At 44.7% G+C, this 71,553-nt stretch overlaps 3 protein-coding genes and 1 pseudogene across 3 annotated transcripts; 1 reads left to right on the plus strand and 3 right to left on the minus strand.

The window, feature by feature from the left end:
- Positions 1-15,564: 15,564 nt before the first annotated feature.
- On the minus strand, positions 15,565-17,037 carry LOC136473084 (protein SRC2 homolog). The gene has a single exon (XM_066470781.1). It carries the CDS (start codon positions 16,540-16,542, stop codon positions 15,736-15,738), a length of 807 nt encoding a protein of 268 aa, XP_066326878.1. The 5' UTR covers positions 16,543-17,037; the 3' UTR covers positions 15,565-15,735.
- Positions 17,038-18,102: 1,065 nt separating this feature from the next.
- Positions 18,103-28,234, minus strand: LOC136477070 (puromycin-sensitive aminopeptidase-like). Its single transcript, XM_066475087.1, has 34 exons — positions 28,079-28,234; positions 27,755-27,886; positions 27,244-27,327; positions 27,076-27,117; positions 26,628-26,768; positions 26,058-26,133; positions 25,763-25,842; positions 24,919-25,032; positions 24,739-24,813; positions 24,415-24,522; positions 24,108-24,320; positions 23,952-24,013; positions 23,729-23,756; positions 23,571-23,657; positions 23,466-23,491; positions 23,144-23,207; positions 22,983-23,063; positions 22,816-22,863; positions 22,695-22,713; positions 22,545-22,549; positions 22,406-22,417; positions 22,266-22,322; positions 21,447-21,556; positions 21,291-21,371; positions 20,889-21,072; positions 20,396-20,544; positions 20,178-20,316; positions 19,957-20,103; positions 19,533-19,614; positions 19,263-19,438; positions 19,011-19,121; positions 18,814-18,930; positions 18,647-18,718; positions 18,103-18,519 (listed from the first exon to the last, which is right to left on the minus strand). Exons 2-34 carry the CDS (start codon positions 27,842-27,844, stop codon positions 18,439-18,441), a joined length of 2,961 nt encoding a protein of 986 aa, XP_066331184.1. The 5' UTR covers positions 27,845-27,886; positions 28,079-28,234; the 3' UTR covers positions 18,103-18,438.
- A 25,725-nt stretch (positions 28,235-53,959) lies between these two features.
- Positions 53,960-56,322, plus strand: LOC136473085 (protein DETOXIFICATION 34-like; annotated as a pseudogene).
- A 5,182-nt stretch (positions 56,323-61,504) lies between these two features.
- On the minus strand, positions 61,505-64,995 carry LOC136477071 (protein DETOXIFICATION 35-like). Its single transcript, XM_066475088.1, has 5 exons — positions 63,978-64,995; positions 62,668-62,724; positions 62,195-62,552; positions 61,937-62,023; positions 61,505-61,813 (listed from the first exon to the last, which is right to left on the minus strand). Exons 1-5 carry the CDS (start codon positions 64,889-64,891, stop codon positions 61,739-61,741), a joined length of 1,491 nt encoding a protein of 496 aa, XP_066331185.1. The 5' UTR covers positions 64,892-64,995; the 3' UTR covers positions 61,505-61,738.
- Positions 64,996-71,553: the final 6,558 nt, after the last annotated feature.

Raw genomic sequence — 71,553 nt, forward strand, 5'->3', positions numbered from 1 at the left:
CGCGAGTGAGCTCAATGACCTCCTTCTTGAGAGTCTCAATCTCAACCATTAGTGAGACATCACAAGTGAAACCATCACTACTAGATGAGATAGAAGTGAAAGTGCTACAAGAAGGGTTAGTGGGAGCAACAATGATAGGCTTATATAATGATTCATCAATTATGTCACAAGTTAAGCCTTTGTCACATGTTACAACATGATCCTTCTCATTTTGCTCATTAAGTAAAGAGGAATGAGCTTTTTCAAGTTTCTTATGAGCCTTGCCAAGCTTCTCATGGGCTTCCTCTAGTCTCTCATGAGATGCATTGAGCTCATCAAAGGCTTGCTTAAGGGATTTTAGTTCCTTTCGCAAGTCTTTACATTCTCTTTTCTTAATGTCAAAATATTCTTTAGCATCTTCTAACATGTCAATTAGTTCATCTTTAGTAGGTTCATCATCATTGTCACTTTCACTTTCACTATCATTATCATGTTCCTCATCACATCCATCATCATAAGTTTGTACCTTAGTGGCCTTAGCCATGAAGCATGATGGGGTGTCGAAGAGAAAAGGCTTCTCATTGATAGCAATGCATGCAAGAGCCTTTTTCTTGGTGGTCTTATCATCATCACTATCATCATCATCACTTGAGGAAGCATCACTATCCCAAGTGACCACATATGAACCACTCTTTTTCTCCTTCTTGAAGATCATCTTGTCCTTCTTCTTGCTCTTCTTGTTATCATCATCATTGTCGCTATTGTATAGGCATTGAGCAACAAGATGATCCTTGCTTCCATAATTGAAGCACCTTCTTGTCTCTTTCTTGTTCTTGGATGAAGACTTCATTCTTCTAGCATGGTAGCCCTTCTTCACTATGAACTTGCCAAATCTCTTGACAAAGAGAGCCATCTTTTCATCATCCATCTCATCAAAGCTCAAGTCTTCATCTTCACTTGATAATTCTTGCTTTACCTTGCCCTTGGATGATATGGCCTTGAATGCCACTCTTCTTCTTATCATCCTTCTTTTCATATTTCTTCTCCTTTTCTTCCTTCTCATCATCATCTCTATATGTATCATCAGTCATCACATCTCCCAACACTTGGTTTGGTGTCATGGTGTCTAAACCACTCCTGACTAGAATAGTGACCAATGTGCCAAATCTTGAAGGTAAGTATCTCAAGAACTTATGAGAGAAGTCGTTGCCTTTCACTTCTTCTCCAAGTGCTTTGAGATCATTGACAAGCACTTGAAGCCTATGGAACATCTCTGGCACACTCTCATCATCCTTTATCTTAAAACTAGCAAACTTCTCCTTGAGGATGTATGCCTTGGCACCCTTCATAGCTTGAGTGCCTTCAAATGATTCCTCTAACTTCTTCCATACCTCATGAGCCATCTCAATGTTTTTGATTTGCTCAAATGTTTTCTCATCCAAAGCGTCATGAATGGCACTAAGAGCAATGCCATTATTTTAGAGTAGCACTTCTTCGGCGGTGATGGGAGCCTCTTCATTGGCAATTTTAATCTTGATCCCCACCACCTTGCACATATTTCTATTGATTGACTTGATATATATTGTCATCTTAGCCTTCCAATAAGGATAGTTGGAGCCATCAAGTTCGGGTGGTTTCTTAGTGTTGTTGATTTGAGCCATTTTGACACCGAAGGTTGTTAAGCCTCAAATCATGATGACCATGGCTCTGATACTATTTGAAAGGTCCTAATAGCTAGAGGGGGGTGAATAGCCTAAAAATTTCTACAGCAATACTTAAGCAATGTGGTTAGTCAAATAAACGGCGAAGCGAGTGTAACGCTAGCCTATTAAAAATGCAAGCCACCCACCACAATTCTAGTTGCTATAGTCTCTATCCACACAATATCTATGTCACTACACTAAGTTAGTGAGCTATCAAAGACTAACTAAAGAGCCTCACTAACCACTAGACCCGACGCAAGCTAGCTCTCAAAACTAATTACACTAAAGAGCTTAGCTTACACACTAGGAATGTAATACAAGAGGGGATGGTGATGGTTATACTACCGAGTCGAGCAATTGAGCCAAGCACAAGATGATCAGAATCAATCACAATAAATACCAAGAAATCCTCAGACAATTATGACACAAGATTTTTTACCGAGGCTCACTTGCTTACCGGCAAGCTAGTCCTTGTTGTGGCAATTCACTCACTTGGAGGTTCATGCGCTAATTGGCATCATACGGCAAACCCGCAACCGGGTGCCACACAATCAACACAAGATGAGAATCACACAAGCCATAAGCAATCCACTAGAGTACCTTTGAGCTCTCCGCCGGGGAAAGGTCAAGAACCCCTCACAATCACCATGATCGGAGCCAAAGGCAAGCACTTTCCTCCGCTCGACGATCGTCGCTGCTCTAAGCCATCTAGGTGGCAGCAACCACCAAGAGTAACAAACAAATCCCACAGCAAAACACGAACACCAAGTGCCTCTAGATGCAATCACTAAAGCAATGCACTTGGATTTTCTCCCAATCTCACAAAGATGATGAATCAATGATGGAGATGAGTGGGAGGACTTTGGCTAAACTCACATGGTTGCTATGTCAATGCAAATGGCCAAGAGAGTGAGCTAGAGTCGGCCAAACACCTTTTATAGAGGCTCTATCGAAATAGAGCCATTGGGCTAATAGAGCCGCCTAACTCAGGGCGACCAGACACGCAGGTCACGCTGACCAGACATAGGACTCCCAGTGTCTAGTCGTGGATCTCCGTCCATGTGTCCCCCTGGTTCAATGTCGTCCACGCAATTTCAACGGTCGAATTCAAACCCTCGCGCGTTAAGTTAAGACCGGGCGCACCGATCAGGACAACCTCCACGCGTTAGGTCGACTCTAGAGACATTCCAGAGCACCCAAACACTGATCGGACGTGTTAGGTCCATCATGACCGGATGTAGCCGAGCGTCAGGTCCTCACTGCCTTAGCTACCTGTGCTACGTCACCATACGTCATCATTGACTAGACACACAAGCGTCATGTCAGGTAACCACTGGTGCCAACGTCCAGTCAGAGACCGACAACGTGCCTCCTTAGCCCAACACTGATCGGACTCATAGCCCTACGTTCGGTCACACCGAGAGCAGCGTTAGGTCACTGATTTTCAGTGAAAATCATCTCCTTTACTTCATCAACTTTTCCACCCTTGCTTAAATGTGCCAACCACCAAATGTTTCACCTTGTGCACATGTGTTAGCATATTTTCACAAATATTTTCAAGGATATTAGCTCTCCACTAGATCTAAATGCATATGCAATGAGTTAGAGCATCTAGTGGCACTTTGATAACTGTATTTCGATATGAGTTTCACCCCTCTTAATAGTACGGCTATCAATCCTAAATGTTATCACACGCTAAGTGTCTCGATCACTAAAGCAAAAAAGCTCCTATGGATAGCACCTTTGCCTTGAACTTTTTGATTTTCTCTTTCTTCTTTTCCAAGCCGAGCACTTGACCATCATGGTCACCACACATCATCATGATCTTCACCATTGCTCCACCACTTGGAATAGTGCTACCTATCTCATGACCACTTAGATAAACTAGGTTAGCACTTAGGGTTTCATCAATTCACCAAACCAAATTAGAGCTTTCAAGGGGTGCTGGGGAGGAAGAAGTTGGGAGCGAGATGGTTCGGAGAGCTTGGGATGGCGATGGAGTGCAACCCGACGTCCCGAGGAGGTCGTGTTCGCACTGATAGGGCCGGGCCGCTTAGCTAGATCTCGCCAGTCGTGTGGAGCTAGAGCTCGCCGATGGGGTCAGAGCTCACCCACGCGTAGGCAGGCCTAGAGCTCAGCCACGCGCCGCTGGAGCTCGCCTACTCTTCTTCCTCCCACGCGTGCCTCCTCTTCGTCCCACTTCACGTGACTCTGTCTCCTCGATTTTTAGGGGAGTCATCCCAAATCTAGCTAGAATATTCCCTTGTGGGATCATCCCATCCCTCTCTAACTCTAAAATAAATAGCATAAAAGAGGGATCATCCCACCCCATACCACCAACAAATAGAATCATAAACTATACTAGACCTTCAGTACAGAGGAATTCAAAAACCGTCAGGGTCGGCCTATGGTTTACTATAGATTCGCCCCTTAGTGGCATGGTCCATTTAAGCAACAGCCAACGAGAATTAAATATGTTGCCACATTGGGTAGGAGGGATATATTGCCAAGTCGTTGCTGGGGAATCAACAGCCTGTTCGTTTCAGCTGGATTGCTTATAAGCCATGGCCGAAAGTACTGCTGGTTGGTTTGGTGTGAGAGAAAAATATTATTCGTTAGCTGATAAGCCAAGGCTTATAAGTCGAATACGAGCGGCTGAACAGGCTACAAGTTGTTTTGTTGCGTGTGTATGGATGAGAATGCATGCATGACATGCTTGTGCTCAGAAGTGCATGCAGGGGCTAAGGTCTTCTTTAGTTCCTCTCCAAAAGTTTACACTTTATCTCATCGAATATTTGGACACGTGCATGGAGTATTAAATATAGACTAAAAAATAGCTAATTGTACAGATTGTGACTACTTTGCGAGACGAATCTTTTAAGCCTAATTAGCCTATGATTTGATAATAAAGTGCTACAGTAACACATATGCTGACGACGTATTAATTAGATTTAATAAATTCATCTCGCGGTTTACTGACGGATTCTGTAATTTACCTTTTTATTAATATCCAAACACCATATGTAACACCCGATGTAACACTCAAAGCTTTACACCATGAAACTAAACAAAGCCTAAATTCATACTCCATCCTTGAATCTCAGAAATACCAGCCAGCTCACCCCTCAAATCAGATCAGAGCAGAGAGGGGGAGGAGACGAGCTGGAGGTGAGTGAATATTGCACTTACCGTTCTGTCGATCGACCTGTGGATGCATGAGAAATGTAGAGACGGGTAGTCGTGACCGAGCGATCCATCGATGCAGACAACCATTGTAAAATTGATTAAATTTATAGAAAACTGTATCGATATTTATAATATCAAATCAGTACCATTCAATTTAGTCATAGTATGTTTTTTAGTATCATAAATTTTGGTATTTTTCTCTATAAAGTTAGGTCCTTTGTGATCCTATGGTATAAATTTAGTTTGTTAAAATTTGGGGTTAACTTTAGACCACTTTAGCTCACTTGTATGATCTAATGAATTAATGGCTTTCTTGTGTGGTTAGATAAACTTTATACATCAATTTGGATCAACTACTTGGAGCCTCAAGAGATAAAACGGTCTAAACTTTACAGTGGTTAAATTGTAGATAATGGAAACTAAACAAGATCCTAGTTAAATTTATGATTTATGAAAAGTAAGTTCTTTTTTGAGACCAAAGGAGTAAGGGTACATGGAGCCAAAGCTAAATATATAATACTCAGAATCAACAGTACTCATCTCGTTCTAAATTATAAGTTATTTTAATTTTTTAAATAAATAATTTTTATTAAGTACCTAGATATATATTATATCTAAATATATATTAAAAACAATATATCTATTACACCTAAAATATCCCTACTGCTATTGTCTGTCCCCGCCCCTCCACTATCCGGTAAAAACAAACGTTTCTATTATACGGCCAAAAAAAGACGTTTTCAAAATAAAAACATATGCGGCAAAAAAAAAACAAAAAAATATATACGGGAAAAAAACTGTTTTGAACAAACTCTTCCACATCGAAAACCATATACAACAACAAAAAAAATGTTTCTGAAACAAACTCTTCCACATCAAAAATCATATAAAAGACTGATTACAGACCGATGAAATAGATGAAACAGATCAGGCATATATTCAAACAGAGAAATTCGGTACGGGCTTTGCTTACGACAACAAAAAAGATCACGCACATATTCATACTCATACACAGGAAATCTTTGCTGACAATGACGAAACAGATCACGCACGTATTCATCTCTACACCTAAAATATTCCCAACGTCATAGTCAGACGTCAAGTTATTTCACTTCGTCTAGCTTAATCCACACGCTCCCGCGTCGCCCCACCCCCGTGGGTCCACGTCCGAGAGTCTACGTCACCCGGATGGCAAGCTAATTTGCTCTGCCCTAGCTTATAATGGCGAGTCCGGTATGTGAATCCGACACGCTCCCGTGTCGCCCCGCCCATCGAGCCCCACCTCCACACAAAAGAAAACACGCCCGCGCGTGCGCTCTAGCTACAGCCTGTGTCGGCGGCAGCGGACACCTGCGACCTGCTGGCTACTGCCGTGCGTAATCGCAACGTACGCAGGAGTGTGTGTCTCGCCATAGACATGGGCGCCGCGGTGCTACAGTAAGTCCTGGCAGCGGCTGTGGCGCTCGCCGCGCTCTGCGGCGTGCTCGCCATGTGCTCCGCTCCCTAGCTGCAGCCTATGCCGCCGGTGGTGGGCATCTGCCAACGCTCGCCCGCCCGTGTGCCGCTCACCGTCGTGTGAGAGCATGAACGAAGGAACAATGTGCTGTGGCCCGTGGGCCGAACGGACAGACCTCCTGCAAGCACATAATAGACGACTCCGTTGCGTGGTGATTCACATGATGCCCGCACGTAACGACTTGGCACATTAGTGTACCACGTCCACATAGAAGAAGAAAAGCCGGGATGAATTGAGAAATAGTTTAGGGTTTCAATAAAAAAATGTTTATTAAATTTAATTAAATTTTGAAAATATATAATAATAAAACACATAAATGATAATTAAAAATTGAAACTAATTTTGTTAGGTTTCTATAAACCAGATCTATATGATATATGTCATAAAGATCATGAAATTTGCTTTACGTAATCAAATTTGTATATTTCTTAATACGTTCACCTAAATCACAAGCCATGTGCATCATCGTAGATATGCATAAAAAATTATTAATATGTTTGTCTAAACCATAAGACACGTGCATTGTTGCATAAATAGATACAAATTCGTTGCCCCGTGCAATGCCCGAGCATATGTCTAGTTTATCAAAGTCATAGAGAGAGAGAGAGTACTAAGTGCTTGCAAGGAGGAACGCTAGCATATGCATGGTCGACACTGCACGACCTGGTGGTACCATTGATGGATCATGGCTGGATGGATGTTAAAGTATCAAGCTGGCCTGGGTAGCACTGCATATCAAATGCACAGCGATATATGTGGATCCACCGCTCATGCGGATGCATGCATGCATCCAGCGTAACGACGACTGTCACAGAAAACAACAGCATAGATAGCCTCCGGGCTCCGGTAGTGGTGGAGCACGCTTACCAGGTAAGAAAAAACAACATTTCACGTCACTAATAGTTTGAGAGTATATATATTATAGATAGGAGTGTTAGTTGATCTCCACCAATAGATCTTATTGGGCCCTTATCTTTGCTCCCTGATCGGAGGAGCCCAACACTAATACGGTTGGTGGGCCCCTATCGTACAGCACATATAAAAGGTAAGGTGGGGATCAGGGCTCGGGTTACGAGGTTCAACGGAGCCGCCGTCATCCCATCCACAGTAAACCTAAACCGATCAAAGTAGTGCTGCCAGCGACGGGAAGCCCATCAACCTCACCGTCGCCACTGCAGCTCCACTGGACTTCATCTTCATCGCGCAGGACGCCTACTACACCGTGGCACCGGCATCCACGTCGCTGCGGTGAAGCTCCGAAGGGCAAAGGAGCCTTACTACGGATCTACGGTTACACAGAAAGGTACACTATGATTCTAACAATGGTACCAGAGACAGGTTGTCAGTGTGTAACCCTAACCCTAATCGGGTAAAAGAAACGGAAAAGGGACCGGGGGTGGTGGACGTCACTGGAACCCCGGTCACCACCGCCACCGCGTGGGGAAAAGTGCCGGTGCGGCAAGAAAAGAAAAGAGTTCCTTACGGATCTAAACAGAGAAGGGGTTCACTAACCCTAAACCCGTAAAAGCCTTCAACGGGAAGAGAAACAGTAGAAAGAAGAAGAGTGGGTTCGGATTTGGTCGAACCCTAAGACCTAACCCTAATTTTAACCCCATCCCAAATCGGGTTGATCCCAAAAGAAGGGGAAGGGGGAAGAAGGGGAAGGAATCAGTCTTGGGGAAGAACAGTGAACCCTAGCATCTCGATCTCAAATCAAAACAAATCGGGTTCAACCGAACCCAAACCCTAACTCGCATGGAGAAAGGAAAAAGGGGAAAGCCATTCAGATGAACTTCGAAAAGAAAAATAAATCAAAAGAAAATGAAACCTACCCCAATCGGTTGAATCCGTAGAAAGAAGCAGTTTCAAAAAGAAAAGAAAGAAGATTCAAATGCAAATCAGAGAAGGGGAAGGTTGGATTCCGAACCCTAACCCTAGAACAACCCCTAATCCTCATCACCGGTTCAGATAAGAGAAAAGAAATCCAAATCAGAGAAGGGGAAAAGAGGAACGGACCTACCTCATCGTGCATCGGGATGGCCCTTCGCCGGCGTGGGAGAAGAAGAGCCGAGCCGGGGGCAGCTGCTCGCTGGGCTCGGCCAAGGGGGTGCCGTGAGCACGCGCGCCGATGAGGGGGCCGGCAACGGCGCCATGGATGCTCCACCACCGTAGTTGCTCGGTCACCGCTCGGTGCTCGCTGCGCTGAGAGAGGAGAGAGCGGCGAAGATAGAGCGAAGAGAAAGAAACAGACGAAGCGAATGACCGCTAGGGTTTTCCAGGCGCCGCTGCGGTCGGCGTTTTGATCATGCGACGCACGCGGACGACCCTCGGATCGGCGCGGACGGCCGAGATTGATCGGGTTGTCGCTGGCCCAGGCGGGCGCGTGCGGCCACGGCACTTTGCCGGCCCAGGCCCATGTTGCGGCCTGGGTGCGACCGAGAGCCGCGCAGAGCAGTGGGCTGAGCCGGTTTTGACCGGTTTGGGCCGACACAGGAAGAGCAAGAGCCCGGTTTCGTATTTTCTTTTTTCCTAGAAAATTGAAAATGAAAATTGGCTAAAAAATAGAAAAGTAATTTTTCCCTGTGGGTAAAATTCAAGAAATGAGTAAGAGTTTTTCCACTGCCAAAGAAATTGTTTATCCTCCAGTTAATTTGTACCAACGTGATATTTAATTGGAGAAAAAGAAAGTTTTTCCACTGCTAAAGAAAATGTTTATTCTCTAGTTATTTGAACCAATGTGATATTTAATTGGAGAAAAAGAGATTTGACATGATTATGATGTTGTTATTTTCTGACCAATGTTGTTAATAACAATATCGTAATTTTAATAATTTATACATTAATTCTATTTCTGCCCAACGGTGATGTAGAATTAGTGTGTAAGAAAGTTGTGAAAGTTAATGTTTTATGCATTAATTCTATTTCTGCCCAATGGTGATGTAGAATTAGTGTATAAGAATAATTGTATGTTTTGATTTTGACCAATGTTGGAATCAAGGCATGCAAATGGTGTTATTTATATGTTAAGAAAAGGTTTGACCTAGTTTTCATCTTGGCTAAGATGGACTGGGTAGTCACCTCACCGTGTCCCACTAATTCTGTGGCACTGGCGAGGGAGACAAAAGAGAATGATACCGATTAGGCAACTAAAGAAAGGGATTTTGAATCCCAAAAGATGTCCTTTGACTTTGAGCATAGAAAGTGGGTCATTGCTAACAAAAAATGTTTGGTTGTGATAAAGAACCGATTAAGCCTACAATTATGGGTTCAATCCCAGAGTGTGACACGGTCACCGAATACCTCGATAGAATAAAGAGTCAGTTCACTGGCTCTTCAAAGACATATGCTACCCAGCTGATAAAATAGCTGATGACAGAGAGTCACTCTAGAAATGGTGGCATAAGAGAGCTCACGATGCGTCGTCAAAATTATGGCACTGTTGTTTAGGCCATATTTTGAGGGGGAGAATAGAAAGACTAGTTAAGAATGATATATTCTTCCTCCATTAGAGCTGTCAGATTTAGAACAATGCACAGAATGGATAAAAGGAAAGTATGTAAAGAAATATGATAAACGAAGCGCAGGAATTTTATAGATTATTCACACAGACATCTGTGGTCATTTTCCTGTAAAGAGTGTGGATGGTTATGATTCATTCATAACATTCACAAATGATTACTTCCATTATAGCTACATTTATCCAATCAAAGAAAGAACAGAAGCATTGGATAAATTTAAGATATTCAAGATTAAGATAGTCAGGTCTGACCATGGGGGGTACTACGGTTGGTATACCCTAAAAGAATGACATAGTAGCCCAGCATTCTACACCGAGCAAACCTTAGTAGAATAGAGTAGCTAAAAGAATCAATTGTACCCTGATGGATATGGTGGGCAGTATGATAAGTTACTCCACCTTACAGTTGAACATGTGAATGGAGGCGTTAAAAACTGACATTCATATTCTCAATAGAGTACAAAGTAAGTCGGTGTCCAAAACACCGTATGAGTTGTGGACAGGAAGAGTACCCTCACTAAACACTTAAGTGTGTGGGGGAGCCCTGCTGAGGCTAAAGTATTTAACCCAAATATTGAGAAGTTAGATCCTAAAACAGTAAGTTGCCATTGGTTTGGCTACCCAGAAAAGTCAAAAGTTTTTCGTTTTCTACTGTCCAGAGAGACATACAAAGCTTATGGAAACGAGACACGCTGTCTTCCTAGAGGATGAATTGATAAGGGGGAGCATGGTAGCTCAAGAAATTGACCTTGAAGTGAAGTGGGTGTATGCGCCCACTCTAATGATTCATGAGCCATTTTTCTCACTACCTGCTGCCGCTGCACCGATAGTGCTAGATACTGTGGTACCAGCACCTATTGTTATCCCACCTATGGCAACAATGAATAATGATGAGGAACCTGTTCTTTAGGATCCTATAGAACCTATTGCCACAAATGAGGGGGAGCAACAACAGCCTCAAACAGAAGATGTGCCAAATGTGAAGGCCCCTAGAAGATCTCAAAGAGTTAGAAAATCAGCTATTCCTACTGATTATGAAGTGTACAACACTGAGAAATTTCAAATGAAGGATGATCCCATCTCATTTGAAGAAGCCATGAGAAGTGATCATTCATCAAAGTGGCTTGAGGCCATGGAAAATGAAATGAAATCAATGAATGCCAATAAAGTTTGGGACTTGGAAGTAATTCCTAAAGGAGCTAAAACAGTAGGCTATAAATGGGTCTACAAAACAAAACTTGACTCTCAAGAAAATATAAAGAGATATAAAGCCTGACTTATGGCAAAAGGTTTTACGCAAAGAGAAAGGACTGATTACAATGAGACCTTTTCTCCAGTCTCATGTAAGGATTCCTTCAGAATTATAATAGCATTAGTGGCACATTACAATTTAGAATTACATTAGATGGATATAAAGACGACATTTCTCAATGGAGACTTGGAGGAAAATGTTTACATGGCACAACCGAAAGGTTTTGTCATGGAAGGAAAAGAACGAATGGGATGCCGCCTAAAAAAATCCATTTATGGATTAAAACAAGCTTCAAGACAGTGGTACTTGAAGTTTGATCAAATAATAAAGAATTTTGGGTTTAAAGAGAATGTAGAGGACAATTGTGTCTATATAAAGTTTAAGAATGTGAAGTTTATCTTTCTTGTCCTGTATGTGGATGATATCTTACTTGCTAGTAGTGATGTCAGTCTACTACTGGAGACAAAGATGTTTTTGTCCTCAAAATTTGATATGAAAGATCTTGGTAAAGCTTCGTTCGTTCTAGGGATCGAGATTCACCGAGATAGAAGTAAAGGGGTATTAGGACTGTCACAAAAGGCATACATAGAAAAGATCTTAAAGAAATTATGTATGCACAAATATAGTCCCTCACCTGCTCCTATAGTCAAGGGTGATAGATATAGGGATTTTAAATGTCCCAGGAACCAATATGAGCTCGATCAAATGAAAGTGGTTCCATATGCTTCAGCTGTCGGAAGCTTGCAATATGCTCAAGTATGTACGTGCCCTGACTTGGTATTTGTTACCGGGTTACTTGGCAGATTCCAGAGCAATCCTGGAATAGAACACTGGAAATTGGTAAAGAAAGTCTTGCATTATTTGCAAGGAACGAAAGGCCTCATAATGATGTATAGAAGATCTGATTCACTCTATATAGTGGAATATTCAGATTCTGATTATGCGGGAGATGATAGAAAATCCACGTCGGGATATGTATTCACTCTCGCAAAGGGGAGCTATTTTATGGAAAAGCTCAAAGCAAACCGTCACTACATCGTCCACAATGTATGACAGTTTGTAGCGTGTTATGAGGCAACGGGTAGGTAAACTGGCTAAAGAAGTTCATACCCGGTTTGAAGGTGGTTGACGACATCTATAGACCACTTAAGTTATACTGCGATTATAATCTGGTAGTATAGTATGCTCACAACATAAGTCAAGTGGTGCTGCCAAACACATTGACATAGAGTATTATGTTGTGATAGATAAAGTCCGGGATCAAGTTATAAGTCTTGAGCATATAAGTACAGAAAAGATACTCGTGGATCCGTTTACAAAAGGCTTACCACCCAACGTGTTCAGAGAATATGGTGTTCAGAGAACATGTAGCTAGCATGGGTTTAAGGGAAAGCCTAAAATTTCTGGACAAAAGAAGGCCCAAAGATAAGTATCTATTTCAGAACAGAGTAGTGTGTTGTAGCTGTTAAATCTATCGGTAATGGACCGTGACGATGAGACATGCTCTATGCGCTAATCTGTAATGGAATGAACAAAAGTAAATGATATGAAATTGAAAGATGATAGTGAGATCAAGGGAGAGAATGTTAGTTGATCTCCACAAATAGGTGGGCCCTTGTCTTTGCTCCCTGATCGGGGGAGCCCAACCCTAATACGATTGGTGGGCCCCTGTCGCACAGCACATATAAAAGGTAAGGTGGAGATCAGGGCTCGGGTTACGAGGTTCAACGGAGCCGCCGCCATCCCACCCACAGTAAACCTAAACTGATCAAAGTAGTGCTGCCAGTGACGGGAAGCCCATCAACCTCACCGTCGCCACTGCAGCTCTACTGGACTTCATCTTCATCGCGCAGGACATCTACTACACCGCGGCACCGGCGTCCACGTCGCTGCGATGAAGCTCCGAAGGACAAAGGAGCCTTACTACAGATCTACGGTTACATAGAAAGGTACACTATGATTCTAACAAGGAGTACGTCGATTGCCAAATTGTCATTCATGAGTGGGTGCCCAACATAGAGCCAGTTTGTTAGAATTCCCCCTCAATTCAGGCTCTGCCTCCTACAGAGACGCTCTACCATATATTTTTGTAGGAAGAGCGGTTTTCAGACGAAAAACAGAGGTGCCAAAACTGTTTTTTTTTAAAAGCCACAGATTGTACAGCCTGTTTGTTTGTTAGTTTCATCCAGCTCAAACCAGCCAGTCAATAGTGTTTTCCTCTCACAATAAACCAGCACCAGCCAGCCCAAACCAGCCCAGAAACCAACCAGTTAGTCGGTGAACAAGCAAGAGTAGGATGAGGAGTAGGGTACTTAACATAGGGGACTAGGGAGAGTACTAGTCTGCTACCAGCGCGCATGTGACGCGGTTGAATGCGATACGTGGCAGAGTTGGCAGGAGCATTTCGAGCCCGGGGGTCTTCCAAGTCCAGCCTTTCTTCGATACTCGTAGGCCCGGCCCATGATACACTGAGCTCCTCAGTGCCGCGGTGCCCGAGCCCGATCAATTCAAGGCGGTAGCCCGCACGTCCACATTCCGCCTACGCGGAGACAACGGACAACCTTTCGACTTCTGCCCAAAACTCAATCTTACTTAACTGTTAACTCATTCACCGAACAACTTTGGTTATTGCAAATTTCATATAGATCAGGAAATTCATCCTTTAGGTAATACCTTTCCCCACTAGGTATCCAACCAAAAATCAATTGATTTACCATTCCCCACAATCATGGACTTTCCTGTCAAATAGATAGATATGCTTGATTTTGATGGGGTCATTCCACACAAGGTAATTATATGCTTCTATGGGTAACTTAGGTCAAACATTTACGTTTCATGTATTTCTTTCTCACAATTTCCTGCCAAATCCCATCTTATTTTTTTCAGTTTCCACCACCACTTACATAATAGACTTATGTTTCGTTTTTCTCAGATCTTGAATCCCCAGCCCCTCTTTATTCTTGGGCTTGGTTATATAATACTCCATTATACAAGATGGTACTTTCTTCTCATCCCAAACCCTTGCCAAAATAATCTTGTTCTAGTTCTATCCATCTTTTCAACAATAGTCAAAGGGAGGACGTACATAGATGGCACATGTCAGTTACATTTTAAGGTATTGTAATGACGAATATGAAAACAATACTGTAGATAGAAGAGAAAGATTAGTTTCCTCACTTTGGACAGATGAAATAGACCAATTTCATTATGAAGAACTACATTAATTATATATGATTGTACAGAATATGTTGATGCTGGACTTATTTGCACGAAAATTGAAAACCGGGAATCTTACCTTATATATGCAAGCATTATCGCTGTTGCAGGTCATGATGTACGTAGTGTATTTATCCAACAGGTGGCATATGTGTCTTGATGTTCTCATTAGGCACGCAGCAACAAACCTTAACTTTGTTCTTTGTCTGCACGTTACTCAAATTAGGTTCATGCATAGTATTCATTCAATTTAAAGACAGGATCGAGTCCAGGACTGAAGATTAGAGTCACAAACAGAAGGATTCTGGTATCAGTGTCGTAACAATAAGAGAAGTGATAATGGATCAAGGCTAGCTATTATGGAAATATTGTGCTTGCTGATATTTCTTTTCCAGACCTGTATGTGCTAGTAGTTCTATCACGGGTTTAAGGAGAATTATTATCCGCGTCCCGGGTTTAACCTTTGCCTGCTTCTATTATGTCGTAAAGCCAGCAGGCGATTCCGGCAACAAAAGCAGGCGATGGGCTTGCATGATCAGCGATTTCCGGCTGGGGCGGAGGCCGCCTGCAGGCAGGCCCGCCTTCATCCCTACCTGGCCCAAGTGGAACATAACAGGCCCTGTGCAAGGGGCTTCCATTGGCCAGGTTTTGTTTCGAAGCACACTCTTCTTAGTGCAGAAAAGAAGAAAAAGGGAGAGAGAGAGAGAGATAAAAAAAAAGAAAGATAGGTCCATACACCATCCGGTGTTTCTGAAATCCATCCTAGCAGCGTACGTAATCCAATAAATATTCAGAACGGCTTGTGTCGCACTCGTACCTACAGCTAACGTGAATGCGTTTGAAAATGTGGCCACCTTCGTTCGTGCGTCCAAAACATACGAATCCCACAGCGCAATCACCCAAATCAACAGCAGAGATCAACGACAATTTCAATTGGATTATTGTTGCGTTTTGTTCCGCTTTTGTGAAACCTAGTTCTCCGTTGAGACGTTGAGTGTTTCGTTAAGCTTGAACGCTCGATTGTTTCTTCCCTGATCGTCTTCCACGCCAATCGTTGGCGGCCATGGATCTTCTTAGCAAGGGTGCGGCCTTCACTGGCATGTTTCTTTTTCAGACTGAAAAAAAGATAGGCGCCCACGTACGACATGGAAAGCAAGATAGATACGGTTCAAATTGTACAATCAAACAAAAGTACTCGATCAAATGGTTGGGTTGGGGATTAACAGAGCCATGGTTCAAGTTTTCATGTTTTGTTTTCCACTGGGGTTATCCCACTTATTTGAATGCATTTGATTTGAGCTACTCGATTTTTTGCGTGGATTTCGGTTTGATACTTCGCACCCGTGTGCACGTCTCTTGCTTGCTTCTAGTAATCGTCGTCGTAGTCTCCGTCGCCGAACGTCTCCTCCTCCACCCTCTCGGCGACGCGATCCTCGACCTTGTCCTCCAGGTAGCTCGCCCCTTCCGCCAGCGCCAGGCCGCCCAGCAGCCCCGCCGCGGCGCCCACCGCCAGCCCCGTCCCCATCCCCATCTTGCTGCTCTTCTGGGCAGGCGGAGCGGCCGCAGGATCCCCGTACGCCGCGGCTCCATAGCCACCACCGTAGGGAGGAGGAGCGGCGGCGGCGGCCGGGTACCCCACCGGCGGCGCGGCGTAGTACGGGTCGCGGGCGGAGGCGGCGGCGGGGTTCCCGTACGCGGGCGCCGGGTACGGGCTCGGGTCGTAGTAGCGCGGGGGCGGGGCCTCGCGGACGGCGACGCGGACCTCGACCCGGCCCTGCGGGCGGCCCGAGGGCCGCTTCAGCCTGAGGGTGCGCGAGACCTTGGGCCCGCCGACGGCGCCGCCGGCGTCGTCGAGGACGTCGCGGAGCGGGAGGCGCGCGGAGCCCACGAGCGGCTTCACGTCCTCGTCGTCGCCGCTGGCGGCGTGGACGACGTCGACGTGGAGGACGGCGTCGCCGAGGCGCGCGGCGGAGGCGGGGGGCAGCGGGACCACGACCTTCTCGTCCCACGCGGGGTCCTCGCCGTTGTCGGGGTCCACGAGGGTGGAGCACTTGGGCCCGTCGTCGTCCACCCACAGCACGGCGTACGGCCTCAGGTCGCCGTTGCGCCAGTTGACGTTCTTCAGGTTGCTCGCGGACCCCACCGTCACCTCCACCTCGTAGCGGGAGCCCATGGCGGCTGCTTTTGCTATGCCTGCGTGCGGGGGCGGGGATGGGGTTGAATGAGATGTCCGGGAAGGATCGCTGATGAGCGAGTGGGAAGATGCCGACGGGAGGGGAGGGTATAAATAGTGGGCGGAGGTTGAGGTGTGGGGCTTGCCTGTCAGTTGGGGAGGTGGCGGCTGGCCTTGGGACGCCGAGCTTCACCTAAATGGAGTAAAGAAAAGGCTGTCCGGCTGCTCATCGGTTTCTTCTTCCTTGAGCCGTTGCGTTTGAACGGTCGATTGCATGGGCGTCAGTTTCTCCTTTCTTTTCTCCCTAAGTATGATATAGATATATATAAAAAAACAATTTTCTTAGTGGTTAAGTTTATTGACTCTAAAAACAATATTCTTAGTGGTTAAGTTTATTGACTCTCCCCCAGAAAATGACTGTACTTTGCTTACTCCGTCCACTCCTAAGATGCTTTCTGCTTGGTTATTGGACACAACTCCTTCCTCAAATATTTCGGACGTACTTTTCAACGAACCAACAATATTTTTCTCTCACAACGAATCAGCATAAGCATCAGTATAAGTCAAATTTTAGTGAAACGAACAGGGCCAGGATGTTTGCCGAGATGTATGTATCTCTTCGTCAAAGACTCCTCCAATCACCTAACTGGTACAACAAGACGTCAAAGTACTAGAAAAAGAGAAATGTGTGTTTGGGCCCTCATCGGTTTGCAACCAAAATTTGCCATGCTATGGATTTGGCAAACCAAAGTTCGGTAAAAAAATTGCCATGAATTTGACAAGTTAAATATGAGAGTCTGGCAAGTTTTTGTGGTAAATCAAACAATAGCTAAAATCATGGCTTGCAAAATTCTTGATATGGTAAATTTTGACCGCAAACCGATCAAACCCTCGGATAAGTCAAGTATTTTGAAATATTTGAAAAGCATCAATTATTTGGGACGGACGAGTAGATGTGATCTATGCTACCCTGCAACTGGGCGATGCTATAGGCGGGAATAGCATGCATGCTTGATGCCACGGATCGGAAAAGCGTCCCGCCCGTCCCGTGCTGATGCTTCCACTGCCGAGAGATCAGAGATGCTGATGCTGTGTGGCGTGGCGGGCACCACACGGTACACGGTTTCGACGCGCAGCTCGAAGAACTTTTAGCCCGGTCCTGTCTTCTCTTCCGGTTGCGTCCATCCATTGGTAGTAGTACCAAGAGCACCACATCACGACTCACGAAGCCTTTCGTTTCCGCCCCGTCCCATCCTATTCCTATCCCAGTATCCCACCAGTCCACCACCAGAGTCCAATCGCTTTCGGCTTTGAATAAAATCTACGAAACCAATGCTCCCAATTATGCCTTGCTCTGAGTAAAATCTACGAATAATACAGTAATATAAACCTTTGTATTATTAAGACTAGCAAAACAAACAAATACGGTGGCATCAAATCAAGACGAAAAAGACAAAAAAAAAAACACTCATTGCAACCTGCCCCTGCTGGAGTGTGCTAGAAGACCCTTGGCATTGTTGGAAAGTCTCCAGAGTTGCCAGCAAAGCAAGGGTTCAGGTCTGGGGCTCCACAAGACCGACCGATAATTATAACAGTGAGTTCGAGAGAGAAACAGAGACACAGAGCAGCCGTCGTGCTGCAGATGTTTTCTGCCCCACAGCGGCCCGCTGAGGCGCTGAGCGGTGAGCGCAGCAGGTAAAACCAGCAGTTGCATTCCAACAGACGAGCGAGCGCATGCATGCTCCAAACCCCCACAAAGCGGGCATCATCACACTATATTTGTTCAGTCCATGCAACTTCAGCGCGCCTGTTTATTACTCTACCAGTCATTATGCCAACAAAAGAGATATATTCAGTTAAGCACTCCCACTCGCACTACCCTGGAACTGCCCAAAACTAATCCGCCAAGCTTTTTGAAGCAATCTCGTACACGTTTTCGGAGAGTCCATTGGCTGACACGATCATCTCCAGCTGGGCCTGCGCCACAAATGAAGCAAGGTGTTACTACCATTGGCCCATTGCCCTATCTTTTTTTTTTTATGAAAAACAAAATAAAATTGCCCTATCGATTGGACTCTACATAGACTGCACACAAATACGTCACCTTGGCAAGAGCTTGTCTGGTCTCGTCGTATCGCCTCCACCGAGAAAATGCTGAAACCATGCGGGAGGCCACCTGATTTCACACCCACGAACAAACCACATTAGCTATTAATTCTTCAAACATTTGAGCGTGACCCATATGACAGTAGAACAGTGCTCGATGTTAACCTGAGGGTTTATCTTGTCAAGCTGCAAAACGATTTCACCCAAAAACTTGTACCCACAACCATCTTTCGCATGGAAGTTCACAGGTGATCCACAGAATCCCCCGATCAGCGAGTACACCTGAGTTTTTTTTTTTTTTAAACATATCTTAGTCAGGTGCTCAAAGTCCACATGACAATTTAAGCTGATGCACCACGAACCTTGTTGGGATTCCTCATGTCAAAAGCAGGGTGAGACAGCAGCTTCTGAACACTTGCAATATTTCCAGGAATCTCTGAAGTAGCTTGAAGAGCAAACCACTTGCTTACAACCTATCAGAGCAAAACAAACAAACAACAGGTACCCCCACTTAATTTGTGTGCTACATTTTTTTTCAAAGAACCTGTGTGCTACATTAGTTCAGAAAAACATTTATCAATAACAGATATAGTATAAGCAGTCATGTATCTTACCAAGTAGTCATCCTGCCACTTGTTATAGAAGTCCAACAGGGCATCATCACGAACTTGGCCTGGATTTTGGGATAATGCTGCTAATGCAGCAAACTGCTCTGTCATGTTAGTCGCAGACTTGTACTCATGCAGTGCAAGCTCAGTGAAATCTGGCTCATTCAGTGATGCAAGGTATGCTACAAGGAACATCAGAAAACTTGCATTAGGTGATGTTCTCGCGAACGTGATTCCTCAGTTGGAGCGCAATAAGTTTGCCAAATAAAAACATACCAAGGCATGTATTTTTCAATGCACGGCGAGCCATACTATCATGGTCAAATGTGTAAGCCTCAGAACTCCTGTTGCTTTTCACCTAACAAAAAGTTAAAATGAAAAGCTGATACATGGGAGAACAAGAATAACACAAACAAATACTACGTCCATCACAAATAACATGTCTTCCAGATCTGTGCTAAGTCTTCTGCTTTAAGTTTGACCAAGTTTATAGAGAAGATTGTCAGTATTAATGACACCAAATAGGTATACTATGAAAAATATGTTTCATGATGGATCTAACAGTACTTATTTGGCAATATAAATATCGGTACATTTTTTTATAAAGTTGGCAAACTTAAGATAGTTTTGACTTGGAACAAAACTAGAATGCCAAGTCTTTTGGTACAGAGATAGTAGCAACTTGGCTGGGGCCACTTACAGCTGCAAGAAGATCATCTTTAAGTTGCAAGGCAAGCTCCTTCTTAATAAAGTTACGGACAGCATGAACTGCATCAGGATCTGCAACTTCCATCATATCCATAATCTCCCCTTGACCAGGCAAAGTTATTGCTTTCGCAATGAATTCCTGTAACAGAATACAATAGCCATTTTATAATTGAAGTGTATCCTATAGATTAGAATAGCCGCAAATAATTTTACCTTATCCAAGCTTGTGTTGCGCAAAATTGATCTAATCCCATCAACAAATTTTGGATTTAGGACCAGTGTTTTCTGTTGCTGGAAGTCAACTACGAGACTGAGCATCAACTTACGTGCCAAAACTTGGCCAGCTTCCCATCTAGGGAATAGACAGATCATTAGATTGAACTCTTTAATAGAAAACGAAAATATCTTTAGCATCATGACCCAGAACATACCTGTTAAATTCATCTGAGTCATTGGCAAGCAAGAAAAATAGGTCACTCTCACTCAGATCAGAATCTAGACGAACAGGAGCACTATATCCCCTCAACAAAGAAGGAACTGGCCTCTCGGGAATGTTTTTAAATATAAACTCTTCTTCCTTCTGAATAATATAAAAGCACATTCGAGTATCAGAAAAAATGTCAAGCGACGCTTAAATTTGATACAACTAGAAAACTACAACGGTGCCTATGTACAGGCAACCACAGGCCAGTTACTGACTAAAAATCTTAATGCACATAATTTGAGGTCTTACAAAGGGCTTCTGATGAATGTAAATAAAAAAAATAAAAAGGTCGCAATTGTAGTAGAGTATAGACTGCGTAGCACTGAATGAACCATACCAGCCTAACTGCACAATATGCAAAAGATCCACAAATCGAACCATGCTAATTAAGTGTTTCTTGAGGGGAAAGCTTGAAGGAAGATAATCACAGTTGCTTTTACCTTTTTAAACTGAAGCACAGTATTGAAGACTGGCTGGCCATCAGCAGAGAGTGTTTGGACAGTTCCATCACTGTAAACGGAAGTGAGGGGCATATCTTTTCCAGTAGAGTCAACAAGCCCAACAGCAACAGGTATGAACATAGGCTCCTTAATCGGTTGGCCAGGAGTGGGTGGTACCTCTTGACTGAAAAAATAGAAAAGGCAGATGGTTTAGAAATGTACTATTTTCACCAATTACTACAATATAGGAAGAAACATTATCAGGGTATGTAAAACCCAAGTGCACTAGCATCAATGAAAATGAATGTAAATAGAGAATTTTGAATGATAGTTCAACATATATCTAATCGTAAGTACTAAAGGTCAATAAGTACTTCAAACCTAGAGAATGTGGAAGCTTACCTAAATTTCAAAGAGAATGTCTGAGAACTAGGATCATATGAAGATGCCACCTTGACTATTGGCGTACCTGCTTGAGAGTACCTATTGGATGGTTTACAATTAGATAGTGATCACAAGTAACCCTAAAAAAACATGATTGAAAGAAATGTCTACTACCATTGTAAAAAGTTTGGCAGTTGTGCATTATTTGCATCACACATGGCTGCATAGAAGTCTTCACAAGTGACAGCTTGCCCATCATGCCTTTGGAAATAAAGATCCATGCCCTGCAGGGGAAAACAACGTGGTAAATAAACCAAATATGTGTACAACATTGTACCAACACATTAAACAACAGAAGGAGACATCCCATGGGAAACATTACATGCACAGGATTCACGGTACAAGGTAATATCACAAATTTTTCTTATACATTTAAGAAACATCAACTTATTGTAGAATTATGATGCACAAAGAAATTCGTGAAGAAAAATTTTGAAACTATGATCACTGATATGGATAAAGTTAGCTAGCTTGTAGTGTATAAATAGGTAAGTGCAGATTTACATGAAAAGTAATTTTATATTGTTTGTGTTTTGCCAACATATAATTAGAAAAGTAATGGTCATGGATGTGTATTAGAGATCATGCTGAAGTTCAAATGGAGATGACATTGTACACTTGTTATGGGTGTCAAGTAGGGGGCCAGAAGCCCATAGGATCAAATATAGGGATTGGATCAGTGATTTATTAGGACTTGATTGGGCCTTACTTGGGAGTTGAGGAACACCCTCTATGTAAAGGGAGGTGATGTAAAGCAACGAGGCAACGAAGCCCCCCCCCCCCCCCAACACACACACACACCAAAAAAAAAATCTAGTCCCTCTCCAGGCCGACTTTGGTCAGCTATCTTCCTCGCAATGGTTATCCCCAAACGAACTACGGTTCATAACAACACTTGTACCCTCGCATTTTAGGTCGAAACTCGAATTTTACCTTCCGGAACCCTGATGCTCCAAACATGGTCTTGTACATTCTGACAACTTCAGCACCCTATAGCAAGTACATGTCCAGGTCACATCTCATTGCCATTTTCTATCAATGCATGGAAATTGGAAAAAGTTACATAAACGAACCTTCTCGTAAACCTGAGATGAATCCCATAATGGTTGGATGAATGAAGGAACAAAGAAGGCAACAAAAAAGAATGTCAGAGCTTTAATCATTAACTGTCACAGTGTTTGCTTAACAGGGAACAGGATGAAAAATACGTACCGTCACTGCCAAGTTATTCATAATCAAAGTCACCAGGGGTAGATTCATCAGATGAGGTTTCAATGGTTCAACAGGAGATGGATAATAAATCAGTTGATGGTTTTGTGCATCTCACTGTATGCAGCCAATTTTAGAGACAACAAAACTCACCAGTGTAGAAGTTGTCCATCTGCCAGTGAAATTTAAAAAGTTACAAACCATATCTTTATTTCTGGTTCAAAGCAACATAGAGTAAATGAATTCAAATCACAGAACAATTGAGCATTAGCACCTTGATATAGGAATGGGGGCGGATAGGATGTGCCATAGGCCCAGCGTCCTGGATATAAGGGAAGAAGCCACAGGTTGGTCAAATAAAATCATGCTGCCGCATGCTGCAGTTTACTTCATTCAGCAACAATCTAACAAGGATGCGGTGATAGAGTAGATCAAGAAAACCTGTGGGAATTGATAGATTCTGAGTTTGGAGACATCAGCAATACGTTTTACCGTACGACAGCCAAGATCCGAAGAGAACTCCTACACAAATAATCTAATTAGAAGAGTAAGATGAACAAACAAACTAGCAGCAGCTAACACATGGCCGACTGCCTGAGTACCTGATCCCTGAAAACAGTCAGTCCTTCTTTCAGGGTTAGCTGGAACCAATCACGGCAAGTTACTCTGCAACAGCATAGAGATAAGGAAATCATTCCTTTTGCTAGGAAAAAAAATCATTCCCATTCAGCCATCCCAAGCTATAGCGTGCATGGCTTTAATCTCAAGGAAAAGCACCAATTAATGAGATAAGAGAAAAAAAAAAGAAGTGAAAAGATGAACAAATATTAATCACTTAATCAGTCATGAAGGAATTAAATACAAGTTATGATAGTTTGCAAATAAAAAGAATATCCATTATTGTGATATCGTGAAGACAGTTACCTATTCCCAGTCCAGTTGTGGAAATACTGGAAAAGCAACAAGCTGTAAGTATAATTGAATTCAATAAAAAAGAAAGAGCGGATATATATCTACAAATGTATGTACCTCATGACCAACAACACCCAAAATTGCAGCATAATCACCATCAGTGGCAGTCTCTGGTGATGCCAACACAAGTCTAGATTGAAATATCTGTTCATTCATAAACCAGTGTTAAAAACAAATTGATGTGCGAAATTTTCCAAGGAAAGGTGAAATCTTACATTCAAGCTTTTGTTTTCCATTGCTCCCCTGCAATTAACAGAGTTACCTTTATCAATAGACTGATTGGGTCATGCTATATTGTACAACTGGGCAATTGGCTTGTTAACATTTAACCAAAGTATCAAGTTCCACAAGTTAAACCCACACCCCTATAGAGGAAAGAAAAAGAACACTCCCCAAAATATACTGTAGCATGGTGATAAAAATAGGAAAAGAACTTACATATTGAAATCAGGAACAACAACAATGTTGAATAAATCAAGATCATACTCCAGACCAAAGACCTGGCAGGTGGCATGAAGAGGTAGAACTAAATCAGCTATCTGATTTGAACTAAAGAAACTGCAGGGAAATTATAGGCAATGAATCTGGAGCAACCTCCTCATCCCACTTCATTGCTGCTTTAAGAGAATACATAGCATGTGCTGTTTTTGGTAAATCTTGGGCAGGAGTCCAAATTCTTAGTGTTACATTGCGGCCGGAGCATGTAACAAATGAATCCTCTCGGCATCCCAGCTGTCCAGCAACTAGAGCAAACAGGTAGCTTGGTTTCTTGAAGGGATCCTCCCACAGTGCATAATGCTTTCCACCCTACAGTGCAAAAAAGAAAAATGGCATACAGTGATTGTCCCTTTCTTAGCTCTACTGAGTGATGATTGCATTAGGATTTAGGAAGCTAGCGTACCTCAAGGTCTCCCTGCTCAATAAGATTCCCATTGGACAATAATACCGGATACAAAGTTTTATCAGCTTCAATACGGCAAGTATATTTTGCCATAACATCCGGGCGATCCTGTGATAACATTCAACATTTCCAAATAAGAACATGTATTAATCAAATATCAACACCTCATGAAAGATCATATTTATAGAGACAACATGATATATGATGCGTCATATATCAAACCACAAGCAAACATGGAATCAATATACGGTATCTGATGTTAATAAACAGTAGCTAAACCTTAACACCATTCTATATAGTAATTTTACTGAAAGTAATACCTACCTGAAAGAAGGTAATCTTCCGAAACCCTTCTGCTTCACACTGAGTGCAGAAGTTACCAGAAGACTTGTACAACCCCTGTGAATGTACAAGAAATTAGAGTAAAAGATACACTAGCTGTTAGCCTACATTATATCTAATGATTAGCTAGTAGGACTGTATCCCTCTAAAAGCAGTCAGTACCTCCAATGATGTGTTTAGCTGAGGATATATTTCTGTAACAATTTCCAAGTTGAATATGCCAGCAGGTGGTGTTGAAAGTGTCAGATGGCGAGAATTGACTTTATACTCTTCACCCTAATCATCAAGTAGATACAGGCAGGTGAGGGATAGGAGAATAAAATGTATGTATTTTAGGCAAAACTTTCTCAAAGAAAATAATACATATTAACTGCAGCAGGGTTTCTGATAACTGTGTTGTGTATTAGGCAATCCCTATCATACTAAGAAATATTTGAAGGATAGAAATCCAGTGAAATATACAGTATCCCACTAACTCACTGCCGATATCGTGCGACAGGAAAACATGATAGAATGGAGCAAGTAATCTAATGTCACAAACCACAAGAGACCACTTGGCTATTGCCGAATGTTACTATATACAACTACTATTTCTCTGGAAATGCCTCTGTAATCTCATCACAATCCCTTCAAATTTTTCAAACATATGGGCCCCCTGTTATCTGTCCAGTGCAATTCAAGTGCAAGCCTCCATCTGATTTACCTTTTTTCCCCTTGGAAAGATTATAAATTATACAATCATTCTGAGTTGGAACACAACGAGTTCTTCCCACCGTTGTTGTTAATTGTGCGATGTTCCTGTCAGGTATTTCCCAAATAGATGCTATATATCCTACCTACTGTTGTACAAATATGTGCCAACAGAATCTAATCTAAAAAGAAGACGAGGAGATGGCTATCAATGTTCAAACTAGTTTGGTTGTAATAAGGATGACAAAGAAATCAGTTATCCTGTAATTTTAAAACATCTAAACACAACGGAAACGCTATGTGAACTAATTATCACCTTTAATTCAATGCCATTGACTTTGATTGATAACAGCTTGAGGTCACGCCCATGAAGAACTAGTGGAGCTGAGATGCCAGCTACAATATATTACAATTGAAAGTTAGTAAAAAAGTCGAGAAGCTCATCTAAGCACTAAGCTCCAAAGTTACTTCTCATGATATAAATGGAAAAATAATGGAGAAGAAAAAAGATATGCAAGAGAGATGCAGAGGCCTTGATGAGGTACCATATGATAATATTTTGCCAAATAAAAAGAAAGTACAGGACAATAGTTGCAAGGTTAGATATTGACCTTCAACTCCAGGAGATACAGCTATTTTAGATGTAACTATGGTCTTTTCTTCACCAAGTTGAAATTGCAAATCCACCTGCAGTTGAATTAGGTGACAGTAAAAAATTAGAAACAAAAAACAGAAAACAGGCAAACAAAAACAAGGAATCAACAGTTAACTTACAAGAAACATAGCCCAAACATGGACTGATGGTATCAAGATAATTAGATTACTATGTGTATGCACATCTATCTACATGCTAGCCCCATTTGAGAACATGTTTCTCTAGGATGAATGGCTAGATCAGTGATTGGGGGGGGGGGGGGGGGGGGGGGGGGGATGGTAGATTTTTCATCAAAACTAATTTCAAGTACTACTAGGTGTAACTTTTACTGATATATTTGTTACAGTAACTGTCAAAGGTTTATGTTGGAAACTGTGCTCATGCCTAAAACAACAGCTATTCCAACAGGAACTGGATTCCAAACTGCTAACCTCACATAGGGCACAGCAACTAGAGAATTTCTAACAACAAACGTTCAAATGCTGAAAGCTGTACGGGAAAGCAATTAGAAAAGGCATGTAGTTACCGTGTCAAAATAATAATCAGGGGCCTTGTAATCTTTCAAGAATATCTCCTTGGGGGCATCCATGTTTGGTTCTTCAGTGGCAGCAGGAGGCGGCTCTGTTGCAACAGAACAAGATGTCCTCTTGCCAACAAACTTTGCCCTCTGAATTATGGTTATGAAAAACGGTAAGGAAAATATAAATGGAAGAGGCATGTAGGCACATTGCATGCCACAAGTTGAATAAATTAAAGAAATACACTGTTATTACTACATCCTACTAGTCAAAAGAGAAAATTCAGCTCTCCTGTGAGTTCGAGAAGAACAAGAAAAAATTCTTTTTTTTTTCTTGTTAGCACATAGTAGGACCAAGCTATTTTCTAACCTAACAGATACCAGCTCACAACATATATGCATAAATGTATGTATTATATAATGATAACAAATAGTTGGCATGAAGGAAGACACTAACATTTAGTGACAAGGGAGACTCAGATCGTATCCAACGTGAACCCTGCAACAGGATAAAACAAGGTATATCTTAGCACTAGTTACGCACAAAAAGATGTTAACTGAAAACAGGTAACAGCATTCAACAAACTATAGTAAGAATCCGACAAAAAGAAGGGAGGAATGGTACCTCTTTCCTTAAATTGTAAGTGTTGCTAAAGCAACTCTTTACTGAGGAAGTCCTCTTCGGTGAGCACGATGGCAAGGTTCGATACTGCCAAAAAGTGAAGGAGGTCACTAGGCAATCACTGACTACAGGAAGTGGCTTGCAGAATATAACACTTAGTCGCGACAACTACAAGACAATAAGCAGTTTATCTGTTTATGTCAGAAGAAGCATGTACCAGTAATAGCACTAGAAAGAGCGTAATACATGGAGGAAGAATCCCCGGTCAGCAAAGCAGGCAACATAATCTGACATGAATGAAATGTACAGTGCAAAAAACAGCTAGTCTATGATAATTGCAGTGCCTATCGAAGTTCATATATTATAAGTATAGATGCTAACATGGTCTAACAAGTAGAGTGACCTGGTAACTAGAATCGAAAATTCTGGAGGACTGGAAGAAGAAGAATGGAGACACAGAGAGGGGAGGGCAGTGACTGCTGACAAGCGTTTAGATAGAGGGCAGTGGAATCACATGGAAGGAGGAGAAGGCGGCCAGAAACCCGGGCCTAACGAAACCGCAGCCTCGGCACGCCTCTGCGGGGCTAATCAGGCGACGCGCCATCCCAACCGAACCAATCCCAAACGTCGAAGAATGAATCCTAAACTGGTAGGGTAGGCACGCACGAGTTAGTTGCACGATGCAGCAGCAAGCAAGCAAAACAAAACGGAAGAAATCGAGGAGAGCCGGCGGCGGCGGGCGGATTGGATTCGGAACAACAGAGTGGTGGCTGCGATTCACCAGCGCGAGAAGGGGGAACCGATCCGTCCGAGCAGCGAGGGCCAGGGGGCTCCTTACCGAGCAGCGAAGGGATCGGAACGGGCCACGGGATGGATCTGCTGCACTCCCTACCACCAGTGGAGCGGAGCGCAGGCAGAGGAGGCGGCGGCGAGGATGGAGTTGCGGATGACAAGGCAGGCAGGTTGTTGCGTGTTATGACGACTTCATCACAGTTTGACGATGTCATGGGCCGGCCTTCTGGGCCCACGTTACGGTGAGTGTTTGCCTTCAAATATCTTAGGAGACTCTTTTCTGTTCTTTTTCTTTTCTTTTTCTTCCGGTTTCCGAGGAAAATGAGATATTTTTGGACGAAAGAAAAAACAGAAAAAAGCCCTTTTTCGTCGGGGATTAGCTCCCAAGTCTGGTAACACTGTAACGTAACAACGCTGGTCATGTGATGTGATAGCTACTGTCTATCACATAACAACCTTAAAAAGTTTTTTTTTCTAAACGAATTTGAGCACGAGAACGACCGATTGTATTAATAAGGAACACTCCTGAAAATTTCGAAGTCTACAGGGGAATTAAAGCCAGCGTTGATTTCACGTGGAATGTTTTGTGCCCTGTTCGCTCGGCTTATAAGTCGTTTTTTTCAGCCAATGAATAGTATTTTTCTCTCATAATAAATCAGCCGACAATACTTTCAGTCATAGCTTATCAGGTAAGCGAACAGAGCACAAATATCACATGGCAAAGAAGAAAATAATCTACTTATCGATTGGTCCTCGTTCACTTGTTGTACATGGCCACATATGGGCGTCATTGAGGTCGTAGAGGTTTCTAATTTTTTTCCTAAAAAAACACCTAAGGAATCCTTTTAGATTGATTAATATTTTATTTTATTGGATACGGTTGCGTTGACAAGCTTCTACTGTACTTCTCTCGTCACTTTCAAGAACTCCCCGCAAGCAACAAATATCCGTGGAAAAGGATCTCTCCTTCAATGGTACTGTTGTCACGTTACCCACTACCGTATCTTATTTAAAATTGATGAAATTACCCATCATCTTATATGGACGCACGTTTGTCTACCACTAAAAAAAACTAATTAGTCGTAAATACATAGGGTATTCAATCATCATCTTTAGCCCCGTTCGGCTTACCCCATATTCAGTTTGTTCGGTTTTTTTAGTCGAAGAACAGTGTTTTTCTCTCACAATAATTCAGCCGAAACAATATTTTTCAGTCAGTTTCAGCCAAAAATCTACCAGCCGAACGGGACCTTAGTTGCCTCTACTCTACACCACTACACTACTCAAAGTTTCTCAACTTAAAGGATCTTCTCTCATCTCAACTTATCCTGAGTTCCTGACCAACAACCGTCATGTTTGCTTAGCTGATAAGCCATGACTGAAAATACGATTGACTGATTTATTGTGAGAGAAAAATATTATTTGTTGGCTGAAAAAGCACGGCTTATAAGTCAAGCAAATAGGGCGAACATTCCTGCCACCATTGTATCTACTGCTAGGTGCTAGCGAAGAATTATCGTATACATCTACTATGAGTTCAACGGTTCAAGCCATCTACAGCCTGTTCAGCAGGCCGTAAACAATCGTGGATTATTTATTATTGGCTGGTTTAGTGTGAGAGAAAAATACTATTATATCTTATAATCTACGATCATATACGAGCAAACGAACATGCTGCTAGTTCAGAGTTCAGCCACACACAGCAATCCAACAACACCACGTATAGTCATGTGGAGAGAGAAATCCACCTACACAGCAATCCAACTACCTCATATAGCAATCCAACTACACAGCAATCCAACTACTTCAGCTCAATCAAAACATAGTGCATCAAAGTGCAAACAATTTCAGGTACAACACTTACCAGTGCCCATGCATGATTATTCAATTCAAATTAAACGAGCCTGGTATGTCCTACAGCGGCAAAGTATCGTGGAGCAAGAAAAATAAACTTGAATGATACTAGACTAATTCTATTGCAGGAGAGGCTTGACTTGATCAGTGCCATTGCCGCCCCACTTTTGCACACGGCTAACTTGTGCTGGCCTGTTCGACTGATATTAAAGTCGGCTGATAAGTCGGCTGAAGCTGTTTTATCGTGAGAGAAAAATACTGTAGATTCTAGCGGATAAGCCGACTGAAAACCAGGTACATCCTATATGTGTGCTCAGAAATTCAAATTACACATATAGTTACAAATGAAGGGTAATATCAAAGACAATCCATTTATTATATAGTGTGTAAGTATTCATTACAAAAGACATGGTCTTACGTCACACAAGTATCCAACTAGTTAATAATGGTATTAACTAACTAGCTAACCAGTGATAACTAATCTAGAATGTCACTACACCACAACACCGCATCATCGTCAGACATCTAACGCTAAAAATTATATTTATTGATGGATGATTTGTCGCTAAAGATAACTCACAGACTATCTGTCGCTAATTCCTTATTTAGTGATTTATTGTCTGTCGCTATAGATATTGATATTTAACGCTATCTATCGCTAAAGCTAAGTATACCGTCAATTTGTCTGTCGCTAAAGAAAATGGGCCCCACACAAAAAGAAGCGGCTCCGCAAAAAAACGACGCACAAGGGGTTCAAACCTGCACACTTGAAATGTCCTAATGGCTAGAGGAATAAATAGCCTATAAAAATTTTTATAACCACACTTAAGCAATGTGGTTAGTCAAATAAACGGCGAAGCGAATATTACACTAGCCTACTAAAAATACAAGCCACCTACTATAATTCTAGTTGCTATAGTCTCTATCCACACAATGGCTATGTCACTACACTAAGTTAGTAAGATCTCAAAGACTAACTAAAGAGCATCACTAACCACTAGACCCGACACAAGCTAGCTCTCAAAATTAATTACACTAAAGAGGCTTAGCTTACACACTAGGAATGTAAATACAAAAGGGGATGGTGATGATTATACCGACGTGTCGAGGAGTGAGCCAATCACAAGATGATCACAATCAATCACAATGAATACCAAGAAATCTTCGGATAATGATGACACAAGATTTTTTATCGAGGTTCACTTGCTTGCCGGCAAACTAGTCCTCGTTATGGTGATTCTCTCACTTAGAGGTTCACACGTTAATTGGCATCACACGCCAAACCCGCAACCGGGTGCCACACAACCAACACAAGATGAGGATCACACAAGCCAGGAGCAATTCACTAGAGTACCTTTTGGCTCTCCGCTGGGAAAAGGTCAAGAACCCCTCACAATCACCACGATCAGAACCAAAGACAAGCACCTTCCTCTGCTCGATGATCCTCGTTGCTCCAAGCTGTTTAGGTGGCGGCAACCACCAAGAGTAACAAGCGAATTCCATAGCGAAATACAAACACCAAGTGCCTCTAGATGCAATCACTCAAGCAATGCACTTGGATTATCTCCCAATCTCACAAAGATGATGAATCAATAATGGAGATGAGTGAGAGAGATTTGGCTAAGCTCACAAGGTTGCTATATCAATGCAAATGGCCAAGAGAGTAAGTTTGAGCCGGCCATGGGACTTAAATAGATGTTCCCACGAAATAGAGACGTTGGGCACCAAGAGCAGCTCACTGTGTGCTGACTGGACACGTAGGTCGGGGCGATCGGATGCACCCACGTCTGCATCTGGTCCTCGAATGCTCGCCATGTGTCCCACGTTTAAACTACGACAGTAGATCACCAATGGCTACTTCGCTCCTGCGCTCGCGTTTTAATGAAGGACCGAACGCACTGATCCAATTACCAACGCGCCAGCCCCGCGTCAGATGCTCACAGTGCCGTACGCCTCCAACTGATGACCGGACGCGCCGATCAGCCACAATGTCCACGTGTCAGGTCATTTCTAGAGAGCTCCCCAAGCTCCAAAATCATGACCAGACGCGTTAGGTGCTCGTGACTAGACACGCCACCGCGTCAGGTCATCACCGTGCTAACTCAGCCGCTTACGTCATCGTTGACCGGACGCACAAGCATCGCGTTAGGTGACCACTTGCGCCAGCATCCGGTCAGAGACCGACAGCGTGCCTCCTCAGCCCAACACTGATCGGACTCACAGCCCTGCATCCGGTCACACCGGTAGCAGCGTTCGGTCACTGATTTTCAGTGAAAATTAGCTCCTTCACTTTACCAACTTCTCCACCCTTGCTCAAATATGCCAACCACCAAGTGTATCACCTTGTGCACGTGTGTTAGCATATTTTCACAAATATTTTCAAGGGTATTAGCTCTCCACTAGATCCTAAATGCATATGTAATAAGTTAGAACATTTAGTGGCATCTCTGATAATTGCATTTCAATACGAGTTTCACCCCTCTTAATAGTACGACTATCGATCTTAAATGTGATCACACTCGCTAAGTGTCTCGATCACCAAAACACAAAAGCTCCTATAGATATCATTTTTGCCTTGAGCTTTTTATTTTTCTCTTTCTTCTTTTCCAAGTCTAAGCACTTCATCATCACCATGGTCATACCATCATCATGATCATCACCATTTGCTTCACCACTTGGAATGTGCCACCTATCTCATAATCACTTTGATAAACTAGATTAGCACTTAGGGGTTCATCGATTCACCAAAACTAAACTAGAGCTTTCAACACTCTGGCTCCTAAATCAAAAAATGGGCCCCACACAAAAAGAAGCGGCTCCACAAAAAAAAGTGGTGCACAAGGGGTTCAAACCTGCACACTCCTACTCCTAAATCATATGAGCTAACCACTTAGCTAATCATCTGGTACTATTTATTAGGCTAGCTAGGCACGTGAAATATAATAAAAAAGGCTAGCCATGCACGCAAAATCGTCAAACGTTCTGGGTCCGAAGGGAATTACCAAATTATAAGATGTCCTCGCGTCCGACGTCCATCTTGCTTTCATCTTTTACTAAAATGCCCTCGTACCCTCTGTTCCTATCCACGCTCCCTCCACCCTCTCTCTACCGAGTCGTCCTCCACTGCTTCCCTAAATCGCTGGCACTCTATGCTCTTCCGAGCGCATCGTTGTGCCTTCCCAACTGGACTTCGCCGAGTGCATTGTTTCCTACTGTTTCCCCAACGAGACTCGCACTGCTCACATCAGTCAAGGAGGAGCAGTAGGACAATGAGCTAGATCTGGCCAAGGAGGCGCCATTAGTGGAGGTGGCGGTGGCGTTGAGGTCTACAAGGTGAATCTCGGCCAAGCTTTGAACGTGGCATGTTTGGTGTCGCTGCTAGTGGAGGAGGGGCCGGATCCACCGCCCTGATCTCATTCCACTCGCATGTTCCCTAGGGGCAAGCACTAGCATAGGGAGGCCACGGATCTTCGTCGTGCCCATGCTACTGGTTGGGCTCAGGGTAGCCAGGTGCAGCTTGCTGGATCCTAGACTCGTCGATGGCGGCGCACAGCCCGACGTCACTGCTCGACCTCAAGCCCTTCGCTGCGCTCACCTAGGAGCTAGGACTTGCATCGCCTCGGCCTCAGCATTACCCACGGTGACACCCTTGTTGAACCCACCGTTGGTGCCAAGAACTGCCTGCTCGGTCCCCAGATGTGATAGCCCGTTCAAGCTGCCACAACACCTCACGAAGCCTCTAGATCCAAGAAGAAGAGGGTGAAGAGGTAAGGAAAAATCTCTCTTTTATTCTGATTTGTTTGATTGGGACTCTGAATACCTCCTGACTTGTTCTCTAATTGGTTTGGTTTTTAGGACTTGGCAAGTTTATGATTTTCCCTTTAATTTCTTTACCCATCCATGGCGATTTGTCCTGAAAATTTTTCACTATGTTCCCTTGACTTTGATAATTATGATTGAACCTGTAACCACAAGTTGTGACTATTGATGATCCATAATTTTGTTGTTAAGCAAGAGTACTTGCTTTATCAGAGTGATTGTTTTGTGTTGCTCACCCTTCATGCATATTGAAAATTGATGATTTTTTTCCTTCATGTTATTTGTTTGGTGAGCTTCTGTCGGTCAGTATCTTTGGGTCACACTGTAGTTGTTTAGTGTTGCGTGTTCGTTCACATTGTGCTGACTGCAAATTCATGTTCTTTCATAAGCATGTCAGTAGGTAGCTTTGCCCTCGCACTACCAGTCTAGCACCTGGACAGGATATGGAGATGAAGAAACCAGCTCTAAAACACCTGATTTTGATCTGATTTTAATGCTCTACCTCTCTGATCCAGGGTACGCTGCAAAGGCGATCCTTGGTGCTCCCTGTTGAAAGCTCTAGTATAGTTTTGGTAAATTGATGAAATCCTAAGTGCTAACCTAGTTCATCAAGTGATCATGAGATAGGTAGCACACTTCAAGTAGAGAAGCAAATGAAGATCATAATATGACAATGGTGATTGCATGGAGATGATCAAGGGATTCGACGTTTTCGGGAAAATAGAATGCATATTTTCTATTGCGCTGGATGCAAATTCTTGGTGGTTGGCACATTGGAGCAAGGGTGGAAAAGATAGAAGTGAGAACAGAGCTGATGCCAGCGTCAGTCCAGTGACTGGACGCTGGATCCAGAAGCACCGGACGCTGACTGCCTATGTCCGGTCGCGTTGACTGTCGGTACAGTGGCTAGGGTTTACCACCGGACACTGGGCTATGTCCGGTCGAGGTGGACCGGACGTGTCCGGTCGAGGAAAACCAGGTTTCGACCCTTACTGTACTCGACCAGACGCTGAGGTTCCAGCGTCCGGTCAGTTTTTACCAGAGCATCCAGTCAGCGTCATAACCGTTGGAATCTGACGAACAACGTTTGAAGCTGATGACGTGTGGCGTCCATCTATGGACCGAACGCTGGGTCCAGGGTCCGGTTAAGTGGATCGGAGCATCCGGTCAGAGCACAGAGTACCCAGTGAAGGGGTACAATGGCTCTATTTCGTGGTTGCTTCTATTTAAGCCCCATGGCCGGCTGTGGCTCACATCTTTGGCCATTTTCATTGACATAGCAACCTTGTGAGCCTAGCCAAAGTCCTCCCACTCATCTACATCATTGATTCATCATCATAGTGAGATTGGGAGTGATCCAAGTGTATTGCTTGAGTGATTGCATCTAGAGGCACTTGGTGTTCATGTTTCGCTGCGGATTTTGCTTGTTACTCTTGGTGGTTGCCGTCACCTAGATGGCTTGGAGCAGCGAGGATCATCGAGCGGAGGTGGTGATTGTCTTCGGCGCCGATCATGGTGATTGTGAGGGGTTCTTGATCTTTCCCCGGCGGAGCGCCAAAAGGTACTCTAGTGAATTGCTCGTGGCTTGTGTGATCCTCATCTTGTGTTGGTTGTGCGGCACCCTATTGAGGGTTTGGCGTGTGAAGCCAATTAGCGCGTGAACCTCCAAGTGAATGAATCGTCACAACGAGGACTAGCTTGCCGGCAAGCAAGTGAACCTCGGTAAAAATCATTGTGTTCATCATTGATTCCGAGGTGATTGGTCATCATTGTTATTCATCTTCGTGATTGATTGGTTCATTCATCTACACGGTGGTATAACCCTCTTGATTACTCTCTTTACTTTACCGCAAACTAGTTGACAAGCTCTTTAGTGTAGCTAGTTGTGAGAGCTTGCATGCTTGGTTGGTGTGCCTCTTTAGTTAGCCTTTGAGAGCACACTAACATAGGGTAGTGTCATTGCTCTTGTGTGAATTGACACTATCTAAACTAGAATTGTGGTAGGTGGCTTGCATTTTGAGTAGGCTAGCGCAACACTCGCTTCGCCTTATAATTGTCTAACCATTTGGTTAAGTGTTGTTGTAGAAATTTTTATTAGGCTATTCACCCCCCTCTAGCCATTAGGACCTTTCACCTATACGTACGAATATGGATAGGATATGGTGTTCGTGTATAGGCTTCCGAGGAACGCCATATGTGCTCCATGCCACAAAGACGCCAAGGCCATCAATGAAGGAGTACGTACGAATTCTTCCCTAGTTAATCTATTCCTTACTGTTCCTGATTGAACATGTTACTGATTGATCATTTACACTGCTAGAATTGCACATCTGAATTTTCTGATTCAAGACAGAAAAGTTTGAATAATACCAAGACTACTAGAGAGAAACACCAAATATGTAATAAAATGATTCCTACCATATCCATCCTCAAAATGACAAAGTAGGCAACAAAATGACATAAAAAAATTAGAGGTGATCGTTGGTGCTTTCTATAGCTTATGACTGTCGATAGTCCTTGGTGCTTGATACTGGTCTACATTAAGTAAAGTTATGATACTCTGTAGCAATCCAGAGTTTGCATCTTGACAGCAAAACAATGATTCTCAGTGTGCAGCCCCATGTTATTATCTATATTGAATCTCAGTGGGACTAGTCATGTGTATGCATATTTGTAACTAGGCTTTTGATTTTTATAATTCTCACCTGTAGACTTAATTGATGACTTCATGTTGGGAAAATAAGCTTGTGATATCCACAAGAGTAGAAAATGTAAGAAAAAAACTCAGGAATTAACTCTGAGCTGAGAAACTCTCGATGACTAAAAACTGAGCTGAGAAACTATAGATGACTGAAAAATACTAGTGGAATATTGCTTTCTTGCATGTACAGGCTAATATGAGACCAGTGAGAGAATGAGGCCACCTTGGAGTAGCATTGCGGATAAGTATTGCCACTCATACATAGATTCTAAATCAATATTTTGTTCCTCTCTATAAATAAAAAGTAATATCCAAAAATGTGCTAGCATAATCTTTACAAAATCACCTATAGCAACACACTAAGATACTCAACCGAATTGTGCTAGATGGGCTAGCATGGTAGCATAAAGACCATTCTCGCATGATAACTAATGAGGTAGCCTCCCTTCTCTTTCTAGGCGTTGCTTATTCATATGTGGGAGTTTGTACCCATTTCCTCCTCCAATTTTCATGATCTCTTTCATGCACAACTATAGACTTAGGAATACTCTATTCAGAATTGCCTCATTATATTCTTTAAATTCTTGCTCCACATTATGAATTAGATCTTCAATAGTTTCTGGATTTCCACAGTTGGTTAAGGACTGTATAGAGTTGAAGAAACCAAGATCCAAAACATTCATGTCTGGGGAGTTTGCTGGCTGTTGCATTAGTTTAATGTCTAGACCAGTAGCCGCCGTAGTTTCGAGAAAAGCTAGGTCATTTGGATGAACATGGGTTCTAGCGTTGTCTTGTTGAATGAAAATAGTCTTGTGTGCGTCTTCTTGTGGCCACTTATCTTTGATGGCTGGGATAACCTTTTCAAGCAAATATTACCTCATCACCTCCTTGTTGACTATGATAGATTTAGTTTCTAAGGACCCTCTTTCTCTATTCTAGCTCCTCCTTACCGTAGGCACCTCTTTCACAAATGGCCATACTCCGAGCTTTCTAGAAAATGTCAAATTTCCTTCCTCATCATATTTTGGCCTACCTACAGCAGTCAAGAACATGACTTTACCAATGTTGTTCTTGTTCTAAATAGTGCATTCAGGGTCATCTTCTTCAGGCGTCAGGTAGTATTTTTTCCCGCTTTTGGTCATAAATTACCATTTCTCATCAATATGCACTATATTCTGCATATCAATGAATTTAGGTTCTGCATCCCCTAGAGTTTCCTAATCCAACATTGAAATGCAGAACTATAGTCTATCCCTTTTGTTGCTCTCTCTCAAGTGTTGCTATAATGTACTGGAGTGGCGTCTTATCTCACCCAGCTTGAACTTCTTGTGCAATGTTGAAATACTGACGTCTAAGGATTTGGCTAGTGACTTTAAGGTGGATCTTCTATTTAGTGGAATTGTGGCCATTTGAGAGAGATCAAGTTGAACTTTCTTGTGACCCACTTGGCCTGTTCTTTTGTTAGAAACATCAACCTCTTGTCCTAGCGCAATCTGCTCCCTTGCACACTTCTAGATCCTTTGAACAACTCAAATACATGTCTGAAAGAACTCAGCAACCTCCTTTGTTGCATTCTTTGGTAGTTTTCCATTTCTGCTTTTGCCATGTAAAGCTGCATACACAGCATATCTTTGAGCATCAGTTAACCATCTCCTTAACCTCATTTGTGGTTCAACACCTGCAAGTGCAATAATAAGAGAAGATAATTAGGTTGATTCACATTAACATGTTTTTTATTCAAGGTTTGAACAACTAAAAAGATTGAATCAAGCAACATGGCAACATGCTGTTCAGAAGTCACTTATAGATAAGCCACTTATTGCAATTTTCATTTACAAAAATTTGGATTGGCAGAGCTGTTTTTTCATAAAAGCACAAGAAAATAGACAGCATAATGTTGTATAAAATCACAAGAAAATGGATTTCATAAATTTCGTGGTTACATGCCCTGCATAAGTACCTTATTATGCATAATAAATGCATTCAAGCATGGTAGGTGTAGTTTATCACATGTTATGTTGAAAGAAATGGTTTGTGGGGGTGGATCTCATGGATCAACATCACATGTTATGCGCTGGGGATATGCAAATGAAACTTACTCAAGTTACTAGCATGAACTCAGGTTATTTTTAATGTAATCTGAATTATTTTTAATGTAAATGAGTGTACCGTTCTTTCATTTTAGTTTGCTATAAATATGTTACTCCTATGTTTCAAACTATCAATTTCCAACACGTGTAGTTCTATTTTGTCTAAAATAGAAATATAACCCTTTTTTAATGTAATCTTAATTATAACCCTGACCAAGACCTTATGTTGTTTATGGCTAGTTGTAACCCTCTTAGTAGTTGGTTCCCATGCTGAAAGCTCTTCTGGTTGTAATTTGTTGTGTTTTTGTTATCATTATGGTTCTATCATGATTTTCTATACACATGTGCTACCGTAACATCTCCAATTTGGAGCTAGTAGTACCATGTTTCATGAAAATTTCCTAGGTAATCTACAGATGCATACGATCCACTCGATCCAAATGGGAACATAACAATAAAGTGGGACATAATACAGTGGACTCTAGATGGCTATGTAGTGAGTGAACGATTAATGTGTGTTTGAAGCTGCTTATACCATCATTGAAAAAATTCAAGTGCATTGTCGTTGTTGTTACAAAAGTCTGCATATGCTCTCATAGTCCTTTTAGAAGTGGACAAGATTATTCTACAAGACTTTTCATTTATGCCAGTTATCCCATCTTACTAGTCTTGGGTTTTGTTGGTGGTATTCTGCTTTCTCTGTGATTCTTTTGCATCAGGAAACCCCATGTCCTCTATTATATTGCCATTCTGCTCTGCCGGTCTTTGCCCATTGGGCACTGCAGTACTTCCTTGATATCTTACAATGGAATCAAGGCTACAGCCTGACGAGTATAGTGCCAATGACTTTGTTTTGCAAGCATAGAACTAGTAATTGGAAATACATGTTGTTAATAGATACACTGAATTGTGCAATTTGATTAGCTAATCAATGAACTAGGAATTGGAGCATCTCTGAATATATTAGCTCATCAAGTAACTAGATGCAATGCATTTGAGTTGTATAAGTGGTCAGAAAGATGCAGCTCTGCTCTTGATCTTTTATCACATTATTGATAGAAATGGTTTGTGTGGGTGGATCCAAGTCTATCAAAAGAGGATTGAGGAAGAGGCAAATGCAGAACCTATACCTGTAGCATTAGAGTCATCACCTTCATCTTGAGCTAGAGCATCGACATCCTAGTGGGTTGTAGCCTCACCTTCTTCAGGTATGATCCCTCCATCTAAGTCTTCTGGAGGTGTACAATTGAGGTCAGGAAGAATACTCGCTGCCATGGAGGTGAATTGCTGATCCAAACACCCAATTTCACACCTATTTATGCAGATGAGCATCCAATGAGTTGGCTTCATGAAGAAAGCTAGAGGGAGGAGGGCAACTAGCTGGCCAGACATGGGCATGCAAGGACGGGTGCTCACCTGGCTGGCTACCACGCTTGGGGCACCTATTGATCAGACTTGGGGACCTTTGCTTTCAGAACAAATCCAGTGAAGGCGGGTGGCCAGCGGTAGCGGGGGAGTTGAGCTCATGGAGGAAATCATGGGCGGGTGGCCGAGTGTCAAGTAGTGGAGCGCCCCCGCATGGTGGGCTTCCTGGTGTCGGCGACGAGAGGCAGGATGGTTCGTGTTCATAGGAGAAATTTGAATTTCTCGGTGCTCTCTGTTGCATCATAGTTGCGTGTAGCGTTTGAAATTCTCCGAGACACACAAGTTGCGTGTAATTAATTTGGTGGTAGAGGGGCAGAAGTGACAATTTGTACCTTATCTTAATCTATGCTAAAGTGGTCGGAACGTCTTATAAATTGGTATGGAGGGAGTACTTTGTATTAGCTCTAAAAAATAGGAAGTTCATGTATTCTAAAAATTTAGCCGGTCTTCCCCTTGTGTTCCTGGCCTGGTAGTGGCCATGGTCCAACAGCCTCCCTGCTTACCCTCGTGCAAGTCCATTGGGTGGCCAAGATAAAAGCGTGCCTGCCCCAAAACCCTAACCCTTTCCTATCCTGTCCCGACAGCCGCCTCAGTAGGTCTCCCTCCCACCTCTCTCGCTCCAATCTTCCAACTCCACCGCACATGAGCATCCACAGTCTACACCCATCTCACCCGTCGCTCGCCCTCACCTACCCTGAGGAGCGAGATCACGGCTGCCGCCCTATAAGGCTGTGGAGCAACGGCGCCCTACCGCTCGACTTGGCGAAGGAGCAAGGGCACGGGATCTAGTGGCCATGTCTGGTTCTGTGGAGGAGGGCGTGGGATCCAGCGGCCTCGGCTAGATCCATCGAGGAGGGCACGGGTTCTGGCGTACATGGCTGGATGCGACGAGGAGGACGCATGACAACATTGGATCTCACATGCGTAAGGCATGGCCAAGGGTGATGATAGCCTCCGATGTACTGAGCCTGAGACGGAGGAGACACTAGCCCCGGAGCTCCCGCTGGTGGACGAGATGTTCGAGGCCGTCCGATCCCGTGGCGCCTGCATCCATGTGGTCCCTACCCTACCTTTGCTGGTGAGTCCTTTGCGCCACAAAGACTGCTGTGAATCTCTCATTTGGGTTGTGAATTGGGGATGTTCGTGACTAGTTGGGGATGTTCTGCCGAGGCGTTGTGTAGATTAGTCCACTCTAGATGTTTAATTGAACCTAGAATTTTATAACATGCTATTAATTGGAAGTATCTAGCTGTTTCAACTGTGTGCATTTTTGTCATCGTGCATGTAATATCAAGGTTTGTGGCATGTACTGCAATAACTGATGCAAGCTTCTAGCCATTCTGTTTGTGTCAAATTGTAAGATTTTAAGACATTATTCAAAGTTCTGCTCTGCCGCTAGTATCTACTATGTGCCATTTGAATTTGTTATCTGATGAAAGCAGTAAAATGGCTCTGTTTAAATTTAAATCAGTTCAATTATATATGATGCCTAGCTTATTTCCTGAACTTGTACTGCTGAAAGTTAAACTTGACTAAAAGTTAAATTGGTTAGAGGCATTTGTCACTTAGGCGCAAATGAGATCTAGTGCTTTAGATGATAACTCATATACTATGCATCAGTTTTACATAACTTGTCTACACATGCTGATTACATGGTTATATTTTTCAGGAAGTGCTGGGCACTAGCCTTTGACTTGAGTTTCTGGAAAATGATTCTCCACGTAACTTGATGGATGTGCTCTAGTTTTGGCAAGTCATTCCTTATTTTGGTTTTTGAGTTCGTAGAAATAATTGTGTGCACAAACCTTAGGATGTGAAACACAGTACTAGTATTGCTTGCTGAGATGTGCATTCATGTAATTCTTTTGGTGCTTGACTTTGCTGGATGTGATACAAACATATGGTTTATAATACAAATTCATTTGGTGCTTGACTTTGCTGGATGTGATGTACAAAACAGATCGGATGTTATATGTATTGACCTGTGTTGATATTTCTTAGCGTCGCTACTAAAAACAGAGTTTTAAATCTGTCCCTGGCAACGGCGCTAGAAATACTTATTGGTATTTATTAACTTATCACTTGTTTTAATAGCCACCTATTATAAACCTATATCTCATGACATTACTTTACTAGGTCATCATCCCTAGTGATGATGCTAGAGATACTTGTCGGTACTACTTAGCATTACTATTAGAATAATTCTAAGTAGTTCTTTATTAATTTATGTGACTAAAAAGAATATATATGAATCAAAAGGGATCTACATGCGCACAAATAATATACTATTGTAGCACTTCACCTGAGAGTATTACATGTATCGTTATTTATATTTTTACCACAGGAAAGGTCTAGCATGGACAAATATTGATAACTTATACTATTGATAGAGAAGTAAACCGTAACCAATATTCTACTCATAACAGGGATAAGTCATAGGATAAGATATATATATATATATATATATATATAATAGTCATTGCTAAGATCATCTTCATATCTACACATAAGAGATATTACTAAGGGAGATTAAGAACAGAGCTTGTCCCCCTTCGTTACCAGATCCTACGTGCTATCTACATCGGGGAGTGGACTACAAAGGACTCAACGGGAGTGTCATGTCCGCGATCTACCACATGACCTAGAATATAGGGTGTATCCACAGGTAAATAATGTACAAGCACTACGCTTACACAATGTCGACCACCCACCCATGGATCCTTAGGGTGAGCGCTATATGAACATATGCATGAATATGATGATAATCCAACTATACTAGGTATATAATCAAAGTAGACAATGAACATTATAACGAAGAATATGAATAAAATGAATACTAATATTGTCATAACAATTGTAGTAAGCATATAAAAATAATAGAGATACAAAAGAGAGATGTGGTACAAAGATTATATCAAACCATGCTCTTGACACGATCGGGAATTCAAGCGAAGCCTGCTTGCCTCCCTCTAGACCTAGCCTAACTAGCTATGCCCTAGAATATGATGGAGCTCTGAGGATGATTAGAGTTTTCATCTTCTCAAATGACTTGCTGCCTTCAGGGGGGGCAGGGGTTGATATATAGGCCGGAGCGTCCAACGTGAGCCCTTGGATCAAACTAACTTAAGGAATGGCATAGATGCAGCCTAGGAGGCGGTGGAGAACTGACATTGAAACACGGAGGCTAACAAGTGGGCCCAGGGATCGAGTAGCCTGTAGGTGCCCCACTTGGTAGCCTCTGCCTCTCTGCCTCGGCGTGGAGTCCTCTCGAGTGTTCTAGAGTCTTCTGGTGTCTGTTTTACTATAGATAAGCACAATTAAATCTAACATGTAGGTCCACCTTGACGGTTTTCTAGATAAACCCTACAAAAATAACAGATTCACTAAAACTCGTAGAATTTGTTAATTTAAACCCCTAGATCTTTGTTGGTGATGTCAATTGTGCCCTTATACATGTTTTATTAACGATTTATAATGGTTGTTCACTACCGTCAACAACCTGCATGTGATATATATGTGTTTGTGTATCTTCATGTGACATGTGGACATTATATTAAGCTTGAATATCGGTTTGATATGTGATAAAAATTGTATTTTTTGGTATATTTATATTGTCCTGTTGAACAGTCTGTCGCTATAAATGCATGGAGTGTTGGATGATTTGTCGGCATATGCTTGGTAACAGAACATCTGTCGCTAAAAAAGTAGCAATAGACTGTCTATCGCTATAAATATTTAGGGCAACAGAGTGGTTGTCGCTAAAAGTATTGTCTGTTGCTAATGATCTTTAGCGACAGGACTTACACTGTGTGCATAAGTCTAACTCTATAACTTGTTAGCGACAGATCGTCTGTCGCTATATCCACTTTTAGCGTCAGATCGTCCATCGCCAATCTCGATGTTGTGGTGTAGTGTATTCGGACCTACAAGCCTTGTTGGTGGGGGACTAACCAGTGACGGCAAAGAGTGGCAGCACAAGTTTTTCAGCCTGTTTACTGGTATGAAAGACATACCATAGCGTTATACGTGAACCACCTGTATACTACAAAGCTTTCTATTTTCTTTATTATGCATCTCTGCTAAAGTGCTATAATGCCATTATCATGGAACTTGTTGTAGTTTCTAGTCATCTGGTTAAAAGATTAATGAGTACCCATATTAAAATATTTTGTAATTTATGCAACTTGAAATCTCAATTCTTGAATTGCTCTTTTTTGTTACTACTATTTACATCTCAGTGTGGTGACTGTCCTCTTTTGTGCAGATATGCTATGGGCGACACAAGGTAAGACTACAGGTAAATTACCTCCCTCCAACCACTAATTTATCAGCACATCAAAGAAGCATTCTATGTTCATTAGTACTAGCGTACAACTTCTGACAATTGTTCAAATAGGCCTCAATATATATGAAGTCAGCTCTTTTACATTCTGGTACATATCTCATCTTAGTAAATTAATGGGTGCATTAATTTCTAATCCTTTAATTTTGGTGCTATTTGGTTTTCAAGAAGTTATTTAGATTCTCAATTTGTGATATGCTTGATGGCATAGATATAGTTGTCTCTGAAGAAAAAGAGAGATGTGTACAGTAGTTGCAACCAATGACAAGTGAACTTGGATTAACCTTGCTGTCTTACAATTTTGTTTTCCAGAAAGTTAGTCCAACAAGTTTCACATCATATTACTTGCTTATATCTCTTTATGAGGACTGATTGTCATGCATGAGCTGGGAAAATTGATGGTTCTCGAATCTCATCGTATATATTCATTTAAGCTGAAACTTCACTTTGATGCTACAGGTTTATTCTTGAATTATCCGCATTTCATAGATAGAAGAAAATGGTACCGAATTAGATTTCTTGCTGTCACCTAGATTCATTGTGATAGATTATTGCTATTAAGTGCTCATAGAAGTGCGAGCGCTGCCCTGGCTCCAATGTGTGCTCGGCGGCATCGGATGAGCAACCAGGACCTAGATGGTTGCAGCTTACCCAGCAAAAATTATTTGGGTCATTTTTTTCAACACGTTGGTTTATACATGGCTTTTGTATTTCTTATAGAGACAAGATCCAATTTTTATGTAATAGGATCTATATGTTGATTTTGTTAGTTGGTTGTTCATGTTCAAAGTTAACTGAGTTTTCTAGCTCTATATATTATTAGCTTTGTATTTATTCAGTTTCACACTAAATGCTCACTACTATTGAATGCTTTCTCGTGCTGCTTTTCCTAATTTTGAGCGCGACATTTTGTACTTAGGTGAGGTTATGGGATGCCTATAGAAGAACCTAGCATTGGCAAAGGCCATATGAGAGTTGTTGGTTCTTTTGCCTTCTCAAAGAAAACAAAGAAATTTTTTGTAAGTGACGGCAGGTTTGGTTCTTTTTTAGTTTTATGATTTATTTTAGTTTTGTGATTTTTTTAGACGTCACTGTAGCCTTAGCACGGGCAATATACTAGTATGTAATAAGTACTCCCTTCGTTCCAAATTATAAGTAGCTTTGACTTTTTTGGTACATCCATCTTACTATGCATCTAAATATAATATTATGTCTAGATACATAGCAAAAACGACTTATAATTTGGAACGGATGGAGTATTAGTGTTGGAATATAAAGTAATTGCTCATCTTCCCTAATAAAACTAGTCAGTACATGCACGTCAATAATATTCTTATCATCCTACTCCTCTCATCCTATATGCATATATACCTATATACATAGGGCCTATTTGGTAGAGCTCTATCCAATTCTGATTTTCAATGAAAACTGATTCTCTATGAGAAATGATTTTGTAACTCTGAAGTGGTTCTTTTTTATTCTTTAGCATATAAACTCTTAAAATTATGATGGAGAATCACTTCACGGAATCAGGAGAATCTACTTTTTTCTAGCTCACAGCCTCTTCGCTTATTTCAAATAATCACTTCACAGAATCAGGAGAGAATCACTGTTCTCCTAAAAATTGATTGGTAGCTGCTGGATTCAGCAGAGAATGCGCTCTGGGAGCTCTGCCAAACGAGGCCGTAGGTGACGCATGCCGTGATTTCATTTGTCCATAAACGAAAACGATACATGCATGGATTTACCATCTCCATCCCGTACATAAATAGCTCGATAGTGGAACTAGAAAAGGAGACATAGGGGACCTGAGATATAAGGGCTAATTGTTAGTTAGCTAAATTCAAATTGCTCTAATACATCTAAACAACAGGACTAATATATGGGCTATTTTTAGGGTATCCAACTAATTAATTATGGTATTAACCAACTATCTAACCAATGATAACTAATCTAGAATATTCGGACCTACAAGCCTTGTTGGTGGGGGGCTAACATTGAAAGGCAAAGAGTGGCAACACAAGTTTTTCAGCTTGATTATAGGTATGAAAGACATAAGATAGTGTTATACGTGAACCATCTGTATACTATAAAACTTTCTATTTTCTTTATTATGCATATGGGCTAAAGTGCTATAATGTTGTTATCATGGAACTTGTTGTAGTTTCCAGTCATCTGGTTAAAAGATTAATGAGTACCCATACTAAAATATTTTTGTAATTTATGCAAGTTGAAAACTCAATTATTCTTGAATTGCTCTTTATTTTATGTTGCTACTATTTACATCTCAGTGTGGTGACTAGTCCTCTTTTGTGCAAATCTACTTTGGGCGACACAAGGTAAGATTGCAGGTATAAATTGTGTCGCACCCAATTTTGCATGGCAAAATCAAGTACTCATATATGTACGCCCAGGATGTCCAAACACACATATATCTTCAAATTGTAATAATATCAAAGTAAAGTACTTTATTACATCGCATATCTCATCATATTGTTTTCACATGGTCTTGCTCATCAGCAACATTATTACATAAAGTGAAAAACTAAGCACAAACTGCCACAGGGACTCCAACCGGTGAACATCAATCTAGTAGTCCTGAACATCTTCAGGGAACTCCTCATATATGACATTTGTTACCCATCTGGGATTTTATTTGAATGTGAAACAAGTGTAAGCGCACCATGCTTAGCAAGTATAACAAAGGGATCTATGAGGCTCAAAGGCTTGACACGGTTTAACTATGGTAAGCAATTTTAGTTGGTCATGTTTTATTAAACCTATGTCACTTCTTTAGTGAATAAACCCACCCAAGTTGTAATTATAATTAATCAAGATTATATCATTCCCAACCATCCAAGTAACCACTAATCATGAAGGATCCAGGCCGCTCGTATCCGTGAGCGCGGCTATTATAACAGGTTAAAGAATTCTACAGAATTTGTACAACTTTACCCACCGAGCCATGATTCCCAATGTCGGGGTTTGCAAATCCCACATCGCCTCTACCAAGGAAGCGTGGTAGGGTTTCACTACATAACTCTTCGCTAGTCGCACTAACAAGTCGTAACTGCTAAGGTTTCAGCCGTCTAGCCATATGCGGCCCTCCTCCAGGAGTGGCACTCATGATCGTGGCATAGTACACACCCTGGTAGGAAAAGAAACATGCAAACTAGTGCCCCCCTCTTGCCCTTGTAGAAAGTTACAGACGAACTAGTATAATCTAGTTACCAAGCTAAAGTCAGAGCCATTTGACACTCGGGGTTGTACTGAACCTCCTGGGTGGCTGCTTCAAGATTGAGTCCTTATGGAGAGGCACTAAAGCACTCAACCTAGTACTCTAGCCCCTAAAAGTTGCTAAAAAGTACCATTTTAACATGTTGCATATACCTTTAATCATGTTTAATATTTATTTTAGGTTATACGCTGCAGCAACTATCCAAAATACATTCCAAACCATAGGTAACAAGGATATGTAGTACACGAAACAATCTAGGTAAAGTCCTTAAGGGCGATTCAATTTTAAACACATGCATATGTATGAATTATAGAGTTCATAAGTACAAGGGGCCTTTGCTACACTTGCGTTCCTCAAAGTTTCCTTCTTGGTACTGCTGGTTACCCAACTGATCCTCAGCAACCTCGAACTGATCACCCTCTAAATGTGTTCCAATTCACCAATCAAGCATCCATTCTAGTCATCACATGCATACAAATATACTTCTATTAGAACAGTACACCTTTCGGTGCAGAAAGTGACCAACACATAAATATTTATAGTTTTACCATACGTTGTGATCGGATGTGGCCTAGCACTCAATAACATAGGGTTTATACTGGTTTAGGCAATGTGCCCTATGTCTAGTTTGAGTCAGTCGATGACTTTATTCCTGAGCCCAGGTGCTCAAAGTTTGCAGTGGGGTTACAAACAAGAAGGAGAAAGATGGGGGGTATAAGAGGTCCGGTCGGACCCTAGTCTAAAGGGCCAAGAGTGATGGAAGCTCCGCTATGTGCTAAGTGTTCGAACATGTGCTCGAGGTCTAAACCTGGTGGTTCTGTTGTTGTGTGTTGAATCGATGTAAGTGAACTGAGGAGACTATCTATTGGGAGAGAGTGCATCCCCTTTTATAGGTGAAGGGAATGACCTTACAAGCAAGAGAGAGAGAGAGAGAGTACGCATGTTACTAAGTCTTGTTACCCACACCATCGGGCACAAAGAGGATTGTAGGCGCCCATAACACTGTTAAATGTCATAAGCATGTGGGAGGTTGTGTCGTTTTCTTTCGATATAGCAGATGTCGGTGCCTATCATACTATTGATGCCTAGAGGCATGTAGGGGGTTTTACCATGTTCACCTAGTATGGTAAATGTCGGCGCCCACAACACTGTTGATGCTCAAAGGCATGTGGGGGGAGCCTTACCGTGTTTGTCCAGTATGGGAGTGGATGGCGCCCATAACACTATAGGGCAAATGTTGGTGCCCACAACACTGCTTGGGTTCTGTCATGCTAGGAAGGTCGTAGGGTACCCTTCTAACATGCCCTGTTGATACTGTCCTATAGGTGTACATGGTATGGTCATCAGTATTGTGGTTGACTTGAGTGCCCTGCCTTACTTTCTTCATCCGTTCCTTGGTCCTCCCGAGCGGGCGTCCCCGATCAATTAGCCCTAGTCGGCTCTGATTGCGTCAGTCGAAGAGGAGTTATAAGCAGGGGCTCGGCGTATCCCCGGTCAGAGACGCAGGGTGGAGTCAAAAGTGGTGTTTGGCCAGGCCTTCTGGTCGGAGAGGCCATCCGGAGGCAGGCTAGGGTTGGAAGCGAGCGTTGTTCCACCTTATCGAGGCCTTCCAGATGGAGTGGCAGGCTAGAGTCAGAAGCGGGCATCGTTTCTCCTCGTCCAGGCCTTCCGGTCGGAGATTGGATCACCCTTCTGGCTTGTCGTTTAGGTATTTGGGCCGAACCATGAGTTACGCATTGTTTGCAACATCGTCTGCTGGGCCAAGCCTTTGTTGGGAAGTGGATCCATGAGGGACCCTAGGTTTATAAACCTAACACCAAATAGTAAAAACAAAGATTGTAAAGCTTATAAAACTAATCTACGTACTACTATGAACACATGAGCGAAAGAATCACTCTAATTGGCTTTAAAACGCAAAAGTTATGTATAATACAAGTTTCAATGACATTTTTGTAAATAAACCGAACTAAATTTTGAATAAAATCTGAATTCTATCATGTTCTAGACGACGCGTACTATTATTCAAAAATATAGGGGCTAAAATAGATAAATACAGGACTAAAAGTAAATGCTTTTGAACTGATGTAGGACTGCGGGTTGATTTTGGGAAAACAGAAGGGCTAAAGCACAAAGTGCGCTCAGCTGACCGTGGTTTGACCACGTCGCTGCTGACTGGGCGTGATGTGGCGCGCGCTAGTTGGTGTGGTGCACCACCATGTGCGGTGAACCTGTGACGTGGGCGCTGTGCTCCGTGTCCATGATGGACCGACCACTTAACCCCGGAGGGGTATCTAATCCGCGCCGTCCATGGGAGAGCTGACGGTATAGATGAAAGGGGGACATTTTCCCCTGCTGGCTCACTGTGCAGCAGCGGCGGCACCATTGACGCTGATGAACCGAGCTTGCCGGTGATCACTGGAACTGTGATTTCGACCACCTCAGACCAAATCGAGGGCAAGGGAGTAACAAGCGTGACAATGCGAGTTTGACACGGCATAAAGAAAAGGCGGGGAAGCATGTCAGAACGACAGCCCCATGGCAGCGCCATGGCCGATGAGATCCAGAGCTAACCGTCACGGTATTCTAGTGTACCATTCGCAAAAGTAAAAGGACGAGGAGCATGAGAGGTATACCGTGAGTCCGAAGGAGGTGATTATGGCGTCTGAGGAGGTTCCAAAGCGGCCAGTGATGAGCGGAGGCGGACTAGAAACAGAAGCCGCCTCCGACGAGCTCGAGAACATCAAACCCGTGACCAAATTAAGAAGAGAAACGTACCTACGATCGCGGCGGGGCATGGCGGAGCTCCTAAGCGTGACTGTGAGGACCTATGAGCTTCGGAGCGGTGATTTCAAGGGCGGCAGTGTGAGCTCAGGTGGTGTACAAAAAGAGAGAGAGCGAGGGGCTCGGTAGCGAGCTTTATAGGGCGAGCAAGCGTGGTAGAAGAGGAAACGGGCACGGCGCAATTCACCCGGTGTCATTGCGGCTTGATGGAGCCCTTGATGGCTCCCTTCACTCAGCAGGTGAAGCCGCCATTAAAGGCAGGCGCGGCATCTCTGGTCAGTGAGGAAGGAAGGGGAAGGGGGGTGGCTAATGAGAGGGCCCGACCGCGTAGTGGGAGAAAGGGGGAGAGTGGGTGCGGGTGTGGCTTGGATGCAGGTGGGCCACCGCTTGGGCCGAGCTGGGCACCAAGTTGGGCCGTGGCTCGCGCACGTGCAAAGAGGGAAAGGCGCGGGAGGGGGAGCAGAAGCGGGCCGCGCTACTAGGTCGTGCACTGATGAGTTGGAAGGCGCGGGTGAGACCAAATTTTTTACATTTTAGCCTTTTTTGAAAGTTTCTCACAAATAGACCCCTGGTAGAAAGAATTCAGAAAATGGACCCTTAACTCGACGCCATTGGTGCTGGCGCCGAGCTAACACATCTCGGCGCCAGCGTCTCTAGCGCTGAGCTCCTAGGCAGGGTAGATGACATGGCAGTGAGCTCAGCGCCAGTCACTCTAGCGCCGAGCTCACTGCCATTTAACCCCAGCCAACCTTCCTGCCCGAGCGTTTTTCCTCTTCTTTCTCCTCCCTCTCAGGTTTTTTCTCTCCCCACTTCACCCTACCTCACGAATCGGCATATTAGACCTTAGAAACTTTGATTTGATCCGTAGATCTTCGAGAGCAAGGTATCATCGCTCCCCTCCTAGTTTTTTTGCATCAATTCGGTATGTATTAGTTGGATTTTTGAACGTAATAATCGTCATCACTTAGGGTTTCATTGTATCCATCAATATATGTATTATACAACCGTAGGATGATGCCAAGGCGTGGAAAAGCTAGCAAACCTAGGCGCATGTAGTTATGTTATGGGTTCATTGTTGTGCATCAAATGGAAAACCCTAGGTTTATGATTTAATGTTAACTGCTTTGGGTTCTTAGAACGAAATTGATTGTATTGTAGTTATGGTTCTCATTGACATTTATTTGTGATGTTTTGATTTATGTTTGTTAAATTACATCCGTTTTGTTAGATGCAAGAAATGTTTCAGGAGGAGATTTGGTGAAAATGGGGTCGTCCTCGAGAATTATACCCTAATGCGTCTAGCAAAGGTGCTCCCGTCCCTCCTGACCCCTCTGTCCCTAACTGTGACTGTAGTTTCCCGGCCCATGTTTTTCAATCAAAACATCCGGATACAGCGGCGCGTTGCTTCTACACATGCAGTCGTTTTAATGTAAGAAATTATTTCCACTATCCTTTTTCTTTATTTGTGTAAGTATGCTACTAATATTTTGTTGGAATCTTGTTGTGTAGGACCATGAGAGGTGTTTTTTCTTTCAGTGGATCGACAGTGCATACAAGTTTGATCTTAGGTACCTCCTTTTCGACAATTGGTTTAGAGGGAGACATCCACGTGAGCACTTCAAGCGGTGGGTTCCACCCCCCCCTAACCCTCCGCCAATGACGGCTAAGGAGAAGCACCTAGCCATAGTTAGATGACTCGAGGAACCTCCTCTATGCGATTATGGAGATCGAGCTGTGATAAACCCTGAGAATACGTTGGAGTTTGTGTGTCCAAACAAGCATGAAGTAAGTGCAAAGTGTATGTGTTGAAATATTGAGCTATATGTGTTCATGTACTAATGTCTACTTATTTAGGTGTTTTCAATGGTGAAGTGTCGTTTCAAGAAGTGGTTGAGCTATATGTTTTCAATGGCGGCGGAGCTCGGCTCTGCTAGGGCGAGAGAGGGAGAGGAAGAGAGGCGCGGGGCCCATAGGTATTAAAGGCTCAGCGCCAGTCACTACGGCACCGAGCTCGGCGCCAGAGTGACTAGCGCCGAGCTCACTACCATGTCATCTACCATGCCCAAGAGCTCGACGTCAAAGACGCTGGCGTCGAGACGTGTTAGCTCGGCGCTAGCATCAATGGCGCCGAGCTAAGGGTCTATTTTCTGAATTCTTTCCGCTAGGGGTCTATGTGTGAGAAACTTTTAAAAAAAGGGCTAAAATGTAAAAAATTCGGCGGGTGAGACAAGGGGTGGGAAGGGGAAACGGGCCGCCAACGGCCCATGGCCGGAAGGGCGGGCAGAAAAAGAAAAACAAGAACGGGCTGGCTTTGGTTGCTGGGCTAGAAAGGAGAGAGAGAGAGAGAGAGAAAACTTTAAAAGAAAAGCCTTTTCATTTTTAAGACTTGACAATTGGATCAAATTCAAATCAAATTTGAATTTAACCCCAACCAACCTAGCCCTACACTCAACCAAAAATATATGCTTCGGCATGAATGCAACAAACAAGTTTCTAAACCTTATGGTTAATTTTAATTTAATCAAAAATTATTATTTAGCTTAGGTTAAAATGCATAGAAGATTAAATAAATACCCAATTTAATCTCTAAATTGTAAATAGAATTTTTAGGGTGTTACAAATTGCCTCCCTCCAACCACTAGTTTATCAACACATCAAAGAAGCATTCTATGTTCATTAGTACTAGTGTACAACTTCTGACATTGTTCAAATGGGCCTCAATATATATTAAGTAAACTCTTTTACAATCTGGCACATATGTTATCTTAATAAACTAATGGGTGCATTAATTTCCAATCCTTTATTTTTGGTGCTATTTAGTTTTCAAGAAGTTATGTAGATTCTCAATTTATGATATGCTTGATGGCATAGATAGTTTTTTCTGAGAAAAAGAGAGATGCATACAGTAGTTGCAACCACTAACGAGTGAACTCAGATTAACTTCTGACAATTGTTTGGCAGTTGCTGGATTCAGCAGAGAATCGGTTTTGAGAGCTCTGCCAAGCAGGGCAGTAGGTGACGCATGCCGTGATATGCATGCATGGATTTGCCATCTCCATCTCGCACATAAATAGTACGATAGTGGAGCTAGAAAAGGAGACACAGGGCCCTTTGATATAAGGGCTAATGGTTAGTTAGCTAAATTTAAATTGCTCTAATACATCAAAACATGCGGACTAATATGTAGGCTAATGTTTTTTACAAAGTATCCAACTAGTTAATTACAGTATTAAACAACTAGCTAACCAATGATAACTAATCTAGATTATGTTTGGTTCCCCCTACTAAAATTTAGTCTCTGTCACATCAGATGTTTGACATGAATTTGAAGTATTAAACGTAGACTAATTACAAAACTAATTGTACAGATTAAAAATAATTTACGAGACGAATCTATTAAGCCTAATTAGGCTCATGTTTAGTCTTTCTAATATCTATCAAAATACCTGACGTGACATCGACTAAACTTTAGTCCCTATATCAAAACACTCCCTTAATCTCAAATAGTAAGTGGCCATGTGTGTCTAAACGGCCTGAAAACGGGCCGGCCCCTATAGCTAAGCTGCGCTAGACTCCGTACGGAGTACATTTACTCCGATCGTCCTCCATATTTAACATCCTCGTCGTCATCGTCACGAGCACTGAGCAGCACTGGGAGCGGGAGGGAGAGCCAGGGAGGCGAAGCAGTCCACGTTCGTTGCCACCTAACCCGTGGCGGAGGTGCAGTGCAGTTGCGACGTGTGGCAGTGATCGAGCGAGCTAACTATATAATAAAGCATCATCCCCAAATAATGCACGGGCGACGAGACGGCCAGCCTTGATCCATCGCGAGCGCGAGGGCGAGCACCGGCGCCGGGAGGACTGCTGCGATGGGGGGCGACGCCAGCACCATCGAGGGGGCGCCGCTCCTCGGCGGCCGGCAGGCCTCCCACGAGCCCGACACCCCGCCGGTGCGCACCGCGGGGGACGCCGCGCGCATGGTCTGGGACGAGTCCAAGCGCCTCTGGGGCATCGGCCTGCCCATCGCCGTGAGCATGCTGAGCATGTACGCCATCAGCTCCATCACCCAGATGTTCATCGGCCACCTCGGCACCCTCCCGCTGGCCGCCGCCTCCATCGGCCTCTCCGTCTTCGCCACCTTCGCGCTCGGCTTCCTCCTCGGCATGGGCAGCGCGCTGGAGACGCTCTGCGGCCAGGCCTTCGGCGCCGGCCAGATCGCCATGCTCGGCGTCTACCTCCAGAGGTCCTGGATCATCCTCATCGCCGCCAGCGTCGTGATGACGCCCCTCTTCGTCTTCGCCGAGCCGCTGCTCCTGCTCCTCGGCCAGGACGCCGACGTCGCGCGCGAGTCCGCCAGGTTCGCCACCTACATCGTCCCCGCCATCTACGCCATGGCCATCAACTTCGCCGCCAACAAGTTCCTCCAGGCGCAGAGCAAGGTCACCGTGCCCGCCTACATCGGCTTCGGGGCGCTCCTCGCCAACGTCCTCCTCAACTACCTCTTCGTCTACGTCTTCGGCTGGGGCCTCCCGGCGGCGCCGCCGCCTACGACGTCGGCCACTGGATCATGGCGCTCGGCCAGGTGGCCTACATCATGGGATGGTGCAAGGACGGCCGGAGGGGATGGTCCGTCGCCGCCTTCCACGAAATCTGGGCATTCGTCAGGCTCTCGCTCGAGTCCGCCGTCATGCTCTGCCTCGAGGTATGGTACATGAGCATGATCACCGTGCTCACCGGTGACCTGGAGGACGCGCAGATTGCCGTTGACTCCCTAGGCATATGGTAAGCAACGACGCTTCTTGCATTCTTTTGCTTAATCTTTTTTTGGGCACAACTAATAACAAACCATAACTACTACTCTTATATATATATCTGACAAACATAGAGCTCTTTCTCCTATATGTATATATCTTCAGCATGAACATAAACGGATGGGAGGGCATGATCTCCATAGGCCTCAATGCGGCTATCAGGTCCAGTCCAGATAATCTACTTCTTTCCTGATACTCTACTGCATAATACTGGCCATGTTCGCTTCTCTTATAATACATATTTTTCAGCTTCTTTTTTCAACCGGAACAATATTTTCTCTCTCACAACAAATCAACCAGAATAGTGTTTTTGTTTGTTTTTTCAGCGAAGCGAACGGATCAACTAAATAGAGTATTCTGTACTGGCATAATATATGCTTGCTGTTACCGGGTACTGATACAACCACTGCTCTGCTGTGTTCCTTGTCCTTTCACTAATTTCAGCGTCCGGGTCTCCAATGAGATTGGCTCCGGCCGTCCAAGGGCCGCATGGAACGCAGTCATGGTGGTCGTCGGCGAGGCGCTGCTGATCGGGATCGTGTGCATGGCCGTCGTCCTCATCTTCAGGGACAGCTTCTCCATCACATTCACCAGCGACGCCACGCTGCAGCGAGCCATCGCCAAGATCGCCGGCCTGCTCGGCCTCACCACGGTGCTCAACAGCGTGCAGCCCGTGGTTTTCGGGGGTCGCGGTTGGGGGCGGATGGCAGGGCCTCGTCGCCTACATCAACCTCGGCTGAAAACACTGTCCCAACTAAATTGTTATTAAAGAAAAACATTGTTTTAGTCGGAAAAAAACCGAACCAGTCGAATATGATGCTAGTCGTGGTTTGGAGGACAGATTGGAAAGCAGAGGTAACAACAACCTACTAGCTCCATGGCTTTTTGTACCATCCTTTTTTTTGGCCATTTTTTTTTTACCTTCCCATGGTTCTTGCAAGCGGTGGTATTAACTACTTACACATGGTTGGTCTCCTTTGTTTTGGCAACTGCAGGCAGCACAAGCTTCAAGCCGTGTGCAAAAGTGGGGCGGCAAAGGCACTGATGAAGTCAAGCCTCTCCTGCAATAGAATTAGTGTAGAATCATTCAAGTTCATTTTTCTTGCCGTGTGACACTTTGCCGCAGTAGGACATACCAGGCTCATTTCATTTGAATTGAATAATCATGCATGGGCACCGGTAAAATACTGTGCTCCCTCCGTTCCAAATGATAAATGGCTTATATTTTATTTTGCTATGTATAAATAAATGAGTTAAATGCACCAGAGATCTATTAGCTTATGACGATGTTTCAGTTAGATCCATCAACTTTCAAAGTGATTTTTTGGTCATAAACTTTGTACGCCGTATCACTTAGGTCCATACATCTCCACGTTGGTTTCTCATACTGATGTGGCACGTCGTCGTTGCACAGGAAGGCGACGCGGACCAGGCGGACCAACAACAGACGGAGACGACCCTGCGGCCTCGATGCCATGGAGCTCCGGCTGCGGCCGCTGGACGCCGTGGAGGTCCGATCACGGCCTCGACCCGCGCGGTGCTAGGATGCTGTCGGTGCTTTCTACTGCTGGTGGTCGCGGGCGACGCGGCCGCGCCGCACTCGAGCTCGAGCTCGTCGTGCCCCGCGACGCCGCCGGACGCCGGGAACACGCTGCAGGTGTCACATGCGTTCGGTCCCTGCTCGCCGCTGGGCCCTGGGACGGTGGTGCCGTCGTGGGCGGGGTTCCTGGCGGACCAGGCGTCGCGTGACGTGTCGCGGCTGCTGTACCTAGACTCGTTGGCGGCGCGTGGCCGCGACCGCGCGTACGCGCCCATCGCGTCGAGGCGGCAGCTGCTGTAGACGCCCACGTACGTGGTGCGCGCCCGCCTCGACACGCCGCCGCCGCAGCTGCTCCTGGCCATCGACACCAGCAACGACGCCGCAGGGGCTGCTGGGGCTCGGCCGTGGCCCGCTGTCGTTCCTGTCGCAGACCAGGGACATGTACCAGGCCACCTTCTCGTAGTGCCTCCCTAGCTTCTCCGGGACGCTCTGGCTCGGGCGCAACGGCCAGCCGCAGCGCATCAAGACGACGACGCCGCGGCCAAGCGAGCGCGCGAGCACCCAGCCACCCCCGCCTGCAGTCTCCACCTTCGTGACCCTGGCTGCACGCCACCGTAGCCGTCAGGTTCGGCATCCTCGTCCTCATCCTCTCCCTCATCTTCAAGCTGCGATGCATCCTCTCCCAGGCTATCGGACGCGTCGTCGCCGCCGCGCTTGTGGCAGCACTCGAGGAGCCCCTAGGGCTCCCAGGCGCCGTTGCCTGCTCGCGCGCCCGTGTGGCCGCGGCAGCTGCTCACCAAGGCGCTCGCAGCGGTGGCTCGTGTGGCTGCGGCAGGCCTGCTCGTGCGCACTACTGGTAGGCCAGCGCGAAGCAGGCAAGCCCACGCCCACGCCAGCGAGCGAACTGCGGCACGAACTAGGTCTACGTCGTCCAGATCCAATCCGTTGCTGATCTAACTCCAACAATGGAAATGTTCATTCATCCAGTTCTCCTCCTCGTCTACATTTTCCTGCATGGATGGATGCACGCACGCACGCAGGGAGCCGTTGTTAGTGCCGTCGGCGGAGGAGACGCCCAGCGGCCTCTACTACCTCTCTAACCTGGACCAGAACATCACCGTCATCGTGCAGACCGTGTACTGCTTCAGGGTGACCGACGGAGGCGACGACGGAATCAGCGCCTGCGACGTGCTTTGGGAGTCGCTGGCGAAGGTGTTCGTCCACTACTACCCGCTCGCGCGGGCGGCTGGCGATCTCAGGCGAGGGGAAGCTAGTCGTGGACTGCACGGGCGCCGTGTTCGTGGAGGCTGACGTGGACTGCGCCATGGCAGGCATTGTCGAGATGCCCCTGCTTGCAGCCTAGGTACGTACGAGGCGCTGGAGGGCCGCGCGTGCACCACGTTCGAGCCGCTGGCCGGGTTCGTGTGGAGCACGTGCCCGCCGGGCGCTGGGGCGGAAAGCGGGAGGGCCACGTGCTGCACCGGGGCGGGTGGCAGCGACAGTCGCACGGTGGGCACCAAGGCAGTGGCCGCGGCAAGCCTCCCGCGCGCGTTCGCTGGGGCCGCGGCGTGCCTCCCGCGCACGTTCGGCGGGGGATGCGGTGAGCCTCCCGCACGCGACCGCCGGGGCCGCCTGTGCCTCCAGCGGCCATAGCCGGAGCTCCATGGCGTCCAGTGGTCGAGGCCGCAGGGTCGTCCCCATCTGTTGTTGGTCCGCCTAGTCCGCGTCGCCTACCTGTACAACGACGACATGCCACGTCAGCACGAGAAGCCAACGTGGAGGGATAGGGACCTAAGTGATACGACGTACAAAGTTTATGACCTAAAAAACCACTTTGAAAGTTGATAGACCTAACTAAAATATCGTCACAAGTTAATAGATCTCTGGTGTATTTAACTCTAAATAAATAGTAAAATAGATAAATTAAAAAAATTAAAACGACTTATAATTTAGAATCGATAAACTATCTATCGTTTGCACTTTAGTGCACTGGTAAGATGAAAGAGAGCCGTGTAAATACGCCTGACATCTCCACCTTTTTTATCCGCCTATGGTTTGATTGAGCTGAAGTAGGGGCTGCATGGTTTGTTGGGGCCTGTTTAGTTCCCTCCCAAAACGTCAAATTTTTCAAGATTCTCTGTCACATCGAATACGAAAACGCATGCATGAAGTATTAAATATAAATAAAAAATAAAACTAATTACACAGTTTAGACGAAATCCACGAGACGAATTTTTTAAGCCTAATTAGACTATGATCGGATACTAATTGCCAAATAACAACGAAAACGCTACAGTGCCATTTTGCCAAAAAAAAAAAATTGGCAACCAAACTGAGCCTTGGTTTCACGACCACCTAGCTCAGCTAGCCTAGCCTGGCTTAGTTGGCGTGAGTAACAAGACCCCCCTTGTCCAACCGGAAGAGCCAATTTGGCTCTCTCGGCGGGCAATGAAAAACTCGCCCACACAAGTCCCAAGGCGTTTAGATAAAGGATCCAAGCAAGCAAGCTCGCTCAACATCCTCGCCTGGTAAGGTCATATAGTGACGAGTGGAGAAACCAAGCAGCCCCGTAGCTTCTCTTATTTCTCTCTCCACATGACTACATGAGGTAAATGGAGGCCAGGGCTCCGGGTCATCGGAGCACGGGTCGTCGGGGGCTTGACGGACGCGCCAGAGCGCGAGGGGGCGAGCACGGCCACGGAGCCACTGGGGCGCCGAGCGCGGGGAGCAGCAGCGCCCAGTGAGTGAACGATGCTGACGCAGGGACGAGGCAGACGACCAAATGGTTATGGAGACAAGAGACAAAAAGCAAAAAATAAAGAAAAAGAAAAAAAACATTATGTGGTTCTTTGAATCTCTAAAATATAAATATAATTACGTCAAATGAGCTTTAATCAGTTTTTTTTTTATTAAAAACAGTTTTAGGTAGGTATGTTAGTTAGCATGTGTTTCATTAAAATTATGTTTACATCTACTAGCCGCAAAAGCAGGGAGACGAGAAAATCGTGGTTATCCAATACACGTTCTAAAAAACTCTCGGGAGTCGTTTTTACTAATACATGTTTTTTGGGTTTTGTGAAAATACACGTTCTCATAAATACACTAGGGAATCATTTTTACTAATATACATGTTTTTTTGGGTTTCGTGAAAATTAGGTTTTCCTTGTACGAGAGTTTACTAGGTGATCCAAACAAAATTTTAGGAGTAATTATGGTAAACCAAGTTTTATGAAAGTTTGTTTTTTTTAAAACAACAAACCCTGCTTTTAAAAAGCTGTTTTAACAAATATTCTACTAAAATCGCTTTAGTTTTATAGGTTAAACTTCTTATGTAGCTAAAAAATTGCTCCAAGTGCATCTCTAATAGTTTCTAAAAAAAATCATTCGGTAAACTAATGAGTTTTCTCAGGTACTAAAAAATTGGTAGCATATTTGTTGGCTTTCTCCCACAGTTTGCTTTCTTTAATAGTTTCCAATACTTGTTGGCTTCCTCCAACAGTTTTTAAAGTCTCACTTCTAAAAGATAGAGGATAACTTTACATCAGTAATCTCAAACTATATTTAAATCACATCACCCCATTTTTATACTTTTTTTCCTCTTGTACATTTGCATCAGCAACTTTGTCCTGTTTTTTTTCTTTCATACGTCCTTCACCTTTAGATACACACGCTTATATATCACGTGTGGGGTGGTTTTTCCACATTCCAAAAGATTGGGAGATGGATTTAGTAGTTGGTGGAGATGGATTTTTTTGATCTCGCTAAAATTTCTATATTAAGAGACTGTTTTGGGTAGGCTCCGAGATGCGCTTACTTTTATAAGAAAAACACTACTTTAATGATAAAAACCGTATATAAACGTACGGAACACATGCACATGCCGGCACACCGGGCTTCGGGGCGTGCGTCACCATCACGAGAAGCGTTTGGAGCGGGAGGAGGCGAAAGCGAAGCAGGCCCCGGGTAGCTGCTACCTAACCTGTGGCGGAGGTGCAGTGCTGGTGCAGTTGTGAGGTGTGGCTATGATCGAGCGAGCTTAAAAGGTTAGCCCCTCTTAAAGTTTAGCGAGCTAAATTTAGTTCTATTTAGTTACTTTTTATTTAAATACTATGATTAAATAGGCTTTAGCCATTAGTCACCAAATTGTTGCTAAAAAGAACTAAGCTTCATTTTTTAATTATTTTGGAGCCAAACACCCTAACTAAAAGGGACTAAAAGACATCTTTTAGTCTCTTTTAGTCACCCAAATCAAACACAAAGTTTAGTTCCTTCTTTAGTTGGATTATTTTCTTCTTTGCCGTGCGATATTTCTGTACCGTGTGTCTTCTTTATATCATCAAGCTTTAACACGTACCCATGCTATAGTATGATAAAAAAACCACTTCTGCTTCTCTCGTTGCTTGGCAATTTCCATTTTTTCTTCCAAAAAACATACTATCATTATATATTCACCTCTATATAAATGTTTGGCTAGCTTACATTAAAATTGATGAAATTACCCATCGTCTTCCTTACATAGACGACAAAAGAATAATTAATTGTAAATACAGAGTGTACTCGAATCTCCATCCTTAGTTCCTTGCCTCTACCCTACACGACTACACTACTCAGAGTTTCTCAAATTAAGGGATCTTCTCTCATCTCATCTTATCCTGATCAACAACATTCCTGCCACCATGGCACCATTGTGCCAACTGCAACTGCTAGCGAGGAATTATTGTATATGCATACTACATATATCTATAAGTTCAACTGTTCAAGTCATTTAGTTCAGAGTTCTGCCACACACAGCAATCCAACTACACCTCATGTGGAGAGAGAAATAAGAGAAGCATCTTCAGCTCAATCTAAACCATAGGCGAATCAAAATCAATGGGGAAGGCAAATAAATTATGCTTTGAAAAGGGTAGAGGCGTCAGGCGTAACACGGCTCTCTTTCATCTTACCACTGCATCAAAGCGCAGACATTTTCAGCTACAACACTTTACCAGTGCCCATGCATGATTATTCAATTCAAATGAAATGAGCCTGGTATGTCCTACAGCCACAAAGTCTCGTGGTCGTGGGGCAAGAAAAATAAACTTGAATGATACACTACAGTGATTCTATTGCAGGAGAGGCTTGACTTCGTCAGTGCCTTTGCCGCCCCACTTTTGCACACGGCTTGAAGCTTGTGCTGCCTGCAGTTGCCAAAATAAAGAAGATCATGAGCAAGCAGTTATTAGTCATTACCTCTGCTTGCAATTGCAAGAACCAAGCAAGGGATAGTACAAAAAGCCATGAAACTACTAGTAGATTGTTACCTCTGCTTTCCAATCTGTCCTCCAAATCACAACTAGCAAGATGATCGTCTGAAGTGTGATACCACAAAGCATGCCGGACCAAATCCCCTGCGAATATCATCATCATGATCGGAGATAAAATTAGAATGTGAGGGAATGTAATTAACTAATTAATTAAATTACAAGGGTTGACTAACTATGTCTGTTTCATTCATGCAACATAAAGATGGACAGCAATTCGAGCTTGTGATTGCAAACAGCATGCAGCTGTGAGATTACCCCAACTCCAAAGTTGAACTTGTAGCCGAGCAAGTAGCCCAGGGGCAGGCCGAAGATGTAGTAGCAGCCGAGGTTGATGTAGGCAACGATGCCTTGCCATCCACCCCCAACCGCGACCCCTGAAACCACAGGCTGCACGCTGTTGAGCACCATGGTGAGGCCGAGCAGGCCGGCGATCTTGGCGACAGCTCGCTGCAGGGTGGCGTCGCTGGTGAATATGATGGAGAAGCTATCTCTGAAGATGAGGATGAGTGCCATGCACACGAGCCCGATCAGCAGCGCCTCGCCGACGACCACCATGACGGCGTTCCATGCGGCCCTTGGACGGCCGGAGCCAAGCTCATTGGAGACCCGGACACTGAAATTGAATGGCCAAGAAGCACAGCAGAGCAGAGGTTGTATATATAGCTGCGTATATTAGTCAACAGCAAGTACTGAGCTTTGTATAAGGAAACAAGTGGGTTTATCTGGACCTGATAGCGGCATTGAGGCCGATGAAGATCATGCCCTCCCACCCGTTTATGTTCATGCTGAAGATATACGGGAGAAGAGCCATGTTCGTGAGTCAGTTAGTTGTGGTTGGTTAGAGTTTAAAAAAAGAGAAAAATTCACCGTCCCTAAATTTGGCCAACGGTGTCATCTAAGTTCCTAAATTTCTAAAGCGATATATGTGGGTCCCTAAACTTGGCAGATGATATCATCCAAGTCCATGAACATTGAAGGTGATCAGCGCAGGTCCCTAAACTTGGCAGGTGGTGTCATCCCGATCCCTGAATATTCAAGGTGATCACCGCAAGTCCTTAAACTTGACAAGCGGTGTCATCCCTGTCCAAATATAGTCTAACCTACTCTATAAGCTGGCGTGACACGCTGACTGTACATTCGATGTGGATCCAACATGTGTCAATTAATCAATCATTATTTATATAATATTTATCATACAAATATAAATTATATAAAATAAATTACATCAACAAAAAATAAATTAAAGTATTAAAAGAATTTACAACAACAAATATATTAGGTTTAAACTAAAATAGAAAAAAATACTAAAATTAATTTAATATTTATGTACCGTTAACAGTATTAAATAATATTAAAATTCCTATAGATTAAAAGTTTTCTCTATTAAAAGTTACTTCTAATTTTAGTATTATTTTAAAAGTTTTAACAGTAGTATTATAGAAGTAAGTCTTCTCTATTATTAAAACTATAATACTATAATATTATACTACTTTTAATAGTAGTTTTATAGTATTTGAACTTTTAATAATCGTATTATAGTATTAAAAGGTTTAATAATAGTGTTATAGTATTAATAACAGAGAAAAGTTACTTCTATAATACTACTATTAAAAACTTTTAAAATAATACTAATATTAGAAGTAACTTTTAATAGAGAAAACTTTTAATATTATAGGTAACTTTTAATATTATTATATTTAGACATGGATGACACCGCTTCCAAGTTTAGAGACCTAGGTTGATCACCTTAAAAGTTTAGGGACCGGGATAGCACCGCCGGTAAAGTTTAAGGACCTACGATGATCACCTTGAAAGTTTAGCACCCGGATAACACCGTCTGCCAAGTTTAGAGACTTACATATATCATTTTAGAAGTTCAGGGACCTAAATAACATCGCGGGTCAGGGACCAGTGGTGAATTTTGCTCTTAAAAAAAGTTATGGTTGGTTAGTTGTACCCAATACAAAAAGATTGATTATACTCCACTAAACAAAGGGATCCTAATAATCTAATAGATTAGTACTCCGATCGCACGTACCATATGCCTAGCGAGTCAACGGCAATCTGCGCGTCCTCGAGGTCGCCGGTGAGCACGGTGATGGTGCTCATGTACCATATCTCGAGGCAGAGCATGACGGCGGACTCGAGCGAGAGCCTGACGAACGCCCAGATGTCGCGGAAGGCGGCGGCGGACCATCCCCTCCAGCCGTCCTTGCACCATCCAACGATGTAGGCCATCTGGCCGAGCGCGATGACCCAGTGGGCGACGTCGTAGGCGGCGGCGGCTCCGGGGAGGCCCCAGCCGAGCACGTAGACGAAGAGGTAGTTGAGGAGGACGTTGGCGAGGAGCGCCCCGAGGCCGATGTAGGCGGGCACGGTGACCTTGCTCTGCGCCTGGAGGAACTTGCTGGCGCCGAAGTTGATGGCCATGGCGAAGATGGAGGGGATGATGTAGATGGAGAACCTGGCGGACTCGCGCGCGACGTCGGCGTCCTGGCCGAGGAGCAGGAGCAGCGGCTCGGCGAAGACGAAGAGGGGCGTCATGAGGACGCAGGCGGAGACAAGGATGAGCCAGGAGCGCTGGAGATAGACGCCGAGCATGGCGACCTGGCCGGCGCCGAAGGCCTGGCCGCAGAGCGTCTCGAGCGCGCTGCCCATGCCGAGGAGGAAGCCGAGCGCGAAGGTGGAGAAAACGGAGAGGCCGATGGAGGCGGCCGCCAGCGGGAGGTTGCCGAGGTGGCCGATGAACATCTGGGTGATGGAGCTGATGGCGTACATGCTCAGCATGCCCACGGCGATGGGCAGGCCGATGCCCCAGAGGCGCTTGGACTCGTCCCAGACCATGCGCGCGGCGTCCCCCGCGTTGCGCACCGGCGGGGTGTCGGGCTCGTGGGAGGCCTGCCGGCCGCCGAGGAGCGGCGCCCCCTCGATGTTGCTGGCGTCGCCCACCATCGCAGCAGTCTTCCCCGGCGCCGCCGGTGCTCGCGCTCGCGATGGAACAAGGGGTGTGTGGGGTGTCGGTGTCCGCGTCCGCACGCTTCCCGTCTCGTCGCCCCTGTATTTATTGTCGTATTTATTAGGGTAGCTCGCTCGATCACAGCCACACCTCGCACCTGCACCAGCTCTGCTACTGCACGTCTGCACCTCCGCCACGGGTTTAGGTGCAGCTACCCGTTTTTTTTATATAAAAGTATAAGAGCCCAAAACAATCTTCTAATCCATAATTTTGTGCTAGATTAAAAAAAAACGCACCTTCAATAACTCCCAATCCCAACTCTCCGTCTTTTGGCACTCGGGAAATCAGCCTGTCGTGCGGATAAATAGGCGCACGAAGTGGAAGGATTGGCGAAACAATAAGAATAGGGCAGTGTTGATACAAATATACGAGACAGAGACCGTCTGAGTGATTTAGAAATACTTCGAGATTTCTAAGATAAAATTGTCTTCTATCTTTTAGAACAAGATTTTAGAAACAGTTGAAAGAGGCCAATAAATAGCTTCCAACTTTTTTTTAGTGGCTTGGAAAACTTATTAGTTTACTAAGTGATTATTTAGAACTGTTGGAGATGATGGAGAAATTTTTTAGCTACATAAGCAGTTTTACTGGTAAACGGTAAACCTAAAGCTGTTTTAATAGAATATTTGTATAAACAACTTTTTAATAAAGTAGATAAAAAGAATAAAAATGATCATAGGGGTTGTTCGAATCTCCAGTTTTACAAAAACCAACTTTCAAAAACTTGTTTTACCATAATTGCACCTAAAATTTTGTTTGGATCACCTAATAAACTCTTGTACAAGGAAAACTTGATTTTCCCAAAACCCCAAAAAACATGAATTAGTAAAATCAACTCCCAAGCGTTTTTTTCTGAGAACGAGTATTGGATAACCACGATTTTCACGTCTCCCTGTTTTTGTGGTTAGCATATTGTCGGTGTTTCGAACAAACACCAACTAGTAAATTTATATTTATTACGCGTTAGACTCGGATGGTATACTAAAGGATACAAGATTTATACTGGTTCAAGCAGAATGTCCCTACGTCCAGTTTACTGCTGCTCGTGTTATTAGTACCGAAAAATGTTCATAGTAGGGGGTATAAACGGTCGAGAGAGCGACATGTCCCAAGTCTCTGATGGAAAGGACGAAATGATGCCAAGAGCTCGGTTGCTGCTAGGTTGTGTGTTGTGTGTGGAATCGGTCCGTCCCCTTAGTGGGGTGCCCTGCCCTCCCTTTTATAGACCAAGGGGGAGCAGGGATTACAGATAGAAGAAAGAGGAAAAAAACCAGAGGGTAGAGAAGGTCCTTCGAAAGAGCCAGGTCTTCCTTTCCCCTTGTGCCTGCCCTACTGACATGGCAGACCGTGTCAGGGGTGGCATGTTCACTGATCCTTATAGGGCCATGCCCTGGTCTCATTCAGCAAGTGGGTACGTCCCATCCTACACCGGCGAACGGTGCGGCGTGCCAGAGAGCCGAGCTTCGACCTTACGGGGAGTAGACGGGGAAGTGACCATACGTTTGTCACTGTAGATGATGTGAGTTTCCTTCTAGATTGTAGTGGTTATCGTATGCTTATGTTAGGATCCGCGTCCGAAGGCTGACGGCGGCGCCCACAACACTATAAGACAAGTCGACGCCTATAACACTGTTTGGGCTCTGTCAGGTCAGAAAGGGCTCAAAGCGCCCGTCCCGTCGTATCCTAACGGTACCTTCCTGCAGGCGTGCAGGACATGATCCTTGGTACTGCGTTTGACTTGAATGTCCTGTCGTACCCTGTGCTCGTCATTACGAAGGAGCAGGGTGTAGTCGTCGGGTGAGGCGGAGTCCAACCCTTGGGGTCGGGCGAGGCGGAGCCAACCCTCAGGGGTCAGACGAGGCGGAGCCAGCCCTTGGGGGTCGGGCGAGGTGGAGCCAGCCCTCGGGCATCTGGCGAGGCAGAGCCTGCCCTCAGACATTGGGCAAGGCAGAGCCAGCCCGGGACATCGGGTGAGGTGGAGCCAATCTTCAGTCGTTCGGGCAAGAAGGGCAGCTATGTTCTTATCTGTTTGGAAGCATCAACGTTTGATGATTATTAGCTTTACCCCATTGGGTACCCCGGTATTAGGTCCCCGACAGTAGCCCCCGAGCCCCGGGTGATTTGACTTGCCATAGGGTGTGCGAGAGCGCACCCGACGGGTGTAGTCCCCGAGCCCCTGGTGATTAGGATAGAATCGCCCATGGGGTTTTTTCGATTCGCTAGAGGGTGCGCACGAGCGCACCTGTCGGGTGGAGCCCTTGAGCCCCCGGGTGATTTGGATAGAATTGCCCGGAGGTGATTTGACTTGCCAGAGGGTGCGCGCGAGCGCACCCGACGGGTGTAGCCACCGAGCCCCCGGGTGATTCGGATAGAATCACCCAGAGGGGTTTTTGATTCGCCAGAGGGTGCGCGCGAGCGCACCCATTGGGTGTAGCCCTCGAGCCCTTGGGTGATTCGCATAGAATCAGTCGGGGGGTATTTTGGACCCTTCGTGGGTATGGCTGTGAGATTTGGTGTTTTAACAACTAGATAGCTTAAAGGGAACCCTGGTATCCCATTCACGGGGATTTGTCCAGGGCTAGCCCGATTGAGGCTCAATCAAGGATCGAGACTCCCTTGAGGTTCATGTGCCTGAGTTCTGGCCACTTGTGGGCCCATCCCTCATTAGGACAGTCGTCAAAACTATTAGGCTAGCCCTTAAACTCCTGGGCCTGGGTGGGCCAGAGAAATGGTTCATGACCCGTATCCCCTCTGTGGAAAAAGAGTCCTAGTCTGCTCGGGAAGGCAAAACGTCCGACACGACTTTGGTGGGAAATGATAAGGATTACGGGCGCATATCCCGTGACGTGACATGGTGGTGTATCGTGGTAGGCATGGAGATCAAGGAGGACGGTTGCCCTTCTCGCATCCATAGCCCCTATAAAACCAAGTGGTTCGCCCCTAGGGTTCCATACTTTGCCCTCTTGCTTTTGTATCTACAACTTCTGCCGCCAATCGTCTGAGCCTCCCGCACCTACATCGCAGCCATTGTCAAGCTCGCATCCACTCCCCTCCTAATCTTCCAATGGAGCCATGGTGCAGATCTGACATCACCCTTCAGCTCCTGGAGGGCCTTGTTCGCCGTGGCCTCCTTTGCTCGTGGGCCGCCACCGAGGAGTGGCAGCTGCCCGATGATGAAGATGTGCCATCATAGCCCAAAGGTTATGTTGTGTCCTTTGCTCGCTTTCATAAGCGAGGATTCACCATCCCCGCCCATAATTTCCTTCGGGGGCTGCTAGATTACTACAAGGTAGAGTTGCAGCACCTTACTCCCAATGGGGTCCAACACATTGCGGTGTTCGTCGTCCTATGTGAGGGGTTCTTGGGGATTAGTCCCTACTTCGACCTATGGCGGTATCTCTTTGCCGTCAACCTTTTGAAGAAGCAGGTCAGGAAGCAAGAGTTGAGCGTGCCGGTGGATTGTGCCGGCATTCATCTCCACAACAACCGGGTGAACGAATAACCGTCGATGCGTCTGTCGACCTCCAACAAGAGGTGGCATTCGCATTGGTTTTACATCAAGGACGACGTTGCCATCCCCTTGCTAGCGTTCTCTGGGTGCATCATCGAAGAGGTCCCAGAGTTGTGGAAGTGGGGTGTCCTAGACAAGGCTAAGAAGAAGATCAAGGACCATCTCGCCGCCCTTCAAATTCTAAAGGACAGGGGCATGAAGGGATCAAGGATCATAGGCGCCTACCACACACGGAGGGTGGCGCTGCTGATGAACCGCGTGCTTCCCCTGTACCTGATGGTGCCTGGGGCATCGCTTAAAGGAACGACTCTTGTCGACGAAGCGCTCCCCTCCTCCGAAGTGGCACAACGCATCAAGGAGGCGATGGAGCCTTCGAATAACAACACTGGCATTGTCCTTGATTTCGTGTATCCGGTGCCAAGGCATCCCCCAATGCGGCCAGAACCGAGGTTCATCGACTTCATAAGTTCTCTTTCCCTGTGCCTCCTTTTTACTTGAATTCCTAACCCCTTGATGCTGACCTCGGGATAGCGAGACCAGCCAAAGAGACTCGTCTTCATGGATAGCCCAGCTCTGCTACCGAAGGACCTACTCGTGGCGATGGCGAATCACACCACGGCCGAGTGGGATAGGAAGATGAAGGAGTTTAAGAGGAAGAAGATGCTACAGAAGCAGCAAGCACGAGAGAGAGGAGAGGAGACAGATAGTGATGACGACGACGATGAGGTAGTTGCCGATGTGGAGTGGGATGACCTAGAGGGCAAGGATACGCTGATAGGTACCCACTCGTCCATGTAGGGACCCTTTCCGTTTCATGCGGAGGGAAGTGAGTCTGTGAGTCCAGCAGAGATGGGCCAAACCATCGGCCTGTCCTCAGGACCGGTGGGCATGGACGGATTCGCTGCTGCACTCGGGGTGCTGATGGAGGAGGGCGGCTCCACTACCATGCCCCATGAGCTGATAGGGGCGGGTGGATCTACCTCCATGCCTAAGGTGCCAATGGAGGGGGTGGCTCTACTACCGCGCCCCACGAGTTGATAGGGGCAGGCGGATCTACCGCTGTGCCCTCAGAGGCAAGGGAGACAAGCCCCTCTGCCCAGGAGCAGGGGATAGGCTCAAAACAGTCCCGCCCAGACGAATTGGAGCAGGAATCTTGGGGTTCATCCCCAAAACGTTCCTACCGCCCAACAGTGCCAGCGTAAGTCACTGATTCCTCTATTTTTCCTGTTCTTCTATTTTTTGTTTTTCAGTGTGACCTATGTCTTTTAACTCTTGCAAAGTCTTGAGACGGGGCCGCTCTTTGGCATTGGTGCCTAAGAAGAGCATTGCTCTTCAGGCGGGATGGGCGCCGTCGCCCGACATCGCTCCTGTTTCGGGCAGAAGCGAAGCCGATGTTGCGGCCTCATCGGCCGGTCAGGCGCCGCCTGTGGTGGTGCCCTTGCCCTTAGTGGGTCAAGCAAACACCAGGGCTAAAGAAGCACCCTCGGGGGTCGACGAGCAAACAATGGCGGAGGTGATTCCACTGCCTACATCAGAGCGGATGAGGCTACCGCTCGCGCTTATGGCGCCCTCTATGGTGGGCGTGGTGCTGCAAGCCGAGGCCCCAGCGTTGTAAGCGGAGGTGGCTGTGATCGTGACAAGCCAGGCGTAGGTAGACTCAGCCATGGTGGTGTCTGATGGAGCGGCGCGATCCACGCCACCAGCGGCCTAGGCGACGGCGCCTGAGGCGGGCCAGACAGAGGGGGACATGGCTGAAGAGTCCCTAGGCATTGTGGCGATGGTGGAGAGGACCAGTGGGGATCGCCCTTGGCCCTGATGTCGGGGGGTAGCCGCTCGCCCACATAGGGTGAGTCGCTGCTCTAGTGGATGAATCCTCAAGACCCAATGTCGATTCTCTTCTCGCTCAACGATGCTACCGAGAGCACAGAGCGGGAGAGTCTCGATAGAGGGATCTCAGCTATGATGTATATCCTGAACCAGGCTAAGGGCGTCTTGCGTGAAATCATCATTCCCACTGGCCGAGTATCCGCTTGATCTTCCCTCTCGCTTTCTTCTTTCTTTATGTATTTTTGTGTTTTTTACACTGGTCACCTTTTCAATCCCTCATTGCTCATAGCCGAAAGAAATCCTAGTTCCTCCATGAGTAGAAGGTGGAATGGGACCGCCTCATCAAGGAGGCCTGGCTACGCGGAGATGTGAGCACCTAGCTTGCTGCCGCCCAACAGCGGGAAGCTGAGGCGCGTTGGGACGCGGAGGAGGTCCATGGGATGTTCTAGGATCTGTTAGAGAGGGTGCGGCAGGACACGGAGGTGGCCACCAGGGTTCAAAAGGAGCGGGACGAGCTACTCTAGAAGGATGCTGAGGCCCACCATCGGGTCATCGATCTCCTAGCTGAGGTGGAGACGGAGCGGGATCTCAAGCTAGAAGCCAAGGAAAGGTCCGCAGCCCTACAGTAGAAGGTGGATCTAGATGCTAAGGTGGTTGCCTAGCTACATAGGGAGCTAGACGAGCTATGCTAGACTGCAGAAAGACTCCACTCGAAGCACGGCATGACCCGCAAGGAGCACGACCAGGCCATCTAGGAGCGTGACAAGGCACGTCAGGGGGTCAGCTCCCTCCGGGTGGATCTTGGAGCCACGGTGGCCTGAAGGTTGGAGGCCGAGAGCATCTCTTCCAGGCTAGGCACGGAGCTTGTTGAGGTACGGGGGATTCTTCAGGCCAAGAGTGATGAGCACAATCTCCTGCGCGCTATCGTCGGTGTGGTTTTAGATGACCTAGGGGTGGCATGACCGGTGGAAACCAGCTCACTTGCGGCCTGTGCCATAGATATTACGGTGTAGGTGCACCAGCTTGAGGAGAATGCCTTTCACGATGGGATCACCTAAGCCTTTGCTATTGCCCACTCTCATTATGATTAGGAAATTAACTTGGAGGTAATGAGCCTCGGCTTCACGCTTGGCTACGAAGCCTTCAAGCTGGATGAGATTGAGAAGGCATTGACTCCTATTACGTGGAACCTGGCGGACAGGATGAAAGACATAGTTCTCCCCCTGAGGAGGTAGTTAGTCGAATGAGTTAGATAAACAT

Source organism: Miscanthus floridulus, chromosome 8, assembly GCF_019320115.1.
Source record: "Miscanthus floridulus cultivar M001 chromosome 8, ASM1932011v1, whole genome shotgun sequence".
NCBI lineage: Eukaryota > Viridiplantae > Streptophyta > Magnoliopsida > Poales > Poaceae > Miscanthus > Miscanthus floridulus.

What these genes read in the sequence shown, in the direction of transcription:
- LOC136473084 (XM_066470781.1), bottom strand. Translation starts at nt 16,542, where the DNA reads ATGGGCTCCCGCTACGAGGTGGAGGTGACGGTGGGGTCCGCGAGCAAC.
- LOC136477070 (XM_066475087.1), bottom strand. Translation starts at nt 27,844, where the DNA reads ATGGCGCGTCGCCTGATTAGCCCCGCAGAGGCGTGCCGAGGCTGCGGT. An exon ending in AGCTAAACACATCATTGGAG is followed by an intron (nt 24,814 to 24,918) that starts GTACTGACTGCT and finishes GTACATTCACAG; the next exon opens with GGGTTGTACAAGTCTTCTGG. An exon ending in GACTCAGATGAATTTAACAG is followed by an intron (nt 20,317 to 20,395) that starts GTATGTTCTGGG and finishes TCTATTCCCTAG; the next exon opens with ATGGGAAGCTGGCCAAGTTT.
- LOC136477071 (XM_066475088.1), bottom strand. Translation starts at nt 64,891, where the DNA reads ATGGTGGGCGACGCCAGCAACATCGAGGGGGCGCCGCTCCTCGGCGGC. An exon ending in GGCCTCAATGCCGCTATCAG is followed by an intron (nt 62,553 to 62,667) that starts GTCCAGATAAAC and finishes ATTCAATTTCAG; the next exon opens with TGTCCGGGTCTCCAATGAGC. An exon ending in AGTTCAACTTTGGAGTTGGG is followed by an intron (nt 62,024 to 62,194) that starts GTAATCTCACAG and finishes TGATATTCGCAG; the next exon opens with GGGATTTGGTCCGGCATGCT.